Genomic DNA, 72,089 nt, shown 5'->3' with positions numbered 1-72,089 from the left:
TCTCACAGGCAGAGCCCTTCTCACCACCAGCCAAGCCATGTCTTGGTGCTTGTTGGAAAGTTCTGGCGATGAGGCATTCTGCCAAATGGCTTTGACAGTCTGCTCAGGGAACCGCTCGACAGGATCCGCCCTCTCCTTTTCCCGAAGGGTCTCAAGGACACTACGTGCTGACCACTTCCTGATGGACTTGTGGTCAAAGGTGTTTTTCTTGATAAATTTCTCCACGAAGGACAGGTGATACGGAACGGTCCAACTACTCGGAGCGTTCCGCGGCAGCGAGGCCAGGCCCATCCTTCGCAACACCGGGGACAGGTAGAACCTCAGTACGTAGTGACACTTGGTGTTTGCGTACCGGGGATCCACGCACAGCTTGATGCAGCCACACACAAAGGTGGCCATCAGGGTGAGGGTGGCATTGGGTGTGTTTTTTCCCCCATTGCACCGGTCTTTGTACATTACATCTCTTCGGACCCGGTCCATCTTTGATCTCCACACGAAGTGGAAGATGGCCCGGGTGACTGCGGCGGCACAGGTTCTGGGGATAGGCCAGACCTGTGCCACGTATAACAATACTGAGAGTACCTCACACCTGATGACCAGGTTCTTACCCGCGATGGAGAGCGACCGTTGCTCCCATCTGCCCAGTTTCTGTCTCACCTTTCTGATCCGCTCCTCCCAGGTCTTGGTGCACGCCCCAGCCCCCCCGAACCAAATACCCAGCACCTTCAGGTGGTCAGTCCTGACGGTGAAGGGGATCGAGGATTGGTCGGCCCAGTTCCCGAAGAGCATGGCCTCGCTCTTGCCTCGGTTTACCTTGGCCCCCGAGGCCCGTTCGAACTGGTCACAGATGCACATGAGTCTGTGCACGGACAGCGGATCCGAGCAGAAAACGGCGACGTCATCCATGTACAGGGAGGCCTTAACCTGCAGGCCCCCGCTGCCAGGAATAGTCACCCCTCTCAGGCTCGCATCCTTCCTGATGGACTCGGCAAATGGCTCTATGCAACACACAAACAAGGCAGGAGAGAGAGGGCAGCCCTGCCTGACTCCAGATCTGACTGGGAAGCTATCTGATTCCCACCCATTGATTGAGACTGCACTGACAATGTTGGTGTAGAGCAGTCTGATCCAATTAGCGATTCCCTCCCCGAAACCCATTTTGGAGAGGACATCCCTCATATATGTATGCGATATCCTGTCAAAGGCTTTCTCCTGGTCCAGGCTGATGAGGCAGGTGTCCACCCCCCTGTCCTGCACGTAGGCGATCGTATCCCTGAGGAGTGCGAGGCTCTCAGCGATCTTCCTGCCCGGTACAGCACAGGTTTGGTCAGGGTGAATCACCGATCCCAGAGCAGACCTGACCCGGTTGGCGATGACCTTTGACAAGATTTTGTAGTCTGTGTTTAACAGTGAGATCGGTCTCCAATTTCTAATTTCTTCCCTCTCCCCCTTCTGCTTGTAGACGAGGGTGATGATGCCTTTCCTCATGGATTCACTCATGGTACCTGCCAGAAGCATACTGACATACACCTCCAGCAGGTCCCGGCCAATCAAGTCCCAAAGAGCGGAATAGAGCTCGACCGGTAAGCCGTCGCTTCCGGGAGTTTTATTCTTTTCGAAGGACTCGAGGGCCTTGGTCAGCTCATCCAGAGATAGCGGCTGGTCCAGCCTCTCTCGTGTTCCGTCGTCTAGGACCTCCGTGATAGAGGACAGGAACGACTGGGAGGCCGCGCTGTCGGTTGGCTTCGAGTCATACAGACTGGCATAGAAGGATTTGCTGATCCTCATGATGTCAGCCTGAGATGACGTTACCGAGCCATCTTCTTCCTTCAGGCTGCTGAGCACGGAGCTCTCTTTGTGCACCTTCTGGAAGAAGAAACGTGAGCACGTCTCGTCCTGCTCCACCGAGCGGACCCTGGACCGGAAGATTATCTTGGAGGCCTCCGAGGCAAAGAGCGAGGCTTGCTGGCCCTTCACCTCCTTGAGGTCCTCCGTGACATCGACCCCCAACGTCTGCAGCAGGAGCAGGTTCTGCATACTTTCCTGGAGCTGGGACAGTTTTCCCCGTCTCTCTCTCGCCTCCTGAACACCTTTGAGGATGAAGAACCTCCTGATGTTCCCTTTTACTGTTTCCCACCAGTCTGCTGGAGACTCAAAGAGGGACTTCACGGTTCTCCAACCTGCGTAATCCCTCTTGAGCTCCTCAATGTTTCCCGGGGTCAACAGCTTGGTGTTCAGTTTCCACGTTCCCTTACCAGCCCGCTGCTCGTCCTGTAGGTGACAGTCGGCCAGCAGGAGGCAGTGGTCAGAGAAGAACACCGGCTTGACGTCGGTGGATCTGACCGAGAACGTTCGGGACACAAACAGGTAATCTATCCTTGAGCGGATAGACCCGTCTGCCCGTGACCATGTATATCTACGCTGCGCTCCGTCTGCAGGGGTGCTGAAGACGTCGTGCAGCTTGGCGTCTTTGACCGTGTCCATCAGGGCTCTGGACGTGGCGTCCAGTTTACTGTCCCCCCCGCCGGATCGTCCTTCTGCATCGATGATACAGTTGAAGTCTCCGGCCAGAATGACCGGCCTGGACGTAGCCAGCAACAGTGGAAGCTGCTGCAGGACGGCCAACCGTTCACTCTTACCCGCTGGGGCGTACACATTAATTAGTCTCACGGGAGCGTTTCTGTATGTAACATCAGCAACGAGGAGGCGCCCGCCCACCACCTCCTTAACCTCGGAGATGGTGAAGTTGCCTCCCCGTAACAGAATACCCAGGCCCGAGGAGCGGTTATCGTTGCCCCCCGACCACACTGACGGCCCATGGGCCCACAAGCTCGACCATCTCCTGTAACTGCTGAGGTGCGGTATCCCACACTCCTGCAGAAACAGGACATCAGCTTTCACGTTGGCCAGGAAGGCCAGAGTTGAAACACATCGCGCAGCAGATTTTATGCTGCGCACATTGATGGTTGCAATTTTAAACCCCATTTTGTTAACAGGTTGTAAGGTTACCCATGTCCGATTGCTGCTGGTCCTGCCCCTCTGGGGTAGCTGTCTGCATCCCCATGCAGTACGCAAACTGCTGGACCCTCGCAGGGCTGAGGTAGCTGTCCAGTTCCTCACTCGGCCCATTTGCCCGCTCCGGTGTCATCGGGCCGAGACCAGGGTCCACGCTGTCTGTTTCTATGTCTGACAGCGGGGCTGTCAGAGGGTCGCTGCTCCCAGTCACCTGGAGCTGTGTGGCGGTGGGACACTCCTGGCTTTCACCTGGTGGGGGGTGGTGGTTTCCCATTTCCTCAGGAGGCTCGTCCCTTGGTTGGCAGTTGCTGCTCTCCTTTCTCCTCGCAGCGCTCTGCCTCTTCTTTTGGTGACGGCTCTCCTTTCTTCCGTCCTCACCCTCTGAAGAGCTGTCCGTATCTTCCACCTGCAGCTGCCTTTTCCCCTTTTTCTGGGAGGTCTTGGTGACCGGGTGGGTTTTCCTCTTCCTGTTTTTCACCACGGTCCATTCCTCTGCCTCCTTCTTTCCCTTCTCCGCCTCCTCCTCCTGTCCTGTTGGAGCTTCGCTCGGCAGCTGTACCTCTCCAGTAGCTGTCATCTGCTCTGCTCCGGCCTGTCCTTCCTGTCGCGTGCCTCCTGACACCATTTCCTTGCCGGTTTGCGGTGCCTTGCCGTCCTTTTGTAGCCCACCTCTGGCCATCTGCGCGTAGGTGGCGGCCCCTCGTCTTGGGCAGGCCCTGTACACGTGGCCCGCCTCCCCGCACAGATTGCAGTTCTTTTCCTCCTTGCAGTCTTTGGTCGGGTGGCCCTCCTTCTTGCAATTGCGACAGATCGTGACCTTGCAGTCCGCCGCCATGTGGCCTGACCTCCCACAGGTTCGGCACACTTTCGGCTGCCCTGCATAAGTCAGGTACCCTCTGCTCCCTCCGATAGCAAAGCTGGAGGGTGGGTGGAGGATATTCCCGCTGGCGTCCACCCTCAGGGTTACCTTGACCTGTCGTTTGCTGGTCCAGATCCCGAAAGGGTCAACCACGTCGGTGCTTTGACCCTCGACCTGCACATATCTTCCCAGGAACGTCAGGACATCAGTTGCTGGCACGTAGGGGTTGTACATGTGGATAGTAACAACCCTGCTCCTCTGTGCAGGAAGCACACACAAGGGGACCGCCGACAAAATGGAGAACAGTGGCTCCCCTTCCTTCTCCTTGAAGACCTTCAGGAGCTGCTCACATTGCTTCACGCTCCTGAAGGTGACATCGAAGTAGCCTGCCCCAGGGAAATCCTGCAGGCAGTACACGTCTGCTGCGGCGAATCCACAGCACTCGAACAACACCTTCTTGACGAACACCGTCCGATCGACTGGTGTCCGCTCCTCCACCTTCTTAACAGACACCCGGACGGTGTTTCGAACCCCCTGCCCAGGGCTGCGCACAGCTGTTGAGGCCATAGCTCTGAGGTTGGCTGGTCCCTGAATTGGTGTTAGGCCGAAGCCAGCATGAAGATCCACCAATAGCAGGTCAGCACAACCAAATGATCCTCCAACGTCCAATCACGATCCAGCGATGATCTCCACTAGCTCTGATGACTCGCAACTCGACCCCTGTCCTGATAAGAACAGACACTTGATCTTAGCCAAAAGGCCGAGAAGCGATAACTACAATACCGCGGACTGCCTCAAGTCCCATTTGTCCTCCATGTTTTCAATCAGCTTGATTCTGTTCAAAGACTTGTAGATCACTGCTGACAGTTTCCCTGTCGCCGTAGTCCTCCCAGGATTTCTAACGAGAGCAGCAGGTCCGTTTACAGCAGTTGCTTTTTTTCCCCTGTCAGTGAACCACTGTCTCATGGTCATGTAGAGATCGTCAGTATCTCACCAATCAAGTGGGTCAGGGCTAAGCTTACGTGACTTCTCACGTGACCAGCACAGCGTTTTTGAGGAGGCGGTAACCAACTGCAGAACTGCACGCATTGAATGATACATTCAGCCTGTCATGTCTGCATCAGCTCTCTGCACGAGCAACTTCCCCAGTCCCACTCGCCCTGCAGCAAATATTCTCTCTTCAGATAAGTATCCGACCCTCCGACCAAAGTCACCATTGAATCTGCCTCCAGCACCCTCTCTCTCAGGCAGTGCACTGCATATTCTCACCACTCGCTGAAGATGCTTGGGCCTAGGACGCTACCTCGATGAAACGTGACACGTAGAGAAGAAAGCAATAGATTCAGCCGAGCCCTCCATGTCTTTGATGTGTGTGGATGTGCCTGCAGTTAGAACATTGCACAGTACAGGCCCTTCGGCCCACGATGTCGTGCCGAGCAGTTTTCTTAATCTAAGATCAACCTAACCTACACACCCCTCAATTTACTGCCGTCCAGCGTGTGCTCGCCGAGCAGTAGCTTAAATGTCCCTGACAGTTTGTGGGAGATTAGAAATGCAGTTAGAGATGTTGTTTTTGCAGATGGGTGACGGGGTGTTGTGGGGGGAGGGGAAGGGGAACATTACACAAACGGTCGCGGGATTCTTGCAGCATACCTAAGGCTAAGATTTTAACGAATATAGAGGTTTTTGTTTAAGAAATAGTTGTAAACTAAGAAATAACTTTAAAGTGTTGTAGCTGACCACAAAAGTAGCAGTAGGGGCATTTCACAATAAGCTTATAGTATGATAAGGGGAACTGGATAAAATAGCAGACAGGCTGTAACAGACAAGGACAAGGACAGCAGGGTAGTCAGATAAGGAAAATTAGAGAAAAACGAGTGAGGTAATCGGCTTATGATAGGATGGGAAAAGGGAGGCGTGATTCCGCAACTTGCAAACTGAATAAGAATGCTTACATGTTTTGTTTTCGCGCGCTTTTGCTAGCCTGATTGCTTGAGCAAAACGCCTGTTCTTGCAAGGCCGTAAAGAATTAAATGTTCTTGTTTCCAAGGCTTTGTCTCAGGCTGAATTGTGAGTGAGTTTTGTTTCTCACAGTTGCCGAAGGGCCTGTTGTTGCGCTGCTCTGTTCGACGTTCTAAAAATCTCAGCTGTTACCAATGTGAAAAATCCCTGCCTCCCCACAAGGCAAATGATTGGAGCAGGTTCGAATTCTGACCGAAAAATCTCACTGTCAGGAAATCTCGGCTCGCTCACCTTTACGAACAGTACCTCTTACAGACTAATCCATCTTGTCTTGGAAAGTGTGAACTCCCATCCCCCAACCCACCTCGTGCAAATGAATAGCACGACGGGGCGGGGATGTGAAGATCAATTTACAGCAAATCAGCCTTTATTGGTTCGGCTCCAAACATTCCAATTCGGTCTGCTTCCTTAGAATTGCAAATCAAGATTCAAGAGTGCTAATTGCAGCGCTAACAGCAAGCTAATGGTTTGATAGTGGCTGTGCAATCAAAAAGCAAGGTCTAAAATGCAAAATAAAGCAAAACACCCAGTAAGCAAAACCTCAGCATCTGTGGGGAAAAAGCAGAATTAACGCTTTTTCGAGTCCAGTGACCCTTCTCCCGAAGGGTGCAGCGAGTTCTGTTTTCGTCTAGACATTACAACCTGCAGCACCACGCGTGGAGTCAGTGATCAACTGCACCTTCACTCTATTGGTAGCCACTGAGCACGTACATCGATGCTTGCATCAGGACGAGACGAAACCTGAACCAAACGGACGGAGGCTCCGAAGCTCTCTGCCACCCTCTCACCTTCAATGCGCACTTGGATCCATCCGGCTGCTCCGCATCAGGAAGCATCAATGGGGCGGCCTCAATCAACAGATGGGAATCAGAAAGCTTCCCCACACAGTCACACAGTACAGAAGAGGCCCTTTGGCCCTCCGAGTCCGCACTGACAAAGCTACTCTAAGTCTGCTCTAGTCCCACTTTCCAGCACTTGGTCCGTAGCCAGGAAAGGTTATGACATTTCCAGTGCTCATCCAAGTAGTTTTTCAAGGTTTTGAGGTTCCCCGCCTCGCTACCCTCCCAAGCAGTGCATTCCAGACCGCCGCCACCCTCTGGGAAACAACTGCTTTCTGTCATGACCGCAAGACCACGGAAGGTCTGACGGCCCATAAGACGTAGGAGCAGAATCGGGCCATTCGGCCCACGCTCCGCCATTCGGTCGTGGCTCACAGGTTTCTCAACCCCGATTCTCCTGCCCTCTCCCCACAACCCTTGATCCCCTTATAATCAAGAACCTCTCTATCTCTGTCTTAAATGCAACCTCATCTCAGCCTGAAGGGACGACCCTTCACCCTGAGGCTGTACTTCCAGGTCCTCGTCTCGCCTACTAGTGGGATCATCGGGTTCAATTCCCGCCTCAGGCGACTGACTGTGTGGAGTTTGCACGTTCTCCCCGTGCCTGCGTGGGTTTCCTCCGGGTGCTCCGGTTTCCTCCCACAGTCCAAAGATGTGCAGGTCAGGTGAATTGGCCATGCTAAATTGCCCGTAGTGTTAGGTAAGGGGCAAATGTAGGGGTATGGGTGGGTTGCGCTTCGGCGGGTCGGTGTGGACTTGTTGGGTCGAAGGGCCTGTTTCCACACTGTAATGTAATGTAATCTAATCTAATCTTCTTCACATCCACTCTGACCAGGCCTCCCAGTAGCCTGTAAGGTTCAGTCAGATCCCGCCTTACCTTTCGAAACACCATCGGGTATAGACCCAGAGACCTCGTGTGACAAACCCTTCAGCCCCAGGGGGAACACGCTTGTAAACCTTCTCTAGACTCCCTCCAACACCAGCGCATCCCTTCCTTTGGTACAGGGCACAAAACTGTTCCCGATATTCCACCTGTGGTCAGACCAGAGTCTGATGCAGCCTCAGCAGCACGTCTCTGCTCCTTTTTTCTCGCCCGCTTGAAATGAATGCCGACACTGCATTTGCCTTCCGAACCATCGGATGAACCTGCATGTTAATCATGAAACAACCTGGAACTAAGACTCCCAAGACCCTCAGCGCTTCAGATTTGCAAAGCCTTTCCCTCGTTCAGAAAATCGTCTACCCGATTGTTCTTGCTACCAAAGTGCAAAACCGCACACTTGGTCACTTCTTTCCCCACTCGCCCTTCATCTCCACGCCCTTCTGCAGCCTGCCCGTTTCCTCAAAACTACCTGTCCCTCTCGCTATCTTTGTGCCATCTGCAAACTCAGCAAAAATGCCCGCCGTGGCCCTCATTATCGTCGACACCCCAATAAGGTCCCTGTCACAGCCCCGTCTACAAGGTATTTGCAGAAATTCACCAAAGTTATACACGTGGCCGGAGACTTTGGCACGTCGGGTCGATAACACAGGGCCCAGCGAGCCTGTGCCGATTCCTACTCCTTGTTTGGCCGTGCTACTTGTTGCCCAGACGTGGTTTCAGTCCCGCCGTTCCGCCTCCCGTTCACGTGTCTAACAAGGTGAGCCTTAAACATAGAACATAGAAGAATTCAGCGCAGTACAGGCCCTTCGGCCCTCGATGTTGCGCCGATCCAAGCCCACCTAACCTACACTAGCCCACTATCCTCCATATGCCTATCCAATGCCTGCTTAAATGCCCATAATGAGGGAGAGTCCACCACTGCTACTGGCAGGGCATTCCATGAACTCACGACTCGCTGAGTAAAGAACCTACCCCTAACATCTGTCCTATACCTACCCCCCCTTAATTTAAAGCTATGCCCCCTTGGAAAAAGATTCTCACTGTCGACCCTATCTAAACCCCTAATCATCTTGTACACCTCTATCAAGTCACCCCTAAACCTTCTTTTCTCCAATGAAAACAACCCCAAGTGCCTCAGCCTTTCCTCATATGATCTTTCTACCATACCAGGCAACATCCTGGTAAACCTCCTCTGCACCCGTTCCAGTGCCTCCACATCCTTCCTATAGTATGGCGACCAAAACTGCACACAATACTCCAGATGCGGACGCACCAGAGTCTTATACAACTGCAACATGACCTCAGTACTCCGGAACTCAATTCCTCTACCAATAAAAGCCAGTACGCCATATGCCTTCTTCACCGCACTATTTACCTGGGTGGCAACTTTCAAAGATCTGTGTACATGGACACCAAGATCCCTCTGCTCATCCACACTACCAAGTATCCGTCCATTAGCCCAGTACCCCATCTTTTTATTACTCTTACCAAAGTGAATCACCTCACACTTAGCTACATTGAACGCCATTTGCCACCTTTCTGCCCAGTTCTGCAGCTTATCTATATCCCGCTGTAACCTGCCACATCCTTCCTCACTGTCTACAACTCCTCCGACTTTCGTATCATCCGCAAACTTGCTCACCCAACCTTCTAACCCCTCCTCCAGGTCATTTATAAAAATGACAAACAGCAATGGTCCCAAAACAGATCCTTGCGGAACACCGCTAGTGACGGCACTCCAAGATGAACCTTTGCCATCAACTACTACCCTCTGTCTTCTTCCAGCCAGCCAACTCCTAATCCAAACCTCCAACTCACCCTCAATGCCATACCTCCGTGTTTTTTGCAGTAGTCCACCATGAGGAACCTTATCAAACGCCTTACTAAAATCCATATACACCACATCTACCGCTTTCCCCTCGTTCACCTCCTTAGTCACCTTCTCAAAGAATTCAATAAGGTTTGTGAGGCACGACCTGCCCTTCACAAAACCATGCTGACTATCCTTGATCACATTATTCCTATCCAGATGTTCATAAATCCTATCCCTTAGAATTCTCTCTAAGATTTTGCCCACAACAGAAGTGAGACTCACCAGCCAATAGTTACTAGGGTTATCCCTACTCCCCTTCTTGAACAAGGGAACCACATTTGCTAGCCTCCAATCTTCTGGCACTACTCCTGTAGACAACGAGGACATAAAAATCAAGGCCAATGGCTCTGCAATCTCCTCCCTTGCTTCCCGGAGAATCCTAGGATAAATGCCATCAGGCCCAGGGGACTTATCTATTTTCACCCTTTCCAGAATTTCCAACACCTCTTCTCTACATACCTCAAAGCCATCCATTCTACTTAATTGTGACTCAGTACTCACATTGACAACAATGTCCTGTTCCTGATTGAATACTGACGAAAAGTATTCATTCAATGTCTCCCCAATCTCTTCAGCCTCCACACGCAACTTCCCACGACTATCCTTGACTGGACCTATTCCTACCCTAGTCATTCTTTTATTCCTGACATACCTAAAGAAAGCCTTAGGGTTTTCCCTAATCCTACCAACTAAGGCCCTTTCATGTCCCCTCCTTGCTGCTCTTAGCTCTCTCTTCAGGTCCTTCCTGGCTACCGTATAACTCTCAATCGCCCCAATTGAACCTTCACGCCTCATCTTTACATAGGCCGCCCTCTTCCATTTAACAAGGGATTCCAATTCCTTATTAAACCACGGCTCCCTCACACGACCCTTTCCTCCCTGCCTGACGGGTACATACTTATCAAGGACACTCAATAGTTGCTCCTTGAACAAGCTCCACATATCAGTTACGCCCTTGTCTTGAAGCTTACTTTTCCAAGCCACACATCCTAAGTCATGCCTCACCGCATCATAATTTCCCTGCCCCCAGCTATAACTCTTGCCCTGTAGTGCACACTTATCCCTCTCCATCGCGAGAGTAAAAGTCACCGAATTGTGGTCACTGTCCCCAAAGTGCTCACCTACCTCTAATTCTAACACCTGGCCTGGTTCGTTACCCAGAACCAAATCCAGTATGGCCTCACCTCTTGTTGGCCTATCTACATATTGTGTCAGGAAACCCTCCTGCACACATTGGACAAACACTGACCCATCTAACGAACTTGAGCTATAGCTTTCCCAATCAATATCAGGAAAGTTAAAGTCCCCCATAACAACCACCCTATTACTTTCACTCTTCTCTTGAATCATCCTCGCAATCCTTTCTTCTACGTTTCTAGGACTATTAGGAGGCCTGTAAAAAATTACTAACAGGGTGAGCTCACCTTTCCTATTCCTAACCTCAGCCCAAACTACCTCAGACGGCGAGTCTTCATCCATCGTCCTTTCCACAGCTGTAATACTATCTTTGACAAGCAATGCCACACCTCCCCCTCTTTTACCCCCACCTCTGACCCTACTAAAACATTTAAACCCTGGAACCTGCAACAGCCAATCCTGTCCCTGTTCTACCCATGTCTCCGTAATAGCCACAACATCGAAGTCCCAGGTACCAACCCACGCTGCAAGTTCCTAATGTACCAACCCACGTTCCTAATGTGCCTGCTTCCAGCGCTTCGACTGGCAACGCGTTCCAGGCACCCACCATCCTCTGTGTGAAAACCTTTCCCCGCACTTTTCCCTTCTCACTTTCCCCCTCTCACCGTGAACCTGTACCCACTGACTCGCCACCCCACCCTTTCGATGCCTCTCAGTATGCTGTCGACCACTATCAGGTCGCCCCTCAGCTTCCGTCTTTGCAGTGACGACAATCCAAGTTTATTCAATCTCTCCTCACAGCAGAAGCGCTCCAGGGCAGGCAACGTGCTGGTAAACCTTCTCTGCACCCTCTCCAAAGCATCCACGTCCTTCTGGTAGTGTGCCGAACAGCATTGCGCGCGATATCCCAATTGTAGCCTAACTGGAGTTTTGTACAGCTCTTTGTACAGATCATTTATTTACACGTCACAAACAACAAAGGTCCTAGCACTGAGCCCTGCGGGACGCCACTAGTTACTGATCTCCTTTCCGAAAAATGCGCCCCGAGTCGGTTTTGTATCCAGCTAGCCGACTCACCTCAGATCCCACGAGACTCTACCTTTTGTAGCAGCCTGCCGTAAGATGTGAAGCGATCCAGAAGAGATTACTGACGCAAAGGTGACTACACTTAAATGAAAGTGCTGGGAATGGCAACCGTGATGGAACTCGCAGCCAAGGAAGGTCAACACCTCACAAAATGGTGGCTGAGAGTTCACAAAATGGTGGCCCAGGGACAAGCACCAACGCAGACACAAAACTGCCACTGCTGTGGAAACACATGTCAGGCAGCAGCAAATTGCTGCTGGAAAGAAGCTGTGTGCAGAAACTGCAGCATTAAAAAAGAATATATTAAGTGGGTGCGCTCGGGGGAGAAAGTACCAATAACCTGCAGCGAAAGTACAGGAAGAAATCCTAAATGGTACAAAAAGGGCAAGAAGACAAAAGCCCAGGCGCACAAACCAATGAGGTGTTGTTGTTACAGATACTGGCGATAGCTGCCGACGCCCCGGTCGCTCCCTTACTGAACGGCAAACCGGTAAGAATGGAGGTGGACACCGGTTTCATTGATACGGCTGAGTCACGTTGCGCTGCAACCTTCAGAAACTGAGCGAGGAACACACACAGGTGCTTTCACGGTGGGAACGTTCAGTTATACGGTCAGTCTGAAGACACAGCCTGCGCGTCAACAAAGGAAATCTTAGAGCTTTATGGGCAAGAATGTGGTTGGACAGAATCAAACTCAACTGGGCCGAAGGCAATCACTTGTCAAGATTCTGAGAGTGACTGATCAAGAATTCTAAAGAAGCACGCTATTGTTTTCAATGGGATAGAGAAGCAGGACGCCGGGAGCCTTTGATAAGGTTCCACGTGGTAGGCTGTTGGAGAAAATGCAGAGGCATGGAACTGAGGGTGATTTAGCAGCTTGGCTTAGAAACTGGCTTTCTGAAAGAAGGCAGCGGGTGGTGGTTGATGGAAAATATTCAGCCTGGAGTCCGGTTACTAGTGGTGTGCCACAAGGGTCTGTTTTGGGACCACTGCTGTTTGTCATTTTTATAAATGACTTAGATGCAGGCATAACATAGGTGGATGGATTAGTAAATTTGCAGACGACGCTAAAGTCGGTGGAGTGGTGGTCAGTGTGGAAGAATGTTACAGGTTGCAGGGGGACTTGGATAAACTGCAGAATTGGGCTGAGAGGTGGCAAATGGAGTTCAATGCAGCTAAATGTGAGGTGATGCACTTTGGGAAGAATAACAGGAAGGCAGAGTACTGGGTCGATGGAAAGATTCTTGGTAGTGTGGATGTGCAGAGGGATCTTGGAGTCCCATGTACATAGATCCCTGAAAGTTGCCACCCAAGTGGATAGTGCTGTTAAGAAGGCTGTTAGGTTTCATTCGTAGAGGGATTGAGTGCCGGAGCCGCAATATCATGCTGCAACAGTTCACCTGCTGGTGTGTGCTAGGCGGTTTCCTTTCCCTTTGCTCAACGACCTATTTGCTGAACTAGCCGGAGGTCAGCTTTTCAGTAAAACTGAGCCCGGTAAACCCTACCTCCAGATGAGTGTAGATCCTGAGTTTAAATGAATGAGACACAATCTTATTGAAACATATTGGATTCTTACGTGGCTCGACAGGGTAAATGCTGAGAGGACATTTTCCCTCATGGGAGTGTCTAGAACTGAACAGAATAAAGAGGCACCAATTTAAGAGTGAGATCAGGAGAAACGTCTTCTCTCAGAGGGTTGTGAGTCTTTGGAATTTGTTGTCACAGACAGCTGGCACACGCTGCTTGTGTGAGACTGACTTTGCTGCCTCAGCCAGAACTGGCAGCATTCTAAGTGCAAAAGAAGGCAAGGGGGTGTTGTGCCAGTCCCTGCGTACACAGCCCAGGTGCCGGATAATCTGCAGTGCTCCTACCTGCCTTATTATCTTTCCAGGCCAGTTCCGGTCAGCAAACATTGGTTTGTTTGTTCTACGTTTTCTCACGTGCTGTTGTCGAGTTAGTGCTGTCTCTTTGCTTTTCCCAGTGAGAATTGACTCTCTGAGTAACCTGCCTCTGACTCAGTCATTCGTGATAGCACACACGATTCTGTCGCGGCTCCGTGAATCGGAAAATGGCTGAAACTCACAGTCCTTTGCCTCGTTTTTCCGGTCAGTCACATACGTACCTATCGATTCCGCCTGCCCTTGCAGTCTGATGAAAAGCATGTGCCTTAAATACGTCCCGATGATTTTTGTCCTAGCTCACAGTGTTCTCGAAATCTCTCTTTCAAGTCATCAAAATCAAAACGACTGAACCCCGAGATAGCTTCATCCCCAGCAGCATGCAGCAACGTAGCACAGTTGACCTTCTCTTGTTTTTCTGAAATGTCGCTCGCGAGTATGAAAAGCTGGTGGGCAGCTACGGTTGCTGCGACTCCCAAATTCTGACACCATGTGGTGTGATCGGGGCCCGGCGTTGGCGGGAAGGTGCAGCACGCAGCAGGGGTCCGAGGGGATGACATTGAGAGCAAGTGTCAAGGTGCGCAAGAGACAGAGATGGCGAGAGAAGGATAGGGAGCGGGAGCTGAGCAGCCACCTTAGAACAGACGAGTTTGAATCGACTCACGCCCGGTTGGATGTGAGGTGTGAGAAATGAAGCACTTGGTACTCAAACCCATCCAGCAGACACAAAGCACCGAAAGCCTGAGTTATAAACATGAAGCTGTTTTTAGATTTATAGATGAGGGGTGCACCGTTCCCGGAGGTACTGCAATACCAGGTCGATGCGTGGAGTGGACGGAGCAAGCCCCTATTCCATCTCCCTGCTCCAAAAATCAATTTAATATATGGTCCCCAGATAAGGGACGTATCAGATATTAAACTGATAAGAACAGATTTTTTTTTTTTTTTTTTTCCAAAAATATACTTTATTCATATATATTTAATCTATACAATTGGACATGTCATCATTCTGTGAACATTCCATTTCTTTACGTATCGAAACAGGGTAATCATTCATATTCACAGGTTAGTGCGATTACATTGAGCTCAGACGCCAGCGGAGCCCAAATGACTGTGTGGGCCCCCTGTTCTTCATTAGGCAGGCAGATGTTAGACGGTGGTCTTTCCCCACCGCGCCTTGGCGGCAGCTGCCCCAAGCTTCATCGCGTCCCTCAACACGTAGTCCTGGACCATGGAATGTGCCAGTCTGCAACACTCAGTCGGGGTCAACTCCTTCAGCTGGAAGATCAACAGGTTTCGGACCACCCAGAGAGCGTCCTTCACCGAGTTGATGATCCTCCAGGCGCAGTTGATGTTCGTCTCGGTGTGCGTCCCGGGGAACAGGCCGTAGAGCACGGAGTCCCGCGTCACGGCGCTGCTCGGGACGAACCTCGACAAACACCACTGCATTTCTCTCCAGACTTCCTCTGCATAGGCACATTCCAGAAGGAGGTGTGTGACAGTCTCGTCCCCCCCGCAGCCGCTTCGAGGGCAGCGTGCGGTGCGGCAGAGAGTCCGGGCGTGCATAAATGATCTCACAGGCAGAGCCCTTCTCACCACCAGCCAAGCCATGTCTTGGTGCTTGTTGGAAAGTTCTGGCGATGAGGCATTCTGCCAAATGGCTTTGACAGTCTGCTCAGGGAACCGCTCGACAGGATCCGCCCTCTCCTTTTCCCGAAGGGTCTCAAGGACACTACGTGCTGACCACTTCCTGATGGACTTGTGGTCAAAGGTGTTTTTCTTGATAAATTTCTCCACGAAGGACAGGTGATACGGAACGGTCCAACTACTCGGAGCGTTCCGCGGCAGCGAGGCCAGGCCCATCCTTCGCAACACCGGGGACAGGTAGAACCTCAGTACGTAGTGACACTTGGTGTTTGCGTACCGGGGATCCACGCACAGCTTGATGCAGCCACACACAAAGGTGGCCATCAGGGTGAGGGTGGCATTGGGTGTGTTTTTTCCCCCATTGCACCGGTCTTTGTACATTACATCTCTTCGGACCCGGTCCATCTTTGATCTCCACACGAAGTGGAAGATGGCCCGGGTGACTGCGGCGGCACAGGTTCTGGGGATAGGCCAGACCTGTGCCACGTATAACAATACTGAGAGTACCTCACACCTGATGACCAGGTTCTTACCCGCGATGGAGAGCGACCGTTGCTCCCATCTGCCCAGTTTCTGTCTCACCTTTCTGATCCGCTCCTCCCAGGTCTTGGTGCACGCCCCAGCCCCCCCGAACCAAATACCCAGCACCTTCAGGTGGTCAGTCCTGACGGTGAAGGGGATCGAGGATTGGTCGGCCCAGTTCCCGAAGAGCATGGCCTCGCTCTTGCCTCGGTTTACCTTGGCCCCCGAGGCCCGTTCGAACTGGTCACAGATGCACATGAGTCTGTGCACGGACAGCGGATCCGAGCAGAAAACGGCGACGTCATCCATGTACAGGGAGGCCTTAACCTGCAGGCCCCCGCTGCCAGGAATAGTCACCCCTCTCAGGCTCGCATCCTTCCTGATGGACTCGGCAAATGGCTCTATGCAACACACAAACAAGGCAGGAGAGAGAGGGCAGCCCTGCCTGACTCCAGATCTGACTGGGAAGCTATCTGATTCCCACCCATTGATTGAGACTGCACTGACAATGTTGGTGTAGAGCAGTCTGATCCAATTAGCGATTCCCTCCCCGAAACCCATTTTGGAGAGGACATCCCTCATATATGTATGCGATATCCTGTCAAAGGCTTTCTCCTGGTCCAGGCTGATGAGGCAGGTGTCCACCCCCCTGTCCTGCACGTAGGCGATCGTATCCCTGAGGAGTGCGAGGCTCTCAGCGATCTTCCTGCCCGGTACAGCACAGGTTTGGTCAGGGTGAATCACCGATCCCAGAGCAGACCTGACCCGGTTGGCGATGACCTTTGACAAGATTTTGTAGTCTGTGTTTAACAGTGAGATCGGTCTCCAATTTCTAATTTCTTCCCTCTCCCCCTTCTGCTTGTAGACGAGGGTGATGATGCCTTTCCTCATGGATTCACTCATGGTACCTGCCAGAAGCATACTGACATACACCTCCAGCAGGTCCCGGCCAATCAAGTCCCAAAGAGCGGAATAGAGCTCGACCGGTAAGCCGTCGCTTCCGGGAGTTTTATTCTTTTCGAAGGACTCGAGGGCCTTGGTCAGCTCATCCAGAGATAGCGGCTGGTCCAGCCTCTCTCGTGTTCCGTCGTCTAGGACCTCCGTGATAGAGGACAGGAACGACTGGGAGGCCGCGCTGTCGGTTGGCTTCGAGTCATACAGACTGGCATAGAAGGATTTGCTGATCCTCATGATGTCAGCCTGAGATGACGTTACCGAGCCATCTTCTTCCTTCAGGCTGCTGAGCACGGAGCTCTCTTTGTGCACCTTCTGGAAGAAGAAACGTGAGCACGTCTCGTCCTGCTCCACCGAGCGGACCCTGGACCGGAAGATTATCTTGGAGGCCTCCGAGGCAAAGAGCGAGGCTTGCTGGCCCTTCACCTCCTTGAGGTCCTCCGTGACATCGACCCCCAACGTCTGCAGCAGGAGCAGGTTCTGCATACTTTCCTGGAGCTGGGACAGTTTTCCCCGTCTCTCTCTCGCCTCCTGAACACCTTTGAGGATGAAGAACCTCCTGATGTTCCCTTTTACTGTTTCCCACCAGTCTGCTGGAGACTCAAAGAGGGACTTCACGGTTCTCCAACCTGCGTAATCCCTCTTGAGCTCCTCAATGTTTCCCGGGGTCAACAGCTTGGTGTTCAGTTTCCACGTTCCCTTACCAGCCCGCTGCTCGTCCTGTAGGTGACAGTCGGCCAGCAGGAGGCAGTGGTCAGAGAAGAACACCGGCTTGACGTCGGTGGATCTGACCGAGAACGTTCGGGACACAAACAGGTAATCTATCCTTGAGCGGATAGACCCGTCTGCCCGTGACCATGTATATCTACGCTGCGCTCCGTCTGCAGGGGTGCTGAAGACGTCGTGCAGCTTGGCGTCTTTGACCGTGTCCATCAGGGCTCTGGACGTGGCGTCCAGTTTACTGTCCCCCCCGCCGGATCGTCCTTCTGCATCGATGATACAGTTGAAGTCTCCGGCCAGAATGACCGGCCTGGACGTAGCCAGCAACAGTGGAAGCTGCTGCAGGACGGCCAACCGTTCACTCTTACCCGCTGGGGCGTACACATTAATTAGTCTCACGGGAGCGTTTCTGTATGTAACATCAGCAACGAGGAGGCGCCCGCCCACCACCTCCTTAACCTCGGAGATGGTGAAGTTGCCTCCCCGTAACAGAATACCCAGGCCCGAGGAGCGGTTATCGTTGCCCCCCGACCACACTGACGGCCCATGGGCCCACAAGCTCGACCATCTCCTGTAACTGCTGAGGTGCGGTATCCCACACTCCTGCAGAAACAGGACATCAGCTTTCACGTTGGCCAGGAAGGCCAGAGTTGAAACACATCGCGCAGCAGATTTTATGCTGCGCACATTGATGGTTGCAATTTTAAACCCCATTTTGTTAACAGGTTGTAAGGTTACCCATGTCCGATTGCTGCTGGTCCTGCCCCTCTGGGGTAGCTGTCTGCATCCCCATGCAGTACGCAAACTGCTGGACCCTCGCAGGGCTGAGGTAGCTGTCCAGTTCCTCACTCGGCCCATTTGCCCGCTCCGGTGTCATCGGGCCGAGACCAGGGTCCACGCTGTCTGTTTCTATGTCTGACAGCGGGGCTGTCAGAGGGTCGCTGCTCCCAGTCACCTGGAGCTGTGTGGCGGTGGGACACTCCTGGCTTTCACCTGGTGGGGGGTGGTGGTTTCCCATTTCCTCAGGAGGCTCGTCCCTTGGTTGGCAGTTGCTGCTCTCCTTTCTCCTCGCAGCGCTCTGCCTCTTCTTTTGGTGACGGCTCTCCTTTCTTCCGTCCTCACCCTCTGAAGAGCTGTCCGTATCTTCCACCTGCAGCTGCCTTTTCCCCTTTTTCTGGGAGGTCTTGGTGACCGGGTGGGTTTTCCTCTTCCTGTTTTTCACCACGGTCCATTCCTCTGCCTCCTTCTTTCCCTTCTCCGCCTCCTCCTCCTGTCCTGTTGGAGCTTCGCTCGGCAGCTGTACCTCTCCAGTAGCTGTCATCTGCTCTGCTCCGGCCTGTCCTTCCTGTCGCGTGCCTCCTGACACCATTTCCTTGCCGGTTTGCGGTGCCTTGCCGTCCTTTTGTAGCCCACCTCTGGCCATCTGCGCGTAGGTGGCGGCCCCTCGTCTTGGGCAGGCCCTGTACACGTGGCCCGCCTCCCCGCACAGATTGCAGTTCTTTTCCTCCTTGCAGTCTTTGGTCGGGTGGCCCTCCTTCTTGCAATTGCGACAGATCGTGACCTTGCAGTCCGCCGCCATGTGGCCTGACCTCCCACAGGTTCGGCACACTTTCGGCTGCCCTGCATAAGTCAGGTACCCTCTGCTCCCTCCGATAGCAAAGCTGGAGGGTGGGTGGAGGATATTCCCGCTGGCGTCCACCCTCAGGGTTACCTTGACCTGTCGTTTGCTGGTCCAGATCCCGAAAGGGTCAACCACGTCGGTGCTTTGACCCTCGACCTGCACATATCTTCCCAGGAACGTCAGGACATCAGTTGCTGGCACGTAGGGGTTGTACATGTGGATAGTAACAACCCTGCTCCTCTGTGCAGGAAGCACACACAAGGGGACCGCCGACAAAATGGAGAACAGTGGCTCCCCTTCCTTCTCCTTGAAGACCTTCAGGAGCTGCTCACATTGCTTCACGCTCCTGAAGGTGACATCGAAGTAGCCTGCCCCAGGGAAATCCTGCAGGCAGTACACGTCTGCTGCGGCGAATCCACAGCACTCGAACAACACCTTCTTGACGAACACCGTCCGATCGACTGGTGTCCGCTCCTCCACCTTCTTAACAGACACCCGGACGGTGTTTCGAACCCCCTGCCCAGGGCTGCGCACAGCTGTTGAGGCCATAGCTCTGAGGTTGGCTGGTCCCTGAATTGGTGTTAGGCCGAAGCCAGCATGAAGATCCACCAATAGCAGGTCAGCACAACCAAATGATCCTCCAACGTCCAATCACGATCCAGCGATGATCTCCACTAGCTCTGATGACTCGCAACTCGACCCCTGTCCTGATAAGAACAGACACTTGATCTTAGCCAAAAGGCCGAGAAGCGATAACTACAATACCGCGGACTGCCTCAAGTCCCATTTGTCCTCCATGTTTTCAATCAGCTTGATTCTGTTCAAAGACTTGTAGATCACTGCTGACAGTTTCCCTGTCGCCGTAGTCCTCCCAGGATTTCTAACGAGAGCAGCAGGTCCGTTTACAGCAGTTGCTTTTTTTCCCCTGTCAGTGAACCACTGTCTCATGGTCATGTAGAGATCGTCAGTATCTCACCAATCAAGTGGGTCAGGGCTAAGCTTACGTGACTTCTCACGTGACCAGCACAGCGTTTTTGAGGAGGCGGTAACCAACTGCAGAACTGCACGCATTGAATGATACATTCAGCCTGTCATGTCTGCATCAGCTCTCTGCACGAGCAACTTCCCCAGTCCCACTCGCCCTGCAGCAAATATTCTCTCTTCAGATAAGTATCCGACCCTCCGACCAAAGTCACCATTGAATCTGCCTCCAGCACCCTCTCTCTCAGGCAGTGCACTGCATATTCTCACCACTCGCTGAAGATGCTTGGGCCTAGGACGCTACCTCGATGAAACGTGACACGTAGAGAAGAAAGCAATAGATTCAGCCGAGCCCTCCATGTCTTTGATGTGTGTGGATGTGCCTGCAGTTAGAACATTGCACAGTACAGGCCCTTCGGCCCACGATGTCGTGCCGAGCAGTTTTCTTAATCTAAGATCAACCTAACCTACACACCCCTCAATTTACTGCCGTCCAGCGTGTGCTCGCCGAGCAGTAGCTTAAATGTCCCTGACAGTTTGTGGGAGATTAGAAATGCAGTTAGAGATGTTGTTTTTGCAGATGGGTGACGGGGTGTTGTGGGGGGAGGGGAAGGGGAACATTACACAAACGGTCGCGGGATTCTTGCAGCATACCTAAGGCTAAGATTTTAACGAATATAGAGGTTTTTGTTTAAGAAATAGTTGTAAACTAAGAAATAACTTTAAAGTGTTGTAGCTGACCACAAAAGTAGCAGTAGGGGCATTTCACAATAAGCTTATAGTATGATAAGGGGAACTGGATAAAATAGCAGACAGGCTGTAACAGACAAGGACAAGGACAGCAGGGTAGTCAGATAAGGAAAATTAGAGAAAAACGAGTGAGGTAATCGGCTTATGATAGGATGGGAAAAGGGAGGCGTGATTCCGCAACTTGCAAACTGAATAAGAATGCTTACATGTTTTGTTTTCGCGCGCTTTTGCTAGCCTGATTGCTTGAGCAAAACGCCTGTTCTTGCAAGGCCGTAAAGAATTAAATGTTCTTGTTTCCAAGGCTTTGTCTCAGGCTGAATTGTGAGTGAGTTTTGTTTCTCACAGTTGCCGAAGGGCCTGTTGTTGCGCTGCTCTGTTCGACGTTCTAAAAATCTCAGCTGTTACCAATGTGAAAAATCCCTGCCTCCCCACAAGGCAAATGATTGGAGCAGGTTCGAATTCTGACCGAAAAATCTCACTGTCAGGAAATCTCGGCTCGCTCACCTTTACGAACAGTACCTCTTACAGACTAATCCATCTTGTCTTGGAAAGTGTGAACTCCCATCCCCCAACCCACCTCGTGCAAATGAATAGCACGACGGGGCGGGGATGTGAAGATCAATTTACAGCAAATCAGCCTTTATTGGTTCGGCTCCAAACATTCCAATTCGGTCTGCTTCCTTAGAATTGCAAATCAAGATTCAAGAGTGCTAATTGCAGCGCTAACAGCAAGCTAATGGTTTGATAGTGGCTGTGCAATCAAAAAGCAAGGTCTAAAATGCAAAATAAAGCAAAACACCCAGTAAGCAAAACCTCAGCATCTGTGGGGAAAAAGCAGAATTAACGCTTTTTCGAGTCCAGTGACCCTTCTCCCGAAGGGTGCAGCGAGTTCTGTTTTCGTCTAGACATTACAACCTGCAGCACCACGCGTGGAGTCAGTGATCAACTGCACCTTCACTCTATTGGTAGCCACTGAGCACGTACATCGATGCTTGCATCAGGACGAGACGAAACCTGAACCAAACGGACGGAGGCTCCGAAGCTCTCTGCCACCCTCTCACCTTCAATGCGCACTTGGATCCATCCGGCTGCTCCGCATCAGGAAGCATCAATGGGGCGGCCTCAATCAACAGATGGGAATCAGAAAGCTTCCCCACACAGTCACACAGTACAGAAGAGGCCCTTTGGCCCTCCGAGTCCGCACTGACAAAGCTACTCTAAGTCTGCTCTAGTCCCACTTTCCAGCACTTGGTCCGTAGCCAGGAAAGGTTATGACATTTCCAGTGCTCATCCAAGTAGTTTTTCAAGGTTTTGAGGTTCCCCGCCTCGCTACCCTCCCAAGCAGTGCATTCCAGACCGCCGCCACCCTCTGGGAAACAACTGCTTTCTGTCATGACCGCAAGACCACGGAAGGTCTGACGGCCCATAAGACGTAGGAGCAGAATCGGGCCATTCGGCCCACGCTCCGCCATTCGGTCGTGGCTCACAGGTTTCTCAACCCCGATTCTCCTGCCCTCTCCCCACAACCCTTGATCCCCTTATAATCAAGAACCTCTCTATCTCTGTCTTAAATGCAACCTCATCTCAGCCTGAAGGGACGACCCTTCACCCTGAGGCTGTACTTCCAGGTCCTCGTCTCGCCTACTAGTGGGATCATCGGGTTCAATTCCCGCCTCAGGCGACTGACTGTGTGGAGTTTGCACGTTCTCCCCGTGCCTGCGTGGGTTTCCTCCGGGTGCTCCGGTTTCCTCCCACAGTCCAAAGATGTGCAGGTCAGGTGAATTGGCCATGCTAAATTGCCCGTAGTGTTAGGTAAGGGGCAAATGTAGGGGTATGGGTGGGTTGCGCTTCGGCGGGTCGGTGTGGACTTGTTGGGTCGAAGGGCCTGTTTCCACACTGTAATGTAATGTAATCTAATCTAATCTTCTTCACATCCACTCTGACCAGGCCTCCCAGTAGCCTGTAAGGTTCAGTCAGATCCCGCCTTACCTTTCGAAACACCATCGGGTATAGACCCAGAGACCTCGTGTGACAAACCCTTCAGCCCCAGGGGGAACACGCTTGTAAACCTTCTCTAGACTCCCTCCAACACCAGCGCATCCCTTCCTTTGGTACAGGGCACAAAACTGTTCCCGATATTCCACCTGTGGTCAGACCAGAGTCTGATGCAGCCTCAGCAGCACGTCTCTGCTCCTTTTTTCTCGCCCGCTTGAAATGAATGCCGACACTGCATTTGCCTTCCGAACCATCGGATGAACCTGCATGTTAATCATGAAACAACCTGGAACTAAGACTCCCAAGACCCTCAGCGCTTCAGATTTGCAAAGCCTTTCCCTCGTTCAGAAAATCGTCTACCCGATTGTTCTTGCTACCAAAGTGCAAAACCGCACACTTGGTCACTTCTTTCCCCACTCGCCCTTCATCTCCACGCCCTTCTGCAGCCTGCCCGTTTCCTCAAAACTACCTGTCCCTCTCGCTATCTTTGTGCCATCTGCAAACTCAGCAAAAATGCCCGCCGTGGCCCTCATTATCGTCGACACCCCAATAAGGTCCCTGTCACAGCCCCGTCTACAAGGTATTTGCAGAAATTCACCAAAGTTATACACGTGGCCGGAGACTTTGGCACGTCGGGTCGATAACACAGGGCCCAGCGAGCCTGTGCCGATTCCTACTCCTTGTTTGGCCGTGCTACTTGTTGCCCAGACGTGGTTTCAGTCCCGCCGTTCCGCCTCCCGTTCACGTGTCTAACAAGGTGAGCCTTAAACATAGAACATAGAAGAATTCAGCGCAGTACAGGCCCTTCGGCCCTCGATGTTGCGCCGATCCAAGCCCACCTAACCTACACTAGCCCACTATCCTCCATATGCCTATCCAATGCCTGCTTAAATGCCCATAATGAGGGAGAGTCCACCACTGCTACTGGCAGGGCATTCCATGAACTCACGACTCGCTGAGTAAAGAACCTACCCCTAACATCTGTCCTATACCTACCCCCCCTTAATTTAAAGCTATGCCCCCTTGGAAAAAGATTCTCACTGTCGACCCTATCTAAACCCCTAATCATCTTGTACACCTCTATCAAGTCACCCCTAAACCTTCTTTTCTCCAATGAAAACAACCCCAAGTGCCTCAGCCTTTCCTCATATGATCTTTCTACCATACCAGGCAACATCCTGGTAAACCTCCTCTGCACCCGTTCCAGTGCCTCCACATCCTTCCTATAGTATGGCGACCAAAACTGCACACAATACTCCAGATGCGGACGCACCAGAGTCTTATACAACTGCAACATGACCTCAGTACTCCGGAACTCAATTCCTCTACCAATAAAAGCCAGTACGCCATATGCCTTCTTCACCGCACTATTTACCTGGGTGGCAACTTTCAAAGATCTGTGTACATGGACACCAAGATCCCTCTGCTCATCCACACTACCAAGTATCCGTCCATTAGCCCAGTACCCCATCTTTTTATTACTCTTACCAAAGTGAATCACCTCACACTTAGCTACATTGAACGCCATTTGCCACCTTTCTGCCCAGTTCTGCAGCTTATCTATATCCCGCTGTAACCTGCCACATCCTTCCTCACTGTCTACAACTCCTCCGACTTTCGTATCATCCGCAAACTTGCTCACCCAACCTTCTAACCCCTCCTCCAGGTCATTTATAAAAATGACAAACAGCAATGGTCCCAAAACAGATCCTTGCGGAACACCGCTAGTGACGGCACTCCAAGATGAACCTTTGCCATCAACTACTACCCTCTGTCTTCTTCCAGCCAGCCAACTCCTAATCCAAACCTCCAACTCACCCTCAATGCCATACCTCCGTGTTTTTTGCAGTAGTCCACCATGAGGAACCTTATCAAACGCCTTACTAAAATCCATATACACCACATCTACCGCTTTCCCCTCGTTCACCTCCTTAGTCACCTTCTCAAAGAATTCAATAAGGTTTGTGAGGCACGACCTGCCCTTCACAAAACCATGCTGACTATCCTTGATCACATTATTCCTATCCAGATGTTCATAAATCCTATCCCTTAGAATTCTCTCTAAGATTTTGCCCACAACAGAAGTGAGACTCACCAGCCAATAGTTACTAGGGTTATCCCTACTCCCCTTCTTGAACAAGGGAACCACATTTGCTAGCCTCCAATCTTCTGGCACTACTCCTGTAGACAACGAGGACATAAAAATCAAGGCCAATGGCTCTGCAATCTCCTCCCTTGCTTCCCGGAGAATCCTAGGATAAATGCCATCAGGCCCAGGGGACTTATCTATTTTCACCCTTTCCAGAATTTCCAACACCTCTTCTCTACATACCTCAAAGCCATCCATTCTACTTAATTGTGACTCAGTACTCACATTGACAACAATGTCCTGTTCCTGATTGAATACTGACGAAAAGTATTCATTCAATGTCTCCCCAATCTCTTCAGCCTCCACACGCAACTTCCCACGACTATCCTTGACTGGACCTATTCCTACCCTAGTCATTCTTTTATTCCTGACATACCTATAGAAAGCCTTAGGGTTTTCCCTAATCCTACCAACTAAGGCCCTTTCATGTCCCCTCCTTGCTGCTCTTAGCTCTCTCTTCAGGTCCTTCCTGGCTACCGTATAACTCTCAATCGCCCCAATTGAACCTTCACGCCTCATCTTTACATAGGCCGCCCTCTTCCATTTAACAAGGGATTCCAATTCCTTATTAAACCACGGCTCCCTCACACGACCCTTTCCTCCCTGCCTGACGGGTACATACTTATCAAGGACACTCAATAGTTGCTCCTTGAACAAGCTCCACATATCAGTTACGCCCTTGTCTTGAAGCTTACTTTTCCAAGCCACACATCCTAAGTCATGCCTCACCGCATCATAATTTCCCTGCCCCCAGCTATAACTCTTGCCCTGTAGTGCACACTTATCCCTCTCCATCGCGAGAGTAAAAGTCACCGAATTGTGGTCACTGTCCCCAAAGTGCTCACCTACCTCTAATTCTAACACCTGGCCTGGTTCGTTACCCAGAACCAAATCCAGTATGGCCTCACCTCTTGTTGGCCTATCTACATATTGTGTCAGGAAACCCTCCTGCACACATTGGACAAACACTGACCCATCTAACGAACTTGAGCTATAGCTTTCCCAATCAATATCAGGAAAGTTAAAGTCCCCCATAACAACCACCCTATTACTTTCACTCTTCTCTTGAATCATCCTCGCAATCCTTTCTTCTACGTTTCTAGGACTATTAGGAGGCCTGTAAAAAATTACTAACAGGGTGAGCTCACCTTTCCTATTCCTAACCTCAGCCCAAACTACCTCAGACGGCGAGTCTTCATCCATCGTCCTTTCCACAGCTGTAATACTATCTTTGACAAGCAATGCCACACCTCCCCCTCTTTTACCCCCACCTCTGACCCTACTAAAACATTTAAACCCTGGAACCTGCAACAGCCAATCCTGTCCCTGTTCTACCCATGTCTCCGTAATAGCCACAACATCGAAGTCCCAGGTACCAACCCACGCTGCAAGTTCCTAATGTACCAACCCACGTTCCTAATGTGCCTGCTTCCAGCGCTTCGACTGGCAACGCGTTCCAGGCACCCACCATCCTCTGTGTGAAAACCTTTCCCCGCACTTTTCCCTTCTCACTTTCCCCCTCTCACCGTGAACCTGTACCCACTGACTCGCCACCCCACCCTTTCGATGCCTCTCAGTATGCTGTCGACCACTATCAGGTCGCCCCTCAGCTTCCGTCTTTGCAGTGACGACAATCCAAGTTTATTCAATCTCTCCTCACAGCAGAAGCGCTCCAGGGCAGGCAACGTGCTGGTAAACCTTCTCTGCACCCTCTCCAAAGCATCCACGTCCTTCTGGTAGTGTGCCGAACAGCATTGCGCGCGATATCCCAATTGTAGCCTAACTGGAGTTTTGTACAGCTCTTTGTACAGATCATTTATTTACACGTCACAAACAACAAAGGTCCTAGCACTGAGCCCTGCGGGACGCCACTAGTTACTGATCTCCTTTCCGAAAAATGCGCCCCGAGTCGGTTTTGTATCCAGCTAGCCGACTCACCTCAGATCCCACGAGACTCTACCTTTTGTAGCAGCCTGCCGTAAGATGTGAAGCGATCCAGAAGAGATTACTGACGCAAAGGTGACTACACTTAAATGAAAGTGCTGGGAATGGCAACCGTGATGGAACTCGCAGCCAAGGAAGGTCAACACCTCACAAAATGGTGGCTGAGAGTTCACAAAATGGTGGCCCAGGGACAAGCACCAACGCAGACACAAAACTGCCACTGCTGTGGAAACACATGTCAGGCAGCAGCAAATTGCTGCTGGAAAGAAGCTGTGTGCAGAAACTGCAGCATTAAAAAAGAATATATTAAGTGGGTGCGCTCGGGGGAGAAAGTACCAATAACCTGCAGCGAAAGTACAGGAAGAAATCCTAAATGGTACAAAAAGGGCAAGAAGACAAAAGCCCAGGCGCACAAACCAATGAGGTGTTGTTGTTACAGATACTGGCGATAGCTGCCGACGCCCCGGTCGCTCCCTTACTGAACGGCAAACCGGTAAGAATGGAGGTGGACACCGGTTTCATTGATACGGCTGAGTCACGTTGCGCTGCAACCTTCAGAAACTGAGCGAGGAACACACACAGGTGCTTTCACGGTGGGAACGTTCAGTTATACGGTCAGTCTGAAGACACAGCCTGCGCGTCAACAAAGGAAATCTTAGAGCTTTATGGGCAAGAATGTGGTTGGACAGAATCAAACTCAACTGGGCCGAAGGCAATCACTTGTCAAGATTCTGAGAGTGACTGATCAAGAATTCTAAAGAAGCACGCTATTGTTTTCAATGGGATAGAGAAGCAGGACGCCGGGAGCCTTTGATAAGGTTCCACGTGGTAGGCTGTTGGAGAAAATGCAGAGGCATGGAACTGAGGGTGATTTAGCAGCTTGGCTTAGAAACTGGCTTTCTGAAAGAAGGCAGCGGGTGGTGGTTGATGGAAAATATTCAGCCTGGAGTCCGGTTACTAGTGGTGTGCCACAAGGGTCTGTTTTGGGACCACTGCTGTTTGTCATTTTTATAAATGACTTAGATGCAGGCATAACATAGGTGGATGGATTAGTAAATTTGCAGACGACGCTAAAGTCGGTGGAGTGGTGGTCAGTGTGGAAGAATGTTACAGGTTGCAGGGGGACTTGGATAAACTGCAGAATTGGGCTGAGAGGTGGCAAATGGAGTTCAATGCAGCTAAATGTGAGGTGATGCACTTTGGGAAGAATAACAGGAAGGCAGAGTACTGGGTCGATGGAAAGATTCTTGGTAGTGTGGATGTGCAGAGGGATCTTGGAGTCCCATGTACATAGATCCCTGAAAGTTGCCACCCAAGTGGATAGTGCTGTTAAGAAGGCTGTTAGGTTTCATTCGTAGAGGGATTGAGTGCCGGAGCCGCAATATCATGCTGCAACAGTTCACCTGCTGGTGTGTGCTAGGCGGTTTCCTTTCCCTTTGCTCAACGACCTATTTGCTGAACTAGCCGGAGGTCAGCTTTTCAGTAAAACTGAGCCCGGTAAACCCTACCTCCAGATGAGTGTAGATCCTGAGTTTAAATGAATGAGACACAATCTTATTGAAACATATTGGATTCTTACGTGGCTCGACAGGGTAAATGCTGAGAGGACATTTTCCCTCATGGGAGTGTCTAGAACTGAACAGAATAAAGAGGCACCAATTTAAGAGTGAGATCAGGAGAAACGTCTTCTCTCAGAGGGTTGTGAGTCTTTGGAATTTGTTGTCACAGACAGCTGGCACACGCTGCTTGTGTGAGACTGACTTTGCTGCCTCAGCCAGAACTGGCAGCATTCTAAGTGCAAAAGAAGGCAAGGGGGTGTTGTGCCAGTCCCTGCGTACACAGCCCAGGTGCCGGATAATCTGCAGTGCTCCTACCTGCCTTATTATCTTTCCAGGCCAGTTCCGGTCAGCAAACATTGGTTTGTTTGTTCTACGTTTTCTCACGTGCTGTTGTCGAGTTAGTGCTGTCTCTTTGCTTTTCCCAGTGAGAATTGACTCTCTGAGTAACCTGCCTCTGACTCAGTCATTCGTGATAGCACACACGATTCTGTCGCGGCTCCGTGAATCGGAAAATGGCTGAAACTCACAGTCCTTTGCCTCGTTTTTCCGGTCAGTCACATACGTACCTATCGATTCCGCCTGCCCTTGCAGTCTGATGAAAAGCATGTGCCTTAAATACGTCCCGATGATTTTTGTCCTAGCTCACAGTGTTCTCGAAATCTCTCTTTCAAGTCATCAAAATCAAAACGACTGAACCCCGAGATAGCTTCATCCCCAGCAGCATGCAGCAACGTAGCACAGTTGACCTTCTCTTGTTTTTCTGAAATGTCGCTCGCGAGTATGAAAAGCTGGTGGGCAGCTACGGTTGCTGCGACTCCCAAATTCTGACACCATGTGGTGTGATCGGGGCCCGGCGTTGGCGGGAAGGTGCAGCACGCAGCAGGGGTCCGAGGGGATGACATTGAGAGCAAGTGTCAAGGTGCGCAAGAGACAGAGATGGCGAGAGAAGGATAGGGAGCGGGAGCTGAGCAGCCACCTTAGAACAGACGAGTTTGAATCGACTCACGCCCGGTTGGATGTGAGGTGTGAGAAATGAAGCACTTGGTACTCAAACCCATCCAGCAGACACAAAGCACCGAAAGCCTGAGTTATAAACATGAAGCTGTTTTTAGATTTATAGATGAGGGGTGCACCGTTCCCGGAGGTACTGCAATACCAGGTCGATGCGTGGAGTGGACGGAGCAAGCCCCTATTCCATCTCCCTGCTCCAAAAATCAATTTAATATATGGTCCCCAGATAAGGGACGTATCAGATATTAAACTGATAAGAACAGATACTACACTTGATCTTAGCCAAAAGGCCGAGAAGCGATAACTACAATACCGCGGACTGCCTCAAGTCCCATTTGTCCTCCATGTTTTCAATCAGCTTGATTCTGTTCAAAGACTTGTAGATCACTGCTGACAGTTTCCCTGTCGCCGTAGTCCTCCCAGGATTTCTAACGAGAGCAGCAGGTCCGTTTACAGCAGTTGCTTTTTTTCCCCTGTCAGTGAACCACTGTCTCATGGTCATGTAGAGATCGTCAGTATCTCACCAATCAAGTGGGTCAGGGCTAAGCTTACGTGACTTCTCACGTGACCAGCACAGCGTTTTTGAGGAGGCGGTAACCAACTGCAGAACTGCACGCATTGAATGATACATTCAGCCTGTCATGTCTGCATCAGCTCTCTGCACGAGCAACTTCCCCAGTCCCACTCGCCCTGCAGCAAATATTCTCTCTTCAGATAAGTATCCGACCCTCCGACCAAAGTCACCATTGAATCTGCCTCCAGCACCCTCTCTCTCAGGCAGTGCACTGCATATTCTCACCACTCGCTGAAGATGCTTGGGCCTAGGACGCTACCTCGATGAAACGTGACACGTAGAGAAGAAAGCAATAGATTCAGCCGAGCCCTCCATGTCTTTGATGTGTGTGGATGTGCCTGCAGTTAGAACATTGCACAGTACAGGCCCTTCGGCCCACGATGTCGTGCCGAGCAGTTTTCTTAATCTAAGATCAACCTAACCTACACACCCCTCAATTTACTGCCGTCCAGCGTGTGCTCGCCGAGCAGTAGCTTAAATGTCCCTGACAGTTTGTGGGAGATTAGAAATGCAGTTAGAGATGTTGTTTTTGCAGATGGGTGACGGGGTGTTGTGGGGGGAGGGGAAGGGGAACATTACACAAACGGTCGCGGGATTCTTGCAGCATACCTAAGGCTAAGATTTTAACGAATATAGAGGTTTTTGTTTAAGAAATAGTTGTAAACTAAGAAATAACTTTAAAGTGTTGTAGCTGACCACAAAAGTAGCAGTAGGGGCATTTCACAATAAGCTTATAGTATGATAAGGGGAACTGGATAAAATAGCAGACAGGCTGTAACAGACAAGGACAAGGACAGCAGGGTAGTCAGATAAGGAAAATTAGAGAAAAACGAGTGAGGTAATCGGCTTATGATAGGATGGGAAAAGGGAGGCGTGATTCCGCAACTTGCAAACTGAATAAGAATGCTTACATGTTTTGTTTTCGCGCGCTTTTGCTAGCCTGATTGCTTGAGCAAAACGCCTGTTCTTGCAAGGCCGTAAAGAATTAAATGTTCTTGTTTCCAAGGCTTTGTCTCAGGCTGAATTGTGAGTGAGTTTTGTTTCTCACAGTTGCCGAAGGGCCTGTTGTTGCGCTGCTCTGTTCGACGTTCTAAAAATCTCAGCTGTTACCAATGTGAAAAATCCCTGCCTCCCCACAAGGCAAATGATTGGAGCAGGTTCGAATTCTGACCGAAAAATCTCACTGTCAGGAAATCTCGGCTCGCTCACCTTTACGAACAGTACCTCTTACAGACTAATCCATCTTGTCTTGGAAAGTGTGAACTCCCATCCCCCAACCCACCTCGTGCAAATGAATAGCACGACGGGGCGGGGATGTGAAGATCAATTTACAGCAAATCAGCCTTTATTGGTTCGGCTCCAAACATTCCAATTCGGTCTGCTTCCTTAGAATTGCAAATCAAGATTCAAGAGTGCTAATTGCAGCGCTAACAGCAAGCTAATGGTTTGATAGTGGCTGTGCAATCAAAAAGCAAGGTCTAAAATGCAAAATAAAGCAAAACACCCAGTAAGCAAAACCTCAGCATCTGTGGGGAAAAAGCAGAATTAACGCTTTTTCGAGTCCAGTGACCCTTCTCCCGAAGGGTGCAGCGAGTTCTGTTTTCGTCTAGACATTACAACCTGCAGCACCACGCGTGGAGTCAGTGATCAACTGCACCTTCACTCTATTGGTAGCCACTGAGCACGTACATCGATGCTTGCATCAGGACGAGACGAAACCTGAACCAAACGGACGGAGGCTCCGAAGCTCTCTGCCACCCTCTCACCTTCAATGCGCACTTGGATCCATCCGGCTGCTCCGCATCAGGAAGCATCAATGGGGCGGCCTCAATCAACAGATGGGAATCAGAAAGCTTCCCCACACAGTCACACAGTACAGAAGAGGCCCTTTGGCCCTCCGAGTCCGCACTGACAAAGCTACTCTAAGTCTGCTCTAGTCCCACTTTCCAGCACTTGGTCCGTAGCCAGGAAAGGTTATGACATTTCCAGTGCTCATCCAAGTAGTTTTTCAAGGTTTTGAGGTTCCCCGCCTCGCTACCCTCCCAAGCAGTGCATTCCAGACCGCCGCCACCCTCTGGGAAACAACTGCTTTCTGTCATGACCGCAAGACCACGGAAGGTCTGACGGCCCATAAGACGTAGGAGCAGAATCGGGCCATTCGGCCCACGCTCCGCCATTCGGTCGTGGCTCACAGGTTTCTCAACCCCGATTCTCCTGCCCTCTCCCCACAACCCTTGATCCCCTTATAATCAAGAACCTCTCTATCTCTGTCTTAAATGCAACCTCATCTCAGCCTGAAGGGACGACCCTTCACCCTGAGGCTGTACTTCCAGGTCCTCGTCTCGCCTACTAGTGGGATCATCGGGTTCAATTCCCGCCTCAGGCGACTGACTGTGTGGAGTTTGCACGTTCTCCCCGTGCCTGCGTGGGTTTCCTCCGGGTGCTCCGGTTTCCTCCCACAGTCCAAAGATGTGCAGGTCAGGTGAATTGGCCATGCTAAATTGCCCGTAGTGTTAGGTAAGGGGCAAATGTAGGGGTATGGGTGGGTTGCGCTTCGGCGGGTCGGTGTGGACTTGTTGGGTCGAAGGGCCTGTTTCCACACTGTAATGTAATGTAATCTAATCTAAACTTCTTCACATCCACTCTGACCAGGCCTCCCAGTAGCCTGTAAGGTTCAGTCAGATCCCGCCTTACCTTTCGAAACACCATCGGGTATAGACCCAGAGACCTCGTGTGACAAACCCTTCAGCCCCAGGGGGAACACGCTTGTAAACCTTCTCTAGACTCCCTCCAACACCAGCGCATCCCTTCCTTTGGTACAGGGCACAAAACTGCTCCCGATATTCCACCTGTGGTCAGACCAGAGTCTGATGCAGCCTCAGCAGCACGTCTCTGCTCCTTTTTTCTCGCCCGCTTGAAATGAATGCCGACACTGCATTTGCCTTCCGAACCATCGGATGAACCTGCATGTTAATCATGAAACAACCTGGAACTAAGACTCCCAAGACCCTCAGCGCTTCAGATTTGCAAAGCCTTTCCCTCGTTCAGAAAATCGTCTACCCGATTGTTCTTGCTACCAAAGTGCAAAACCGCACACTTGGTCACTTCTTTCCCCACTCGCCCTTCATCTCCACGCCCTTCTGCAGCCTGCCCGTTTCCTCAAAACTACCTGTCCCTCTCGCTATCTTTGTGCCATCTGCAAACTCAGCAAAAATGCCCGCCGTGGCCCTCATTATCGTCGACACCCCAATAAGGTCCCTGTCACAGCCCCGTCTACAAGGTATTTGCAGAAATTCACCAAAGTTATACACGTGGCCGGAGACTTTGGCACGTCGGGTCGATAACACAGGGCCCAGCGAGCCTGTGCCGATTCCTACTCCTTGTTTGGCCGTGCTACTTGTTGCCCAGACGTGGTTTCAGTCCCGCCGTTCCGCCTCCCGTTCACGTGTCTAACAAGGTGAGCCTTAAACATAGAACATAGAAGAATTCAGCGCAGTACAGGCCCTTCGGCCCTCGATGTTGCGCCGATCCAAGCCCACCTAACCTACACTAGCCCACTATCCTCCATATGCCTATCCAATGCCTGCTTAAATGCCCATAATGAGGGAGAGTCCACCACTGCTACTGGCAGGGCATTCCATGAACTCACGACTCGCTGAGTAAAGAACCTACCCCTAACATCTGTCCTATACCTACCCCTCCTTAATTTAAAGCTATGCCCCCTTGGAAAAAGATTCTCACTGTCGACCCTATCTAAACCCCTAATCATCTTGTACACCTCTATCAAGTCACCCCTAAACCTTCTTTTCTCCAATGAAAACAACCCCAAGTGCCTCAGCCTTTCCTCATATGATCTTTCTACCATACCAGGCAACATCCTGGTAAACCTCCTCTGCACCCGTTCCAGTGCCTCCACATCCTTCCTATAGTATGGCGACCAAAACTGCACACAATACTCCAGATGCGGACGCACCAGAGTCTTATACAACTGCAACATGACCTCAGTACTCCGGAACTCAATTCCTCTACCAATAAAAGCCAGTACGCCATATGCCTTCTTCACCGCACTATTTACCTGGGTGGCAACTTTCAAAGATCTGTGTACATGGACACCAAGATCCCTCTGCTCATCCACACTACCAAGTATCCGTCCATTAGCCCAGTACCCCATCTTTTTATTACTCTTACCAAAGTGAATCACCTCACACTTAGCTACATTGAACGCCATTTGCCACCTTTCTGCCCAGTTCTGCAGCTTATCTATATCCCGCTGTAACCTGCCACATCCTTCCTCACTGTCTACAACTCCTCCGACTTTCGTATCATCCGCAAACTTGCTCACCCAACCTTCTAACCCCTCCTCCAGGTCATTTATAAAAATGACAAACAGCAATGGTCCCAAAACAGATCCTTGCGGAACACCGCTAGTGACGGCACTCCAAGATGAACCTTTGCCATCAACTACTACCCTCTGTCTTCTTCCAGCCAGCCAACTCCTAATCCAAACCTCCAACTCACCCTCAATGCCATACCTCCGTGTTTTTTGCAGTAGTCCACCATGAGGAACCTTATCAAACGCCTTACTAAAATCCATATACACCACATCTACCGCTTTCCCCTCGTTCACCTCCTTAGTCACCTTCTCAAAGAATTCAATAAGGTTTGTGAGGCACGACCTGCCCTTCACAAAACCATGCTGACTATCCTTGATCACATTATTCCTATCCAGATGTTCATAAATCCTATCCCTTAGAATTCTCTCTAAGATTTTGCCCACAACAGAAGTGAGACTCACCAGCCAATAGTTACTAGGGTTATCCCTACTCCCCTTCTTGAACAAGGGAACCACATTTGCTAGCCTCCAATCTTCTGGCACTACTCCTGTAGACAACGAGGACATAAAAATCAAGGCCAATGGCTCTGCAATCTCCTCCCTTGCTTCCCGGAGAATCCTAGGATAAATGCCATCAGGCCCAGGGGACTTATCTATTTTCACCCTTTCCAGAATTTCCAACACCTCTTCTCTACATACCTCAAAGCCATCCATTCTACTTAATTGTGACTCAGTACTCACATTGACAACAATGTCCTGTTCCTGATTGAATACTGACGAAAAGTATTCATTCAATGTCTCCCCAATCTCTTCAGCCTCCACACGCAACTTCCCACGACTATCCTTGACTGGACCTATTCCTACCCTAGTCATTCTTTTATTCCTGACATACCTATAGAAAGCCTTAGGGTTTTCCCTAATCCTACCAACTAAGGCCCTTTCATGTCCCCTCCTTGCTGCTCTTAGCTCTCTCTTCAGGTCCTTCCTGGCTACCGTATAACTCTCAATCGCCCCAATTGAACCTTCACGCCTCATCTTTACATAGGCCGCCCTCTTCCATTTAACAAGGGATTCCAATTCCTTATTAAACCACGGCTCCCTCACACGACCCTTTCCTCCCTGCCTGACGGGTACATACTTATCAAGGACACTCAATAGTTGCTCCTTGAACAAGCTCCACATATCAGTTACGCCCTTGTCTTGAAGCTTACTTTTCCAAGCCACACATCCTAAGTCATGCCTCACCGCATCATAATTTCCCTGCCCCCAGCTATAACTCTTGCCCTGTAGTGCACACTTATCCCTCTCCATCGCGAGAGTAAAAGTCACCGAATTGTGGTCACTGTCCCCAAAGTGCTCACCTACCTCTAATTCTAACACCTGGCCTGGTTCGTTACCCAGAACCAAATCCAGTATGGCCTCACCTCTTGTTGGCCTATCTACATATTGTGTCAGGAAACCCTCCTGCACACATTGGACAAACACTGACCCATCTAACGAACTTGAGCTATAGCTTTCCCAATCAATATCAGGAAAGTTAAAGTCCCCCATAACAACCACCCTATTACTTTCACTCTTCTCTTGAATCATCCTCGCAATCCTTTCTTCTACGTTTCTAGGACTATTAGGAGGCCTGTAAAAAATTACTAACAGGGTGAGCTCACCTTTCCTATTCCTAACCTCAGCCCAAACTACCTCAGACGGCGAGTCTTCATCCATCGTCCTTTCCACAGCTGTAATACTATCTTTGACAAGCAATGCCACACCTCCCCCTCTTTTACCCCCACCTCTGACCCTACTAAAACATTTAAACCCTGGAACCTGCAACAGCCAATCCTGTCCCTGTTCTACCCATGTCTCCGTAATAGCCACAACATCGAAGTCCCAGGTACCAACCCACGCTGCAAGTTCCTAATGTACCAACCCACGTTCCTAATGTGCCTGCTTCCAGCGCTTCGACTGGCAACGCGTTCCAGGCACCCACCATCCTCTGTGTGAAAACCTTTCCCCGCACTTTTCCCTTCTCACTTTCCCCCTCTCACCGTGAACCTGTACCCACTGACTCGCCACCCCACCCTTTCGATGCCTCTCAGTATGCTGTCGACCACTATCAGGTCGCCCCTCAGCTTCCGTCTTTGCAGTGACGACAATCCAAGTTTATTCAATCTCTCCTCACAGCAGAAGCGCTCCAGGGCAGGCAACGTGCTGGTAAACCTTCTCTGCACCCTCTCCAAAGCATCCACGTCCTTCTGGTAGTGTGCCGAACAGCATTGCGCGCGATATCCCAATTGTAGCCTAACTGGAGTTTTGTACAGCTCTTTGTACAGATCATTTATTTACACGTCACAAACAACAAAGGTCCTAGCACTGAGCCCTGCGGGACGCCACTAGTTACTGATCTCCTTTCCGAAAAATGCGCCCCGAGTCGGTTTTGTATCCAGCTAGCCGACTCACCTCAGATCCCACGAGACTCTACCTTTTGTAGCAGCCTGCCGTAAGATGTGAAGCGATCCAGAAGAGATTACTGACGCAAAGGTGACTACACTTAAATGAAAGTGCTGGGAATGGCAACCGTGATGGAACTCGCAGCCAAGGAAGGTCAACACCTCACAAAATGGTGGCTGAGAGTTCACAAAATGGTGGCCCAGGGACAAGCACCAACGCAGACACAAAACTGCCACTGCTGTGGAAACACATGTCAGGCAGCAGCAAATTGCTGCTGGAAAGAAGCTGTGTGCAGAAACTGCAGCATTAAAAAAGAATATATTAAGTGGGTGCGCTCGGGGGAGAAAGTACCAATAACCTGCAGCGAAAGTACAGGAAGAAATCCTAAATGGTACAAAAAGGGCAAGAAGACAAAAGCCCAGGCGCACAAACCAATGAGGTGTTGTTGTTACAGATACTGGCGATAGCTGCCGACGCCCCGGTCGCTCCCTTACTGAACGGCAAACCGGTAAGAATGGAGGTGGACACCGGTTTCATTGATACGGCTGAGTCACGTTGCGCTGCAACCTTCAGAAACTGAGCGAGGAACACACACAGGTGCTTTCACGGTGGGAACGTTCAGTTATACGGTCAGTCTGAAGACACAGCCTGCGCGTCAACAAAGGAAATCTTAGAGCTTTATGGGCAAGAATGTGGTTGGACAGAATCAAACTCAACTGGGCCGAAGGCAATCACTTGTCAAGATTCTGAGAGTGACTGATCAAGAATTCTAAAGAAGCACGCTATTGTTTTCAATGGGATAGAGAAGCAGGACGCCGGGAGCCTTTGATAAGGTTCCACGTGGTAGGCTGTTGGAGAAAATGCAGAGGCATGGAACTGAGGGTGATTTAGCAGCTTGGCTTAGAAACTGGCTTTCTGAAAGAAGGCAGCGGGTGGTGGTTGATGGAAAATATTCAGCCTGGAGTCCGGTTACTAGTGGTGTGCCACAAGGGTCTGTTTTGGGACCACTGCTGTTTGTCATTTTTATAAATGACTTAGATGCAGGCATAACATAGGTGGATGGATTAGTAAATTTGCAGACGACGCTAAAGTCGGTGGAGTGGTGGTCAGTGTGGAAGAATGTTACAGGTTGCAGGGGGACTTGGATAAACTGCAGAATTGGGCTGAGAGGTGGCAAATGGAGTTCAATGCAGCTAAATGTGAGGTGATGCACTTTGGGAAGAATAACAGGAAGGCAGAGTACTGGGTCGATGGAAAGATTCTTGGTAGTGTGGATGTGCAGAGGGATCTTGGAGTCCCATGTACATAGATCCCTGAAAGTTGCCACCCAAGTGGATAGTGCTGTTAAGAAGGCTGTTAGGTTTCATTCGTAGAGGGATTGAGTGCCGGAGCCGCAATATCATGCTGCAACAGTTCACCTGCTGGTGTGTGCTAGGCGGTTTCCTTTCCCTTTGCTCAACGACCTATTTGCTGAACTAGCCGGAGGTCAGCTTTTCAGTAAAACTGAGCCCGGTAAACCCTACCTCCAGATGAGTGTAGATCCTGAGTTTAAATGAATGAGACACAATCTTATTGAAACATATTGGATTCTTACGTGGCTCGACAGGGTAAATGCTGAGAGGACATTTTCCCTCATGGGAGTGTCTAGAACTGAACAGAATAAAGAGGCACCAATTTAAGAGTGAGATCAGGAGAAACGTCTTCTCTCAGAGGGTTGTGAGTCTTTGGAATTTGTTGTCACAGACAGCTGGCACACGCTGCTTGTGTGAGACTGACTTTGCTGCCTCAGCCAGAACTGGCAGCATTCTAAGTGCAAAAGAAGGCAAGGGGGTGTTGTGCCAGTCCCTGCGTACACAGCCCAGGTGCCGGATAATCTGCAGTGCTCCTACCTGCCTTATTATCTTTCCAGGCCAGTTCCGGTCAGCAAACATTGGTTTGTTTGTTCTACGTTTTCTCACGTGCTGTTGTCGAGTTAGTGCTGTCTCTTTGCTTTTCCCAGTGAGAATTGACTCTCTGAGTAACCTGCCTCTGACTCAGTCATTCGTGATAGCACACACGATTCTGTCGCGGCTCCGTGAATCGGAAAATGGCTGAAACTCACAGTCCTTTGCCTCGTTTTTCCGGTCAGTCACATACGTACCTATCGATTCCGCCTGCCCTTGCAGTCTGATGAAAAGCATGTGCCTTAAATACGTCCCGATGATTTTTGTCCTAGCTCACAGTGTTCTCGAAATCTCTCTTTCAAGTCATCAAAATCAAAACGACTGAACCCCGAGATAGCTTCATCCCCAGCAGCATGCAGCAACGTAGCACAGTTGACCTTCTCTTGTTTTTCTGAAATGTCGCTCGCGAGTATGAAAAGCTGGTGGGCAGCTACGGTTGCTGCGACTCCCAAATTCTGACACCATGTGGTGTGATCGGGGCCCGGCGTTGGCGGGAAGGTGCAGCACGCAGCAGGGGTCCGAGGGGATGACATTGAGAGCAAGTGTCAAGGTGCGCAAGAGACAGAGATGGCGAGAGAAGGATAGGGAGCGGGAGCTGAGCAGCCACCTTAGAACAGACGAGTTTGAATCGACTCACGCCCGGTTGGATGTGAGGTGTGAGAAATGAAGCACTTGGTACTCAAACCCATCCAGCAGACACAAAGCACCGAAAGCCTGAGTTATAAACATGAAGCTGTTTTTAGATTTATAGATGAGGGGTGCACCGTTCCCGGAGGTACTGCAATACCAGGTCGATGCGTGGAGTGGACGGAGCAAGCCCCTATTCCATCTCCCTGCTCCAAAAATCAATTTAATATATGGTCCCCAGATAAGGGACGTATCAGATATTAAACTGATAAGAACAGATACTACACTTGATCTTAGCCAAAAGGCCGAGAAGCGATAACTACAATACCGCGGACTGCCTCAAGTCCCATTTGTCCTCCATGTTTTCAATCAGCTTGATTCTGTTCAAAGACTTGTAGATCACTGCTGACAGTTTCCCTGTCGCCGTAGTCCTCCCAGGATTTCTAACGAGAGCAGCAGGTCCGTTTACAGCAGTTGCTTTTTTTCCCCTGTCAGTGAACCACTGTCTCATGGTCATGTAGAGATCGTCAGTATCTCACCAATCAAGTGGGTCAGGGCTAAGCTTACGTGACTTCTCACGTGACCAGCACAGCGTTTTTGAGGAGGCGGTAACCAACTGCAGAACTGCACGCATTGAATGATACATTCAGCCTGTCATGTCTGCATCAGCTCTCTGCACGAGCAACTTCCCCAGTCCCACTCGCCCTGCAGCAAATATTCTCTCTTCAGATAAGTATCCGACCCTCCGACCAAAGTCACCATTGAATCTGCCTCCAGCACCCTCTCTCTCAGGCAGTGCACTGCATATTCTCACCACTCGCTGAAGATGCTTGGGCCTAGGACGCTACCTCGATGAAACGTGACACGTAGAGAAGAAAGCAATAGATTCAGCCGAGCCCTCCATGTCTTTGATGTGTGTGGATGTGCCTGCAGTTAGAACATTGCACAGTACAGGCCCTTCGGCCCACGATGTCGTGCCGAGCAGTTTTCTTAATCTAAGATCAACCTAACCTACACACCCCTCAATTTACTGCCGTCCAGCGTGTGCTCGCCGAGCAGTAGCTTAAATGTCCCTGACAGTTTGTGGGAGATTAGAAATGCAGTTAGAGATGTTGTTTTTGCAGATGGGTGACGGGGTGTTGTGGGGGGAGGGGAAGGGGAACATTACACAAACGGTCGCGGGATTCTTGCAGCATACCTAAGGCTAAGATTTTAACGAATATAGAGGTTTTTGTTTAAGAAATAGTTGTAAACTAAGAAATAACTTTAAAGTGTTGTAGCTGACCACAAAAGTAGCAGTAGGGGCATTTCACAATAAGCTTATAGTATGATAAGGGGAACTGGATAAAATAGCAGACAGGCTGTAACAGACAAGGACAAGGACAGCAGGGTAGTCAGATAAGGAAAATTAGAGAAAAACGAGTGAGGTAATCGGCTTATGATAGGATGGGAAAAGGGAGGCGTGATTCCGCAACTTGCAAACTGAATAAGAATGCTTACATGTTTTGTTTTCGCGCGCTTTTGCTAGCCTGATTGCTTGAGCAAAACGCCTGTTCTTGCAAGGCCGTAAAGAATTAAATGTTCTTGTTTCCAAGGCTTTGTCTCAGGCTGAATTGTGAGTGAGTTTTGTTTCTCACAGTTGCCGAAGGGCCTGTTGTTGCGCTGCTCTGTTCGACGTTCTAAAAATCTCAGCTGTTACCAATGTGAAAAATCCCTGCCTCCCCACAAGGCAAATGATTGGAGCAGGTTCGAATTCTGACCGAAAAATCTCACTGTCAGGAAATCTCGGCTCGCTCACCTTTACGAACAGTACCTCTTACAGACTAATCCATCTTGTCTTGGAAAGTGTGAACTCCCATCCCCCAACCCACCTCGTGCAAATGAATAGCACGACGGGGCGGGGATGTGAAGATCAATTTACAGCAAATCAGCCTTTATTGGTTCGGCTCCAAACATTCCAATTCGGTCTGCTTCCTTAGAATTGCAAATCAAGATTCAAGAGTGCTAATTGCAGCGCTAACAGCAAGCTAATGGTTTGATAGTGGCTGTGCAATCAAAAAGCAAGGTCTAAAATGCAAAATAAAGCAAAACACCCAGTAAGCAAAACCTCAGCATCTGTGGGGAAAAAGCAGAATTAACGCTTTTTCGAGTCCAGTGACCCTTCTCCCGAAGGGTGCAGCGAGTTCTGTTTTCGTCTAGACATTACAACCTGCAGCACCACGCGTGGAGTCAGTGATCAACTGCACCTTCACTCTATTGGTAGCCACTGAGCACGTACATCGATGCTTGCATCAGGACGAGACGAAACCTGAACCAAACGGACGGAGGCTCCGAAGCTCTCTGCCACCCTCTCACCTTCAATGCGCACTTGGATCCATCCGGCTGCTCCGCATCAGGAAGCATCAATGGGGCGGCCTCAATCAACAGATGGGAATCAGAAAGCTTCCCCACACAGTCACACAGTACAGAAGAGGCCCTTTGGCCCTCCGAGTCCGCACTGACAAAGCTACTCTAAGTCTGCTCTAGTCCCACTTTCCAGCACTTGGTCCGTAGCCAGGAAAGGTTATGACATTTCCAGTGCTCATCCAAGTAGTTTTTCAAGGTTTTGAGGTTCCCCGCCTCGCTACCCTCCCAAGCAGTGCATTCCAGACCGCCGCCACCCTCTGGGAAACAACTGCTTTCTGTCATGACCGCAAGACCACGGAAGGTCTGACGGCCCATAAGACGTAGGAGCAGAATCGGGCCATTCGGCCCACGCTCCGCCATTCGGTCGTGGCTCACAGGTTTCTCAACCCCGATTCTCCTGCCCTCTCCCCACAACCCTTGATCCCCTTATAATCAAGAACCTCTCTATCTCTGTCTTAAATGCAACCTCATCTCAGCCTGAAGGGACGACCCTTCACCCTGAGGCTGTACTTCCAGGTCCTCGTCTCGCCTACTAGTGGGATCATCGGGTTCAATTCCCGCCTCAGGCGACTGACTGTGTGGAGTTTGCACGTTCTCCCCGTGCCTGCGTGGGTTTCCTCCGGGTGCTCCGGTTTCCTCCCACAGTCCAAAGATGTGCAGGTCAGGTGAATTGGCCATGCTAAATTGCCCGTAGTGTTAGGTAAGGGGCAAATGTAGGGGTATGGGTGGGTTGCGCTTCGGCGGGTCGGTGTGGACTTGTTGGGTCGAAGGGCCTGTTTCCACACTGTAATGTAATGTAATCTAATCTAATCTTCTTCACATCCACTCTGACCAGGCCTCCCAGTAGCCTGTAAGGTTCAGTCAGATCCCGCCTTACCTTTCGAAACACCATCGGGTATAGACCCAGAGACCTCGTGTGACAAACCCTTCAGCCCCAGGGGGAACACGCTTGTAAACCTTCTCTAGACTCCCTCCAACACCAGCGCATCCCTTCCTTTGGTACAGGGCACAAAACTGCTCCCGATATTCCACCTGTGGTCAGACCAGAGTCTGATGCAGCCTCAGCAGCACGTCTCTGCTCCTTTTTTCTCGCCCGCTTGAAATGAATGCCGACACTGCATTTGCCTTCCGAACCATCGGATGAACCTGCATGTTAATCATGAAACAACCTGGAACTAAGACTCCCAAGACCCTCAGCGCTTCAGATTTGCAAAGCCTTTCCCTCGTTCAGAAAATCGTCTACCCGATTGTTCTTGCTACCAAAGTGCAAAACCGCACACTTGGTCACTTCTTTCCCCACTCGCCCTTCATCTCCACGCCCTTCTGCAGCCTGCCCGTTTCCTCAAAACTACCTGTCCCTCTCGCTATCTTTGTGCCATCTGCAAACTCAGCAAAAATGCCCGCCGTGGCCCTCATTATCGTCGACACCCCAATAAGGTCCCTGTCACAGCCCCGTCTACAAGGTATTTGCAGAAATTCACCAAAGTTATACACGTGGCCGGAGACTTTGGCACGTCGGGTCGATAACACAGGGCCCAGCGAGCCTGTGCCGATTCCTACTCCTTGTTTGGACGTGCTACTTGTTGCCCAGACGTGGTTTCAGTCCCGCCGTTCCGCCTCCCGTTCACGTGTCTAACAAGGTGAGCCTTAAACATAGAACATAGAAGAATTCAGCGCAGTACAGGCCCTTCGGCCCTCGATGTTGCGCCGATCCAAGCCCACCTAACCTACACTAGCCCACTATCCTCCATATGCCTATCCAATGCCTGCTTAAATGCCCATAATGAGGGAGAGTCCACCACTGCTACTGGCAGGGCATTCCATGAACTCACGACTCGCTGAGTAAAGAACCTACCCCTAACATCTGTCCTATACCTACCCCTCCTTAATTTAAAGCTATGCCCCCTTGGAAAAAGATTCTCACTGTCGACCCTATCTAAACCCCTAATCATCTTGTACACCTCTATCAAGTCACCCCTAAACCTTCTTTTCTCCAATGAAAACAACCCCAAGTGCCTCAGCCTTTCCTCATATGATCTTTCTACCATACCAGGCAACATCCTGGTAAACCTCCTCTGCACCCGTTCCAGTGCCTCCACATCCTTCCTATAGTATGGCGACCAAAACTGCACACAATACTCCAGATGCGGACGCACCAGAGTCTTATACAACTGCAACATGACCTCAGTACTCCGGAACTCAATTCCTCTACCAATAAAAGCCAGTACGCCATATGCCTTCTTCACCGCACTATTTACCTGGGTGGCAACTTTCAAAGATCTGTGTACATGGACACCAAGATCCCTCTGCTCATCCACACTACCAAGTATCCGTCCATTAGCCCAGTACCCCATCTTTTTATTACTCTTACCAAAGTGAATCACCTCACACTTAGCTACATTGAACGCCATTTGCCACCTTTCTGCCCAGTTCTGCAGCTTATCTATATCCCGCTGTAACCTGCCACATCCTTCCTCACTGTCTACAACTCCTCCGACTTTCGTATCATCCGCAAACTTGCTCACCCAACCTTCTAACCCCTCCTCCAGGTCATTTATAAAAATGACAAACAGCAATGGTCCCAAAACAGATCCTTGCGGAACACCGCTAGTGACGGCACTCCAAGATGAACCTTTGCCATCAACTACTACCCTCTGTCTTCTTCCAGCCAGCCAACTCCTAATCCAAACCTCCAACTCACCCTCAATGCCATACCTCCGTGTTTTTTGCAGTAGTCCACCATGAGGAACCTTATCAAACGCCTTACTAAAATCCATATACACCACATCTACCGCTTTCCCCTCGTTCACCTCCTTAGTCACCTTCTCAAAGAATTCAATAAGGTTTGTGAGGCACGACCTGCCCTTCACAAAACCATGCTGACTATCCTTGATCACATTATTCCTATCCAGATGTTCATAAATCCTATCCCTTAGAATTCTCTCTAAGATTTTGCCCACAACAGAAGTGAGACTCACCAGCCAATAGTTACTAGGGTTATCCCTACTCCCCTTCTTGAACAAGGGAACCACATTTGCTAGCCTCCAATCTTCTGGCACTACTCCTGTAGACAACGAGGACATAAAAATCAAGGCCAATGGCTCTGCAATCTCCTCCCTTGCTTCCCGGAGAATCCTAGGATAAATGCCATCAGGCCCAGGGGACTTATCTATTTTCACCCTTTCCAGAATTTCCAACACCTCTTCTCTACATACCTCAAAGCCATCCATTCTACTTAATTGTGACTCAGTACTCACATTGACAACAATGTCCTGTTCCTGATTGAATACTGACGAAAAGTATTCATTCAATGTCTCCCCAATCTCTTCAGCCTCCACACGCAACTTCCCACGACTATCCTTGACTGGACCTATTCCTACCCTAGTCATTCTTTTATTCCTGACATACCTATAGAAAGCCTTAGGGTTTTCCCTAATCCTACCAACTAAGGCCCTTTCATGTCCCCTCCTTGCTGCTCTTAGCTCTCTCTTCAGGTCCTTCCTGGCTACCGTATAACTCTCAATCGCCCCAATTGAACCTTCACGCCTCATCTTTACATAGGCCGCCCTCTTCCATTTAACAAGGGATTCCAATTCCTTATTAAACCACGGCTCCCTCACACGACCCTTTCCTCCCTGCCTGACGGGTACATACTTATCAAGGACACTCAATAGTTGCTCCTTGAACAAGCTCCACATATCAGTTACGCCCTTGTCTTGAAGCTTACTTTTCCAAGCCACACATCCTAAGTCATGCCTCACCGCATCATAATTTCCCTGCCCCCAGCTATAACTCTTGCCCTGTAGTGCACACTTATCCCTCTCCATCGCGAGAGTAAAAGTCACCGAATTGTGGTCACTGTCCCCAAAGTGCTCACCTACCTCTAATTCTAACACCTGGCCTGGTTCGTTACCCAGAACCAAATCCAGTATGGCCTCACCTCTTGTTGGCCTATCTACATATTGTGTCAGGAAACCCTCCTGCACACATTGGACAAACACTGACCCATCTAACGAACTTGAGCTATAGCTTTCCCAATCAATATCAGGAAAGTTAAAGTCCCCCATAACAACCACCCTATTACTTTCACTCTTCTCTTGAATCATCCTCGCAATCCTTTCTTCTACGTTTCTAGGACTATTAGGAGGCCTGTAAAAAATTACTAACAGGGTGAGCTCACCTTTCCTATTCCTAACCTCAGCCCAAACTACCTCAGACGGCGAGTCTTCATCCATCGTCCTTTCCACAGCTGTAATACTATCTTTGACAAGCAATGCCACACCTCCCCCTCTTTTACCCCCACCTCTGACCCTACTAAAACATTTAAACCCTGGAACCTGCAACAGCCAATCCTGTCCCTGTTCTACCCATGTCTCCGTAATAGCCACAACATCGAAGTCCCAGGTACCAACCCACGCTGCAAGTTCCTAATGTACCAACCCACGTTCCTAATGTGCCTGCTTCCAGCGCTTCGACTGGCAACGCGTTCCAGGCACCCACCATCCTCTGTGTGAAAACCTTTCCCCGCACTTTTCCCTTCTCACTTTCCCCCTCTCACCGTGAACCTGTACCCACTGACTCGCCACCCCACCCTTTCGATGCCTCTCAGTATGCTGTCGACCACTATCAGGTCGCCCCTCAGCTTCCGTCTTTGCAGTGACGACAATCCAAGTTTATTCAATCTCTCCTCACAGCAGAAGCGCTCCAGGGCAGGCAACGTGCTGGTAAACCTTCTCTGCACCCTCTCCAAAGCATCCACGTCCTTCTGGTAGTGTGCCGAACAGCATTGCGCGCGATATCCCAATTGTAGCCTAACTGGAGTTTTGTACAGCTCTTTGTACAGATCATTTATTTACACGTCACAAACAACAAAGGTCCTAGCACTGAGCCCTGCGGGACGCCACTAGTTACTGATCTCCTTTCCGAAAAATGCGCCCCGAGTCGGTTTTGTATCCAGCTAGCCGACTCACCTCAGATCCCACGAGACTCTACCTTTTGTAGCAGCCTGCCGTAAGATGTGAAGCGATCCAGAAGAGATTACTGACGCAAAGGTGACTACACTTAAATGAAAGTGCTGGGAATGGCAACCGTGATGGAACTCGCAGCCAAGGAAGGTCAACACCTCACAAAATGGTGGCTGAGAGTTCACAAAATGGTGGCCCAGGGACAAGCACCAACGCAGACACAAAACTGCCACTGCTGTGGAAACACATGTCAGGCAGCAGCAAATTGCTGCTGGAAAGAAGCTGTGTGCAGAAACTGCAGCATTAAAAAAGAATATATTAAGTGGGTGCGCTCGGGGGAGAAAGTACCAATAACCTGCAGCGAAAGTACAGGAAGAAATCCTAAATGGTACAAAAAGGGCAAGAAGACAAAAGCCCAGGCGCACAAACCAATGAGGTGTTGTTGTTACAGATACTGGCGATAGCTGCCGACGCCCCGGTCGCTCCCTTACTGAACGGCAAACCGGTAAGAATGGAGGTGGACACCGGTTTCATTGATACGGCTGAGTCACGTTGCGCTGCAACCTTCAGAAACTGAGCGAGGAACACACACAGGTGCTTTCACGGTGGGAACGTTCAGTTATACGGTCAGTCTGAAGACACAGCCTGCGCGTCAACAAAGGAAATCTTAGAGCTTTATGGGCAAGAATGTGGTTGGACAGAATCAAACTCAACTGGGCCGAAGGCAATCACTTGTCAAGATTCTGAGAGTGACTGATCAAGAATTCTAAAGAAGCACGCTATTGTTTTCAATGGGATAGAGAAGCAGGACGCCGGGAGCCTTTGATAAGGTTCCACGTGGTAGGCTGTTGGAGAAAATGCAGAGGCATGGAACTGAGGGTGATTTAGCAGCTTGGCTTAGAAACTGGCTTTCTGAAAGAAGGCAGCGGGTGGTGGTTGATGGAAAATATTCAGCCTGGAGTCCGGTTACTAGTGGTGTGCCACAAGGGTCTGTTTTGGGACCACTGCTGTTTGTCATTTTTATAAATGACTTAGATGCAGGCATAACATAGGTGGATGGATTAGTAAATTTGCAGACGACGCTAAAGTCGGTGGAGTGGTGGTCAGTGTGGAAGAATGTTACAGGTTGCAGGGGGACTTGGATAAACTGCAGAATTGGGCTGAGAGGTGGCAAATGGAGTTCAATGCAGCTAAATGTGAGGTGATGCACTTTGGGAAGAATAACAGGAAGGCAGAGTACTGGGTCGATGGAAAGATTCTTGGTAGTGTGGATGTGCAGAGGGATCTTGGAGTCCCATGTACATAGATCCCTGAAAGTTGCCACCCAAGTGGATAGTGCTGTTAAGAAGGCTGTTAGGTTTCATTCGTAGAGGGATTGAGTGCCGGAGCCGCAATATCATGCTGCAACAGTTCACCTGCTGGTGTGTGCTAGGCGGTTTCCTTTCCCTTTGCTCAACGACCTATTTGCTGAACTAGCCGGAGGTCAGCTTTTCAGTAAAACTGAGCCCGGTAAACCCTACCTCCAGATGAGTGTAGATCCTGAGTTTAAATGAATGAGACACAATCTTATTGAAACATATTGGATTCTTACGTGGCTCGACAGGGTAAATGCTGAGAGGACATTTTCCCTCATGGGAGTGTCTAGAACTGAACAGAATAAAGAGGCACCAATTTAAGAGTGAGATCAGGAGAAACGTCTTCTCTCAGAGGGTTGTGAGTCTTTGGAATTTGTTGTCACAGACAGCTGGCACACGCTGCTTGTGTGAGACTGACTTTGCTGCCTCAGCCAGAACTGGCAGCATTCTAAGTGCAAAAGAAGGCAAGGGGGTGTTGTGCCAGTCCCTGCGTACACAGCCCAGGTGCCGGATAATCTGCAGTGCTCCTACCTGCCTTATTATCTTTCCAGGCCAGTTCCGGTCAGCAAACATTGGTTTGTTTGTTCTACGTTTTCTCACGTGCTGTTGTCGAGTTAGTGCTGTCTCTTTGCTTTTCCCAGTGAGAATTGACTCTCTGAGTAACCTGCCTCTGACTCAGTCATTCGTGATAGCACACACGATTCTGTCGCGGCTCCGTGAATCGGAAAATGGCTGAAACTCACAGTCCTTTGCCTCGTTTTTCCGGTCAGTCACATACGTACCTATCGATTCCGCCTGCCCTTGCAGTCTGATGAAAAGCATGTGCCTTAAATACGTCCCGATGATTTTTGTCCTAGCTCACAGTGTTCTCGAAATCTCTCTTTCAAGTCATCAAAATCAAAACGACTGAACCCCGAGATAGCTTCATCCCCAGCAGCATGCAGCAACGTAGCACAGTTGACCTTCTCTTGTTTTTCTGAAATGTCGCTCGCGAGTATGAAAAGCTGGTGGGCAGCTACGGTTGCTGCGACTCCCAAATTCTGACACCATGTGGTGTGATCGGGGCCCGGCGTTGGCGGGAAGGTGCAGCACGCAGCAGGGGTCCGAGGGGATGACATTGAGAGCAAGTGTCAAGGTGCGCAAGAGACAGAGATGGCGAGAGAAGGATAGGGAGCGGGAGCTGAGCAGCCACCTTAGAACAGACGAGTTTGAATCGACTCACGCCCGGTTGGATGTGAGGTGTGAGAAATGAAGCACTTGGTACTCAAACCCATCCAGCAGACACAAAGCACCGAAAGCCTGAGTTATAAACATGAAGCTGTTTTTAGATTTATAGATGAGGGGTGCACCGTTCCCGGAGGTACTGCAATACCAGGTCGATGCGTGGAGTGGACGGAGCAAGCCCCTATTCCATCTCCCTGCTCCAAAAATCAATTTAATATATGGTCCCCAGATAAGGGACGTATCAGATATTAAACTGATAAGAACAGATACTACACTTGATCTTAGCCAAAAGGCCGAGAAGCGATAACTACAATACCGCGGACTGCCTCAAGTCCCATTTGTCCTCCATGTTTTCAATCAGCTTGATTCTGTTCAAAGACTTGTAGATCACTGCTGACAGTTTCCCTGTCGCCGTAGTCCTCCCAGGATTTCTAACGAGAGCAGCAGGTCCGTTTACAGCAGTTGCTTTTTTTCCCCTGTCAGTGAACCACTGTCTCATGGTCATGTAGAGATCGTCAGTATCTCACCAATCAAGTGGGTCAGGGCTAAGCTTACGTGACTTCTCACGTGACCAGCACAGCGTTTTTGAGGAGGCGGTAACCAACTGCAGAACTGCACGCATTGAATGATACATTCAGCCTGTCATGTCTGCATCAGCTCTCTGCACGAGCAACTTCCCCAGTCCCACTCGCCCTGCAGCAAATATTCTCTCTTCAGATAAGTATCCGACCCTCCGACCAAAGTCACCATTGAATCTGCCTCCAGCACCCTCTCTCTCAGGCAGTGCACTGCATATTCTCACCACTCGCTGAAGATGCTTGGGCCTAGGACGCTACCTCGATGAAACGTGACACGTAGAGAAGAAAGCAATAGATTCAGCCGAGCCCTCCATGTCTTTGATGTGTGTGGATGTGCCTGCAGTTAGAACATTGCACAGTACAGGCCCTTCGGCCCACGATGTCGTGCCGAGCAGTTTTCTTAATCTAAGATCAACCTAACCTACACACCCCTCAATTTACTGCCGTCCAGCGTGTGCTCGCCGAGCAGTAGCTTAAATGTCCCTGACAGTTTGTGGGAGATTAGAAATGCAGTTAGAGATGTTGTTTTTGCAGATGGGTGACGGGGTGTTGTGGGGGGAGGGGAAGGGGAACATTACACAAACGGTCGCGGGATTCTTGCAGCATACCTAAGGCTAAGATTTTAACGAATATAGAGGTTTTTGTTTAAGAAATAGTTGTAAACTAAGAAATAACTTTAAAGTGTTGTAGCTGACCACAAAAGTAGCAGTAGGGGCATTTCACAATAAGCTTATAGTATGATAAGGGGAACTGGATAAAATAGCAGACAGGCTGTAACAGACAAGGACAAGGACAGCAGGGTAGTCAGATAAGGAAAATTAGAGAAAAACGAGTGAGGTAATCGGCTTATGATAGGATGGGAAAAGGGAGGCGTGATTCCGCAACTTGCAAACTGAATAAGAATGCTTACATGTTTTGTTTTCGCGCGCTTTTGCTAGCCTGATTGCTTGAGCAAAACGCCTGTTCTTGCAAGGCCGTAAAGAATTAAATGTTCTTGTTTCCAAGGCTTTGTCTCAGGCTGAATTGTGAGTGAGTTTTGTTTCTCACAGTTGCCGAAGGGCCTGTTGTTGCGCTGCTCTGTTCGACGTTCTAAAAATCTCAGCTGTTACCAATGTGAAAAATCCCTGCCTCCCCACAAGGCAAATGATTGGAGCAGGTTCGAATTCTGACCGAAAAATCTCACTGTCAGGAAATCTCGGCTCGCTCACCTTTACGAACAGTACCTCTTACAGACTAATCCATCTTGTCTTGGAAAGTGTGAACTCCCATCCCCCAACCCACCTCGTGCAAATGAATAGCACGACGGGGCGGGGATGTGAAGATCAATTTACAGCAAATCAGCCTTTATTGGTTCGGCTCCAAACATTCCAATTCGGTCTGCTTCCTTAGAATTGCAAATCAAGATTCAAGAGTGCTAATTGCAGCGCTAACAGCAAGCTAATGGTTTGATAGTGGCTGTGCAATCAAAAAGCAAGGTCTAAAATGCAAAATAAAGCAAAACACCCAGTAAGCAAAACCTCAGCATCTGTGGGGAAAAAGCAGAATTAACGCTTTTTCGAGTCCAGTGACCCTTCTCCCGAAGGGTGCAGCGAGTTCTGTTTTCGTCTAGACATTACAACCTGCAGCACCACGCGTGGAGTCAGTGATCAACTGCACCTTCACTCTATTGGTAGCCACTGAGCACGTACATCGATGCTTGCATCAGGACGAGACGAAACCTGAACCAAACGGACGGAGGCTCCGAAGCTCTCTGCCACCCTCTCACCTTCAATGCGCACTTGGATCCATCCGGCTGCTCCGCATCAGGAAGCATCAATGGGGCGGCCTCAATCAACAGATGGGAATCAGAAAGCTTCCCCACACAGTCACACAGTACAGAAGAGGCCCTTTGGCCCTCCGAGTCCGCACTGACAAAGCTACTCTAAGTCTGCTCTAGTCCCACTTTCCAGCACTTGGTCCGTAGCCAGGAAAGGTTATGACATTTCCAGTGCTCATCCAAGTAGTTTTTCAAGGTTTTGAGGTTCCCCGCCTCGCTACCCTCCCAAGCAGTGCATTCCAGACCGCCGCCACCCTCTGGGAAACAACTGCTTTCTGTCATGACCGCAAGACCACGGAAGGTCTGACGGCCCATAAGACGTAGGAGCAGAATCGGGCCATTCGGCCCACGCTCCGCCATTCGGTCGTGGCTCACAGGTTTCTCAACCCCGATTCTCCTGCCCTCTCCCCACAACCCTTGATCCCCTTATAATCAAGAACCTCTCTATCTCTGTCTTAAATGCAACCTCATCTCAGCCTGAAGGGACGACCCTTCACCCTGAGGCTGTACTTCCAGGTCCTCGTCTCGCCTACTAGTGGGATCATCGGGTTCAATTCCCGCCTCAGGCGACTGACTGTGTGGAGTTTGCACGTTCTCCCCGTGCCTGCGTGGGTTTCCTCCGGGTGCTCCGGTTTCCTCCCACAGTCCAAAGATGTGCAGGTCAGGTGAATTGGCCATGCTAAATTGCCCGTAGTGTTAGGTAAGGGGCAAATGTAGGGGTATGGGTGGGTTGCGCTTCGGCGGGTCGGTGTGGACTTGTTGGGTCGAAGGGCCTGTTTCCACACTGTAATGTAATGTAATCTAATCTAATCTTCTTCACATCCACTCTGACCAGGCCTCCCAGTAGCCTGTAAGGTTCAGTCAGATCCCGCCTTACCTTTCGAAACACCATCGGGTATAGACCCAGAGACCTCGTGTGACAAACCCTTCAGCCCCAGGGGGAACACGCTTGTAAACCTTCTCTAGACTCCCTCCAACACCAGCGCATCCCTTCCTTTGGTACAGGGCACAAAACTGCTCCCGATATTCCACCTGTGGTCAGACCAGAGTCTGATGCAGCCTCAGCAGCACGTCTCTGCTCCTTTTTTCTCGCCCGCTTGAAATGAATGCCGACACTGCATTTGCCTTCCGAACCATCGGATGAACCTGCATGTTAATCATGAAACAACCTGGAACTAAGACTCCCAAGACCCTCAGCGCTTCAGATTTGCAAAGCCTTTCCCTCGTTCAGAAAATCGTCTACCCGATTGTTCTTGCTACCAAAGTGCAAAACCGCACACTTGGTCACTTCTTTCCCCACTCGCCCTTCATCTCCACGCCCTTCTGCAGCCTGCCCGTTTCCTCAAAACTACCTGTCCCTCTCGCTAGCTTTGTGCCATCTGCAAACTCAGCAAAAATGCCCGCCGTGGCCCTCATTATCGTCGACACCCCAATAAGGTCCCTGTCACAGCCCCGTCTACAAGGTATTTGCAGAAATTCACCAAAGTTATACACGTGGCCGGAGACTTTGGCACGTCGGGTCGATAACACAGGGCCCAGCGAGCCTGTGCCGATTCCTACTCCTTGTTTGGACGTGCTACTTGTTGCCCAGACGTGGTTTCAGTCCCGCCGTTCCGCCTCCCGTTCACGTGTCTAACAAGGTGAGCCTTAAACATAGAACATAGAAGAATTCAGCGCAGTACAGGCCCTTCGGCCCTCGATGTTGCGCCGATCCAAGCCCACCTAACCTACACTAGCCCACTATCCTCCATATGCCTATCCAATGCCTGCTTAAATGCCCATAATGAGGGAGAGTCCACCACTGCTACTGGCAGGGCATTCCATGAACTCACGACTCGCTGAGTAAAGAACCTACCCCTAACATCTGTCCTATACCTACCCCCCCTTAATTTAAAGCTATGCCCCCTTGGAAAAAGATTCTCACTGTCGACCCTATCTAAACCCCTAATCATCTTGTACACCTCTATCAAGTCACCCCTAAACCTTCTTTTCTCCAATGAAAACAACCCCAAGTGCCTCAGCCTTTCCTCATATGATCTTTCTACCATACCAGGCAACATCCTGGTAAACCTCCTCTGCACCCGTTCCAGTGCCTCCACATCCTTCCTATAGTATGGCGACCAAAACTGCACACAATACTCCAGATGCGGACGCACCAGAGTCTTATACAACTGCAACATGACCTCAGTACTCCGGAACTCAATTCCTCTACCAATAAAAGCCAGTACGCCATATGCCTTCTTCACCGCACTATTTACCTGGGTGGCAACTTTCAAAGATCTGTGTACATGGACACCAAGATCCCTCTGCTCATCCACACTACCAAGTATCCGTCCATTAGCCCAGTACCCCATCTTTTTATTACTCTTACCAAAGTGAATCACCTCACACTTAGCTACATTGAACGCCATTTGCCACCTTTCTGCCCAGTTCTGCAGCTTATCTATATCCCGCTGTAACCTGCCACATCCTTCCTCACTGTCTACAACTCCTCCGACTTTCGTATCATCCGCAAACTTGCTCACCCAACCTTCTAACCCCTCCTCCAGGTCATTTATAAAAATGACAAACAGCAATGGTCCCAAAACAGATCCTTGCGGAACACCGCTAGTGACGGCACTCCAAGATGAACCTTTGCCATCAACTACTACCCTCTGTCTTCTTCCAGCCAGCCAACTCCTAATCCAAACCTCCAACTCACCCTCAATGCCATACCTCCGTGTTTTTTGCAGTAGTCCACCATGAGGAACCTTATCAAACGCCTTACTAAAATCCATATACACCACATCTACCGCTTTCCCCTCGTTCACCTCCTTAGTCACCTTCTCAAAGAATTCAATAAGGTTTGTGAGGCACGACCTGCCCTTCACAAAACCATGCTGACTATCCTTGATCACATTATTCCTATCCAGATGTTCATAAATCCTATCCCTTAGAATTCTCTCTAAGATTTTGCCCACAACAGAAGTGAGACTCACCAGCCAATAGTTACTAGGGTTATCCCTACTCCCCTTCTTGAACAAGGGAACCACATTTGCTAGCCTCCAATCTTCTGGCACTACTCCTGTAGACAACGAGGACATAAAAATCAAGGCCAATGGCTCTGCAATCTCCTCCCTTGCTTCCCGGAGAATCCTAGGATAAATGCCATCAGGCCCAGGGGACTTATCTATTTTCACCCTTTCCAGAATTTCCAACACCTCTTCTCTACATACCTCAAAGCCATCCATTCTACTTAATTGTGACTCAGTACTCACATTGACAACAATGTCCTGTTCCTGATTGAATACTGACGAAAAGTATTCATTCAATGTCTCCCCAATCTCTTCAGCCTCCACACGCAACTTCCCACGACTATCCTTGACTGGACCTATTCCTACCCTAGTCATTCTTTTATTCCTGACATACCTATAGAAAGCCTTAGGGTTTTCCCTAATCCTACCAACTAAGGCCCTTTCATGTCCCCTCCTTGCTGCTCTTAGCTCTCTCTTCAGGTCCTTCCTGGCTACCGTATAACTCTCAATCGCCCCAATTGAACCTTCACGCCTCATCTTTACATAGGCCGCCCTCTTCCATTTAACAAGGGATTCCAATTCCTTATTAAACCACGGCTCCCTCACACGACCCTTTCCTCCCTGCCTGACGGGTACATACTTATCAAGGACACTCAATAGTTGCTCCTTGAACAAGCTCCACATATCAGTTACGCCCTTGTCTTGAAGCTTACTTTTCCAAGCCACACATCCTAAGTCATGCCTCACCGCATCATAATTTCCCTGCCCCCAGCTATAACTCTTGCCCTGTAGTGCACACTTATCCCTCTCCATCGCGAGAGTAAAAGTCACCGAATTGTGGTCACTGTCCCCAAAGTGCTCACCTACCTCTAATTCTAACACCTGGCCTGGTTCGTTACCCAGAACCAAATCCAGTATGGCCTCACCTCTTGTTGGCCTATCTACATATTGTGTCAGGAAACCCTCCTGCACACATTGGACAAACACTGACCCATCTAACGAACTTGAGCTATAGCTTTCCCAATCAATATCAGGAAAGTTAAAGTCCCCCATAACAACCACCCTATTACTTTCACTCTTCTCTTGAATCATCCTCGCAATCCTTTCTTCTACGTTTCTAGGACTATTAGGAGGCCTGTAAAAAATTACTAACAGGGTGAGCTCACCTTTCCTATTCCTAACCTCAGCCCAAACTACCTCAGACGGCGAGTCTTCATCCATCGTCCTTTCCACAGCTGTAATACTATCTTTGACAAGCAATGCCACACCTCCCCCTCTTTTACCCCCACCTCTGACCCTACTAAAACATTTAAACCCTGGAACCTGCAACAGCCAATCCTGTCCCTGTTCTACCCATGTCTCCGTAATAGCCACAACATCGAAGTCCCAGGTACCAACCCACGCTGCAAGTTCCTAATGTACCAACCCACGTTCCTAATGTGCCTGCTTCCAGCGCTTCGACTGGCAACGCGTTCCAGGCACCCACCATCCTCTGTGTGAAAACCTTTCCCCGCACTTTTCCCTTCTCACTTTCCCCCTCTCACCGTGAACCTGTACCCACTGACTCGCCACCCCACCCTTTCGATGCCTCTCAGTATGCTGTCGACCACTATCAGGTCGCCCCTCAGCTTCCGTCTTTGCAGTGACGACAATCCAAGTTTATTCAATCTCTCCTCACAGCAGAAGCGCTCCAGGGCAGGCAACGTGCTGGTAAACCTTCTCTGCACCCTCTCCAAAGCATCCACGTCCTTCTGGTAGTGTGCCGAACAGCATTGCGCGCGATATCCCAATTGTAGCCTAACTGGAGTTTTGTACAGCTCTTTGTACAGATCATTTATTTACACGTCACAAACAACAAAGGTCCTAGCACTGAGCCCTGCGGGACGCCACTAGTTACTGATCTCCTTTCCGAAAAATGCGCCCCGAGTCGGTTTTGTATCCAGCTAGCCGACTCACCTCAGATCCCACGAGACTCTACCTTTTGTAGCAGCCTGCCGTAAGATGTGAAGCGATCCAGAAGAGATTACTGACGCAAAGGTGACTACACTTAAATGAAAGTGCTGGGAATGGCAACCGTGATGGAACTCGCAGCCAAGGAAGGTCAACACCTCACAAAATGGTGGCTGAGAGTTCACAAAATGGTGGCCCAGGGACAAGCACCAACGCAGACACAAAACTGCCACTGCTGTGGAAACACATGTCAGGCAGCAGCAAATTGCTGCTGGAAAGAAGCTGTGTGCAGAAACTGCAGCATTAAAAAAGAATATATTAAGCGAGAAGAAGTTTGAGAGGCAACTTAATTGAGATATATAAGATAATCAAAGGGTTAGACAGGGTGGACAGTGATAGCCTTTTTCCTTGGACGGTGATGGCTGGCCTGAGGGGACTTAGCTTTATATTGAGGGGTGATAGGTATAGGACAGATGTCAGAGGTAGTTTCTTCACTCAGAATAGTAGGCGCATGGAACGCACTGCCTGCAACAGTAGTTGAGTCGCCAACTTTAAGGGCATTTAAACGGTCATTGGATAGTCATATGGACGAAAATAGAATAGTGTCGTTTAGAAGGGCTTCAGATTGGTTCGACAGGTTGGCGCAACATCAAGGGCTGAAGGGCCTCAACTGCGCTGTAATCTTCTATGTTCTATGTCGTAAAAGCACAGCAGGTCAGGCAGCATCCAAGGAGCAGGGGAATCGATGCTCCGAGCATGAGCTCTTCATCAGGAACTAGTAACTACACAAGTCACGTTCAAAAGTGAAATCTACAACTGAGGCACCAGCAGCCAGCCACCCGAAAAGTATCAAAATGGTGAAACATGAGCTGAAGAAGCCAACAAGCAAGACATCTGGTTTCAGCTATCCAGCTGGGACATGATCCGTTACTTAATATTCGAACGTCAATCAAGGTGATATCCGTGGACAGACAGCAAGGTAACATTCCTCACGCAACACTTTTGCCTGAAACATTGATCCTCCTGCTCCTCTGATGCTGACTGACCTGCTGTGCCTTTCCAGCACCACACTCTCAAAGCTAACGTTTGAGTCGAGGTGACTCTTCATCAGAATATTTTTTGATTCCAGCATCTGCAGCAATTTGCTCCTATGTTTTGGTTTAAACATACAACCATTAACAAATCAAAATTAATTTGACTTACATTAATAAAGCTCCAAACTGCAGACTCTCTGTGACTTAGTTGGCAAAACAGTCACCTGGTCAAGTATCACTCCAGAGCACTGTGCAGATATTCCAGCTGACAACTTTGTTGTGTGAAAATTAACTTTATGCATTTTGAGCATCATAACAGGATATTTCAAAGCGATTTAATTGATGAAAAGGCTTTGCACAATGCAGTGGTGAATAGGAAAGTAACAAATGAATCTTTGTTGACAAACTCAGCAGATACTGAACTACTAAAAATGAAAAACAACACCTTCAGTTCCATTCTCTCACAAGGGTAACTGACCAAATTAGCTATGAAAGGTCAAAATTCTAAACACAGATACAGCATCATCAGGAAATCCTGAATGAGATTTGGGAATATAATGAACAAACTTGGTTGGAACTCCTTCAAGTGCATTACTAACCAGTCTCCACTGGGGGAGTCTGCCCTCACCTGCACCATTCGCACCCTCCCTCCACCAAACCAGCAGAGTGTGTTGGCCAGTTCAAGTGAAACCAGACAGATCACCAATTATCTTTTCCACTGTCTGTCAATTGCAATGCACATCCTTCCAGGAGCAGATCTGGATCCTGAAGTTGATTGGAGTGCTAACAGTAAGCTATTCGAATGAATGGTTCCATGTTAATTAGATTACTTACAGTTTGGAAACAGGCCCTTCGGCCCAACAAGTCCACACCGAACCGCCGAAGCGCACCCACCCAGACCCATTCCCCTACATTTACCCCTGCACCTAACACTACAGGCAATTTAGCATGGCCAATTCACCTGACCTGCACATTTTGGACTGTGGGAGGAAACCAGAGCACCCAGACACGGGGAGAATGTGCAAACTCCACACAGTTATTCACCTGAGGCGGGAATTGAACCTGTGTCTCCCGCACTGTGAGGAAGCAGTGCTAACCACTGTGCTACCGTTCCGCCCAGTAGCATCACCAGAAATGCTAGGTCAATATAATCAACAAATTCAAATTACAGAAACTCCAATGCAAAGCTGTGTAGCTCCTAAACTCTGTCAAAAAGGTCTTGATTTGATTCATCAAGTATCACGCTTACCTGAGTGTGTGTCATTATCTTTGTTGGTAAACCCTTGTAGCTGTTAATCCTTTGTTAATTTCAATACGATATCCAAGTTTCCTGCACAGGTTTGAGGTTGCTTCTGGCATTATGGTTTGCTCACTTGTGAGAGCACTGAGGTGGACCAATTCTTTATGTGATCGCATTCTGACTCCACCCCCGATCTCGAGCTCACTAGACAGTCCATTGTTATCAACAGAAATAACAAAACACTGTTAGAACTTCTGCCTGATGCCCAGGCATTTTGAAAGAAGTTTCAAACAAATTATCACTTCTCATTCACTTCAAATGCAACAGGAATAATTTTTCTTAAATTTCTTAACCACTCAACCAAAGCTAAAAAATTACAGTAAAATGTACTTTTGTTCCCTTCTCAATTTCTCATTTCATTGAAATTTATTTCCTAATCAATTCTGAGTTGGACATACAGCTGCCTTTCCTTGAGTTTCACTGTATAGAAAGAACGAACTTGATTGGGAACGCATTCAAATGCAGTGTGATTTGGATAGGCTGAATGAGTGGGCAAATACATGCCAGATGAAGTATATATAGAACATAGAACATAGAAGAATACAGCGCAGTACAGGCCCTTTGGCCCTCGATGTTGCGCCGATCCAAGCCCACCTAACCTACACTAGCCCACTATCCTCCATATGCCTATCCAATGCCCGCTTAAATGCCCATAATGAGGGAGAGTCCACCACTGCTACTGGCAGGGCATTCCATGAACTCACGACTCGCCCCCTAATGTGGGCGGCACGGTGGCACAGTGGTTAGCACTGCTGCCTCGCAGCGCCAGAGACCCGGGTTCAATTCCCGACTCAGGCAACTGACTGTGTGGAGTTTGCACGTTCTCCCCGTGTCTGCGTGGGTTTCCTCCGGGTGCTCCGGTTTCCTCCCACAGTCCAAAGATGTGCAGGTTAGGTGAATTGGCCATACTAAATTGCCCGTAGTGTTAGGCAAGGGGTAAATGTAGGGGTATGGGTGGGTTTCGCTTCGGCGGGTCGGTGTGGACTTGTTGGGCCGAAGGGCCTGTTTCCACACTGTAATCTAATGTAATCTAATCTAATCTAAAATCTAATCTAATCTAACATCTGTCCTATACCTACCCCCCCCTAAGTTTAAAGCTATGCCCCCTTGTAATAGCTGACTCCATACGTGAAAAAGATTCTCACTGTCGACCCTATCTAAACCCCTAATCATCTTGTACACCTCTATCAAGTCACCCCTAAACCTTCTTTTCTCCAATGAAAACAACCCCAAGTGCCTCAGCCTTTCCTCATACGATCTTTCTACCATACCAGGCAACATCCTGGTAAACCTCCTCTGCACCCGTTCCAGTGCCTCCACATCCTTCCTATAGTATGGCGACCAAAACTGCACACAATACTCCAGATGCGGCCGCACCAGAGTCTTATACAACTGCAACATGACCTCAGTACTCCGGAACTCAATTCCTCTACCAGTAAAAGCCAGTACGCCATATGCCTTCTTCACTGCACTATTTACCTGGGTGGCAACTTTCAAAGATCTGTGTACATGGACACATGGATAATGTCGATAAATGTGAGGTTCTCCACTTCCGTAGCAAAAGCAGGAAGGTACATTATTATCTGAATGGCTATAAATTGAGAGAAGGGAATGTACAATGAGATGTCTGTGTCTTTGTGCACCAGTTGCTGAAGATAAGCATGCAGGCAGTAAAGAAGGAGAAAGATAAGTTGGCATTCATAGCGAAAGGGTTCAAGTATAGAGCAGGGATGTCTTGCTGCCGTGGTAAAGTCACACCTGGAAGCACTAGATCATACAGTAAAGATGCATTTATCTGCACACAAAAAGCAGGACAAAGACAACTTGGCCAGCTACCGCCCCATCAGTTTACTCTCGATCTTCAGCAAAGTAATGAAAATTGCCATCAGCATTGATATCAAGCAGCACGTGCAAGCAGCATTAACCTACTCACTGATGCTTGGTTTGGGTTGTGCCAGGGCCAATTAGCTCCTGACCTCATTACAGCCTTGGTTCAAACATGGTCAAAAGAGCTGAAACCCAGAGGGGAGGGGCAAGTGACGGCCTTGATAGCAGGGTCGCATTTGATTAGGAATGGCATGAAGGAGCCTGAGCAAAATTGGAATCAATGAGTATCGGGGGCATACTCTCCCTGGTTGGAGACACAACTGGCACACGGGAAGATGTCACATGTGCAGTGATTGAGGACTCTGGGTCCATAATCAATGCTGTTTAGAAGGAAGAGGGGGAAGATCTCATTGAAATCTATAGAATATTAAGAGGCCTGGACTGAGTGAGCGTAAGGAAAATGTTGTTATTCATAGGCCCTGAGGGCACAGCCTCCAAGTGAAGGGATGACCTTTTAGAACTGACTTAGTGAGAAAATAGGTCAAATAACTGCTTTATTAGCTAAAGCCAAAACAATAAGGGAGATTTACATAGACACTTCTCCTAATTAAATCATAACCAGGTGAAAAAATTGGTAAGGGACATCAGGTGCTCTACGTGTGACATCTGGCAACTCTGTCAGAAAGTAACTCTGATCTCCAGCATCTGCAGTCTTCACTTTCTCCTATCTGACAACTCTGGGAGAGTTCAACTGTCCTAGATGGTTACATTTGGAGGAAGTGTGTCTCAGCTACAGTTTTTAACAGATTGTTTAAATTAACTGGCACTCAGATGAAGCAGGTAGGAGGCCGAGAGGGTCATAGACATCTGTTTCAGGGAGGTAGCCATAACCAAGGCTGAGGCAGATAGATACAGGATGGTCACAAGGGAAAAGCAATGCAGGAGGCCCCTGTGGCTGTCCCCATCTCAAACAGGTGAGCTACTTTAGATACTGTTCAGGGGGACTGCGTATCGGGGATGACAACAGCAGTAGATAGAACAGTACCAGCAGGGGAGGTTGAAGTGCAGGTAAATAGTGGTAGTCAATGACTCAATAGTTAGAGACACAGATAGACATTTCTATGGCCACAAACAAGACACCAAGACATGTGTTGCCTCCCTGTTGCCAGAGTCAAGGATGTCTCTAAGCATGCTCAGGACATACTGAAGAAGGTTGGTAAACAGCTAGATGTCATGGTACACACTTGTACCAATGACATAGAAAGGAAGAATGATGAGGTCCTGCATGGAGAGTTCAGGGAGCTTGGCCATATGTAGATTGGGTTCTCTTCCAAGTTAGTGGGATCTGTACAAAAAAGACAGGTTGCATTTTAACTGGAGGGGCACCAACATCCTGGTGGGGATGGTGACTAGTGCAACTTGAATGGATTTATACATTAAGGCAGAGGGTTAGGATCCAATGCAACAGGTCATAAGGTATGCAGTCAGTAAAGACTAATAGGACAAACAGGCAGGGTCAGTCTAATGATTATGGTGAGAGAAGGATTCATAAAAGATCAAAATGTGAGTTGCAAGTTGGAGTAAATGACAGAGGTGAGGTTCAGTATTATGAATGAATAAATAAGGATGGAGAGTATGGAAAGCGTGGTGCACAAGAAAATATTGAAAGAAAAAGACAAACAAGTAGGATTGATTTAAAAACCTTGGACCTAAACACACACGGTATTCGGAATAAAGTCAAGGAGCTGATGACACAGATACAGATACACCTGGTGGGGATTACTGAATCATGGTTACAGGAAGTTCAGAACTGGGAGTTAAATGTCCAAGGGTACTCAGTATTCTGAAAGGTGAGACAAGAGCGAGCAGGAGGTGGAGTTGTTTCATTGCTTAAGCATGGCATCAAGGCTGTGGTAACAAATGATATTGGCACTGGGGTCTAGGGTGGAAATAAAAGATAAGGGAAGAGACCCCTTGCGAGGAGTAATTTTCAGGCTCCAAAACAATACTGCCAAAGTTTAGCATAGTATAAACCAGGAAAGGAATTAAGAGTTAGGGTGAGAGGGTGGGTAAGTGGAGCTGAGGCCTGTAAAGATCAGTCGTGGTCTTATTGAATGGCGTAGCAGGCTCGAAGGGCCAGATGGCCTACTCCTGCTCCTGGTTCTTATGTTCCTATGTTCTTCAATAATGAGGGATTGAGAAGGACTCAAAAGTAATTATAGGTGATTTGAACATGAACATTGATTAGATTATTCAATTTGGCAAGGGAAGGCTCAAAGCAAGGCCCATTGAATGTATAAGGGATTGTTTCCCATAGCAACTTGTCAATGAGCCAACCAGAGAACTGGCTACTTTAGATTTGGTATTATCTAACAAAGAAGGACTAATAAATGGTCTTTGGAATAATTATACAGAGGTAAGTTTCCCATCATCAAGTCACCGTTTATTTATATGTGCACAGTGCATGGGCTCTGACCAGACAGCTCAAGGTCAGTCCCTCGACTGAGAAGACCTTCTGTATCCCCTGTTTATGTGTTTTGTTTTGCTTTTTTTAACTCACAGGAGCTGAGTCCAAACACGATCTCTGTCAAAAAGGTCTTGATTTGATTCATAAAGTATCACGCTTACCTGAGTGTGTGTCATTATCTTTGTTGGTAAACCCTTGTAGCTGTTAATCCTTTGTTAATTTCAATACGATATCCAAGTTTCCTGCACAGGTTTGAGGTTGCTTCTGGCATTATGGTTTTGCTCACAGCACTGAGGTGGACCAATTCTTTATGTGATCGCATCCTGACTCCACCCCCGATCTCTAGCTCACTAGACAGTCCATTGTTACCAACAGAAATAACAAAACACTGTTAGAACTTCTGCCTGAGGCCCAGGCATTTTGAAAGAAGTTTCAAACAAATTATCACTTCTCATTCACTTCAAATGCAACAGGAGTAACTTTTCTTCAACTTCTTAACCACTCAAAAAGGTGAAAACACTACAAACCATAGTGCAAGGGCTAAGCCCTGCCACAAAAACCATCATCGTCCTTGCTCAAAAAACAAAAAGAGTAACACACAGGCTGCAACCATCCAGTAAAATACAGGGGCAAAAAAAACAAGTTCCCCAATGTGAACTAAAATATAACAGTATTCACTGTCTGTGTGACCAGGCAGTTTAGGAATCAGTTATCAAAGACAACAGTAACACACTGGCTGTGACCAGCCAACCCACAGTCAGTTCCCTGAACTCAGGAGTTTCTAAATCACCTGATGATACTTCTTTTTTAACCAGAAGTCCCCAGAATACTGGCAAATAGCAATAATGCTAATGTCCCATTTATTTATTTATTTATTATTTTATTAAAACATTACAAACAGTTCACAAAAAGGAAAACTTAACATTTACAGCTGTATACAACAGCAATTTTACAAGGGAGAAGAGCAGCAAAGCCAGGCCCCAAACCCTACCGTTCAACCAGTTTACAGGGAGATGAGGACAAACCTCAAATCCCAGTTCCACATATGAAAAGACAGTGACAATGACATTTTACATGAGACAATACTGTTACATACAAAAGTGCAGACAATACAGACCCAGCAAGCCCCTGTCCCTCCCACCTTCCGGCCACTCTAAGGCAGCCCGCGCCTACACATCTTCCGTCCATCCCATGCCCCTTCCAGTTCTCAGTCCGCCCTGACACACCTTTTGACCACCTCTAGGACAGCCCGCCCGGGGTGACAGCGGTCAGGACGGCCTACCCACTTTCCAGCTTCACTAACCACCCGCAGCACCTTTCGACCACCTCTAGGACAGCCCGACCCCTTCCCTGGGACGACAGCATGCAGGGTAGCCCCCAAGCCTTCCGGATCTCAGCCTGCCCCTTCGTACCATTGGGCTCTCACCCACCTCTCACCCACCCATCCGGCCAGTGGGCTATCCTGGCACACCTTCCGGCCACCTCTGGGACAGCCCGTCCCCTTCCCTGGGACGACAGTATGCAGGGTAGCCCACAAGCCTTTCGGATCTCAGCCTGACCCGACGCGCCTTCTGGCTCTCGGCCAGATATAAATGGGACATTAGCATTATTGGTATTTGCCAGTATTCTTCAGGAATTCTGAAGTAGGGCTTATGCCTGAAATGTCGATTCTCCTGCTCCTTCGATGCTGCCTGACCTGCTGCACTTTTCCAGCAACACATTTTTCAGCTCTGATCTCCAGCATCTGCAGTCCTCACTTTCTCCTACTAAACTAACTGGTATCATGTACAGTGAGGAAGGTCATCAGAAAGTGCAGCACGACCTTGATCAGCTGGGGAAGTAAGCCGAGATAAATGGCAAATGGAGTTTAATATAGATAAGTGTGAGGTTTGCATTTTAAAAAGTCAAATCAAGATAGAAATTTCATGGTGAATGGTAGGGCCTTAAGGAGGGTAGTGGAACAGAGGGACCTTGGAGTTCAGGTGCACAGTTCTCTGAAAGTGGAGTCACCGGTGGACAAAGCAGCGAAGAAGACTTTTGTTAGACTGGCCTTCATCAGTCAGGGCACTGAGAGTAGAAGTTGGGAAGTTATGTTGCAGTTATACAGGAAGTTGGTGAGGCTGCACTTGGAGTACTGCGTTCAGTTTTGATCACCTTATTATAGGAAGGATGTCATTAAACTGGAAAGAAACCAGAAGCAATTTACAAGGGTGTTTCCTGGACCCAATGGTCTGAATTATAGGCAGAGGTTGGACAAGCTAGGACTTTTTCTTTAGAGCGGAGGAGATTGAGGGGGTCCTTATACAGGTGCATAAGATCACAGGAGTCATGGTTAGGGTGAATGTACTCAGTCATTTTCCCAGGGTTGGGGAATCATGGACCAGAGGGCATCAGTTAAGGTTAGAGGGGAAAATATAAAAGGGAACCTGAGAGGCAACCTTTTTATACTGAGGGTAGTAAGCATGCGGAATGAGCTGCCAGTGGAACTTGTTGAGGTGGGTACATTAACAACATTTAAAAGGCATTTGAACAAATACATGGATAGGAAAGGTTTAGAAGGATATGGGCCAAGTACAGGAAAATGCTGTTAGTGTGGACGGACATTCTGGTTGGCATGGGCCAGTTTGGGTCAAACGGCCTTTCTTCCTGCTGGAGGACTCTGTGACTCTACGACATGGAAAGGATGGGCAGACTCGGAGCAACAAGAAGCGGAATGACTACATTAACTCCATATGAGTTAATGACAAGAAGGGCTATGAGATTGCCAGGGAACATTGTAACAGGGTAGGACCAGTGAGACAGAGAGTGAAACCATTTAGAAGACAATTCTGCAAACAGTTGAATGGGCCAAGACAGCAGGTCAAAGACCAGCAGAAAATCCGCGACCTCGAACAAGATGCTATGACCAACCAAGTAAAGGTACTGAGAGCTGATGTGAAGGTAACGGTTAAAGTAGCACCTGACAAGCCTGGATTTACGTCTAAAAGGCTCAAACAGTTTGTGATTATTATGACCAAGGACACGGGCCTGTTTGGATATGAAAGTTAGAAGGCAGGTGAAGACCTCATCACAGCTGAAGCTCAACACAATTGATTCTGAGCTACAGAACTAATGCCAACAGAACAGTGACAACTGGGGCAGCTCTTTATTCAATTTGTGGAAGGCTGGCCACCACTTTAACCCTTGAGGGACGATTGTTCCTGGCTGTGGAAGCAGTGATTGGTAGCTCAATGTGAGAGGAACTCTGGTGTTACCTCAACCAAAGCAGAATGGAATGCTGAACATGACCATAGGAGAACAGATTTTGAAGAGGCGTTTGAATTTATTTGTGAATAGGAAAGGTGTGTTTACATGGGATGGGTAATGGCTTTTGCCAGACCCTAAATTCCCCTCCAAAAAAATGTGAGAGAGGACATTTGAAACCTTTTCAATCACTTGTACTTGTCCGTCAATGGGGGAACAGTGATGATGGATGGATAGGGGAAACCCACCCCGACGAAATAAATGTCACTACAACGTCACCTCCTTCCACAATAAAGACCACAGACGATCCCCTACCTGACAGTTATCATTCCAACTGCACCGCCAAACAACTTGCCACGTCCATGTCTGAGTATGAGTCTTAGACTGACGAACGGTCTGGTCTTAATCAATGATAATAAAATACTATAATGTACAGCGTGAGTTAGTGCCTGTAGTCGTATACATTTCCTGTATCAGCCTGCCCAAGTGGTTCATCCCACACCAGATACCGATACATGACCTTTATTACTCAAATGATGACTGTAGCAGCTCAGTTCGATAGTGGGGTGCAGCACTCAGTGGTCACACCCTGAGCTTTTCAAGGAAAATTAGATCTTAAGGCTAATTCCACAAATCTAGCAGCCCTGGATCAGAACATCTGATACTGAGCCCCCAACTTAAGAAAATCATAACTGAAGAGCAAAGAATTCAAAGCATGGAACTAAATGCCAATCAGAGCCAAACAAAACTGATCCAAAATCTGCCCACTGTATTGGAGAGTCATTCAGTAACCATTAGTAAATGAATTAAGTTCAGGAAAAACATCTCAGATGATGCTAGTAGGAATGATGTCTGTAAGCACCAATATCTCCTCCATATCTTTCCTATAATAGGGCGACCGGAACTGAACACAATATTCCAAGTGTGGTCTCACCAGGGTTTTGTAGAGCTGCAGCAAAACCTCGCGGCTCTTAAACCCGATCCCCCGTTAATGAAAGCCAAAACACCATATGCTTTCTTAACAACCCAATCCACTCGGGTGGCAACTTTGAGGGATATATGCACCTGAACACCAAGATCCCTCTGTTCCTCCACATTGCCAAGAATCCTGTCTTTAATCCTATATTCAGCACTGAAGTTCGACCTTCCAAAATGCATCATTTTGGGGGGGATTCAAGATGACGGCGACTCAGTAGGTCTGAGTCTGCTGAGCTCTGCCCAGGACCCAGGCAAAGTGGGGTACCTACCCTCCCCTCACTTTTTAAACTACTAAAAATAGCTTTTTCCCTGTAGCTACAGTCATTCTGCATCAAACTTTAGCAGTTTGGTACATTTTAAAATGACCAAAGATAAAGGACCACGAAATTCGCAACAGGCAGGGACCTGGCAACGCTGTGCTTCAGTCATGGAGGGTCTGTGTGTAACTTCGGATCGCTGGAAAAAGCAAAGAATTTTTGGATGCTCTCAAATAGACTGATGGACTTGAACAACATGGACAGTGATTTTATTTTACCCCCTTTTTTCCCTCCCCCCTTACCCCTTTCTCTTTTCTATCCTTCCTTGGGGGTGGAGTTCTTTCTTTTAACTCTTAAGTATAACTCACTTGGTTTATCCGGCTATTGGGGGATGTTTCTGAGTTTTCTTTTCTTTAATATTTGCTGGGATTGTAATTTTATACATTTTATTTTATAGTCCTGTTTTGTAAAGAGTGCCTCGGTAATAATATTGAGGGGACGGGTTGGGGTTGCCCACTTCTAATTTTTGTATTATAAGACATTAGCATTTGTTTATCTTACATTACGATATCTGAGCCGAGGGCATGGCTCTAGCTGGGAGGTGTTATGGTGGGATTATTGGACGGTAGGAGTGCCCCCTGTGGACAAGGGGGAAAGTCTCCTCTTGATTATATCTTACTTTTTTTTAGGAGTAGTTCTTAGTTGTTTTTAGTTGTTTTAAAGGTTGTATTTTTAAGTTTATGTGAATTGTTTATGGTCTCGACTCAATGCTTTTTGATTGGGGTTCTACCTCCTGGGGGTTCTCGGACTTTCTTGAACGATCATGGCTAGTCATTCCTTTAAACGGTGCACCTGGAATGTCAAAGGGGAGCCGCTGGCCAATTAAAAGGAAAAAGATATTATCAAGTCTTAAAAAAGAGAACGTTGATGTAGCCCTTTTACAGGAGACACATCTACTTGATCAGGAGTATTCGAAGCTGCAGCAGGAGGATTTGGTCAGGTGTTCTTTTCATCTTTTAGCTCAAAAAAGTAGCAGAGTGGCCATTCTTATCCGGAAACATTTTCCCTTCCAAATGCTAAGCCAAATAAAAGATGAGTCTGAATGGTATATATTACTTAAAGCCCTAACATATGGATTTTGAATGTATATCGCCCCCGGCACATCTTTTTAAATTTGTAACAGATGCGGTCTCCAAGTTGATGGCTCTCAGGGAGCCTCACATAATTACAGGGGGAGACTGTAATTGTATTATCGACCCCGAGGTGGACAGAATATGTAGGAGCTCTGCGGGTATATCTCTGAGATCGAGGCAGTTGGCTGATCTGAATATGGAGTTGGGACTGGTAGATGTGTGGAGGTGTTTTCACCCTGAGGGTAGGGATTTTACTTTCAATTCTAACCCACACAAGTGTCATACCAGAATCGATATGTTTTTTGTCCCCTCGACCTTTCTGAATTCAATATTGTCTTGTAAAATAGGAAATATAACTATTTCCGAACACGCAGCAGCGTATATAGAGATCAAGACTAGTGGTGATAAGATGGGTTCCCGACACTGGCGCATGGACGCTTTCCTATTGAAGGATAGTAAGCTCATAGAATATTTCTCGCAGGAATTTAAAATTTTCTGGAGTATCAATTCAGGTCCGGCCAGTAACCCATCGGTGATGTGGGAGACTGCTAAAGCATATGCGCATGGCTTGGTCATCTCATATTCTGCGACCCGGAAAAAACAAAAGGGAGAACAACAGTGACTGCTTGAGGCTCGCCTGAAGGCAGCTGAGTCAGCGTATGCTGCTAGGCCATCCACAACTACATTACAGTGGATTACAGCCCTCAGAAGTACTTTGCAAAGATAGCAAAGATAAGTGGGAAAACTGAGGACTGGGAAGCTTTTAAAGAGCAACAGAGGATTACTAAGAAGGAAATACGCAGAGGAAAAATGAGGTACGAAGGTAAACTGGCCAATAGTATAAAGGAGGATAGCAAAAGTTTTTTTAGGTATGTGCAAGGCAAAAAAATGGTTAGGACTAAAATTGGGCCCTTGAAGACAGAGCTGAAAATGTGTTGCTGGAAAAGCGCAGCAGGTCAGGCAGCATCCAGGGAACAGGAGAATCGACGTTTCGGGCATAAGCCCTTCTGAAGAAGGGCTTATGCCCGAAACGTCGATTCTCCTCTTCCCTGGATGCTGCCTGACCTGCTGCGCTTTTCCAGCAACACATTTTCAGCTCTGATCTCCAGCATCTGCAGACCTCACTCTCCCTTGAAGACAGAAACAGGGGAATATATTACGGGGAACAAAGAGAAGAATTAAATGGGCACTTCAGATCTGTGTTCACTGGGGAAGACACAAGCAATCTCCCTGAGGTAACAGTGGCTGAAGGACCTGAACTTAAAGGAATTTATATTTGCCAGGTTTTGGTGTTGGAGAGACTGTTAGGTCTGAAGGTTGATAAGTCTCCGGGGCCTGATGGTCTACATCCCAGGGTACTGAAGGAGGTGGCTCGGGAAATCGTGGATGCGTTGGTGATTATTTTCCAGAGTTCGATAGATTCGGGGTCGGTTCCTGAGGATTGGAGGGTGGCTAATGTTGTACCACTTTTTAAGAAGGGTGGGAGAGAGAAAGCAGGAAATTATAGACCAGTTACTCTGACCTCAGTGGTGGGAAAGATGCTGGAGTCTATTATAAAGGATGAAATTACGGCACATCTGGATAGTAGTAACAGGATAGGACAGAGTCAGCATGGATTTATGAAGGGGAAATCATGCTTGACTAATCTTCTTGAATTTTTTGAGGATGTAAATCTGAAGATGGACGAGGGAAATCCAGTAGATGTAGTGTACCTGGACTTTCAGAAAGCTTTTGATAAAGTCCCACATAGGAGGTTAGTGAGCAAAATTAGGGCGCACGGTATTAGGGGCAAAGTACTAGATTGGATTGAAAATTGGTTGGCTGATAGGAAACAAAGGGTAGTGATAAACGGCTCCATTTCGGAATGGCAGGCAGTGACCAGTGGGGTACCGCAGGGATCCGTGCTGGGACCGCAGCTTTTTACAATATATGTTAATGATATAGAAGATGATATCAGCAATAACATTAGCAAATTTGCTGATGATACAAAGCTGGGCGGCAGGGTGAAATGTGATGAGGATGTTAGGAGATTACAAGGTGACCCGGACAAGTTAGGTGAGTGGGCAGATGCATGGCAGATGCAGTTTAATGTGGATAAATGTATGGTTATCCACTTTGGTGGCAAGAACAGGAAGGCAGACTACTACCTCAATGGAATCAATTTAGGTAAAGGGGCAGTACAGAGAGCTCTGGGTGTTCTTGTACACCAGTCAATGAAGGCAAGCATGCAGGTACAGCAGGTAGTGAAGAAGGCTAATAGCATGCTGGCCTTCATAACAAGAGGAATTGAGTATAGAAGCAAAGAGGTACTTCTGCAGCTGTACAGGGCCCTGGTGAGACCACACCTGGAATACTGTGTGCAGTTCTGGTCTCCAAATTTGAGAAAAGACATTCTGGCTATTGAGGGAGTGCAGCGTAGGTTCACGAGATCAATTCCTGGAATGGCAGGATTACCTTACACTGAAAGACTGAAGCGACTGGGCTTGTATACCCTTGAGTTTAGAAAACTGAGAGGGGATCTGATTGAGATGTATAAGATTATGAAAGGATTGGACACTCTGGCAGTAAGGAAACATGTTTCCGCTGATGGGTGAGTGTCGAACCAGAGGACTCAGCTTAAAAATACGGAGTAGACCATTTAGGACAGAGATGAGGAGAAACTTCTTCACCCAGAGAGTGGTGGCTGTGTGGAATGCTCTGCCCCAGAGGGCAGTGGAGGCCCAGTCTCTGGATTCATTTAAGAAAGAGTTGGATAGAGCTCTCAAAGATAGTGGAATCAAGGGTTATGGAGATAAGGCAGGAACAGGATACTAATTAGGAATGATCAGCCATGATCATATTGAATGGCGGTGCAGGCTCGAAGGGCAGAATGGCCTACTCCTGCACCTATTGTCTATTATTGAATGCCGCACTTAGTCAAACAGCAAAGAGGGAGATTCTATTTGTGAAGCAGAGATTATTTAAGCACGGCAATACCTTGCTAGAAAGAAAAAGGCTCCCCAATCCTTTACGTTTATTACAGAGAGTGCTGGTACCCTGACTTGTGATCCTAAAAAGATCAATGCAGCCTTTAGAAAGTTCTGCTTCGAGTTGTATAAGTCGGAGAGCTCTGAAGATAGAGCGAGGAAGATGGAGTCTTTTTTTAAAAATCTGGCC

The 72,089-nt window shown here is 48.9% G+C and overlaps 4 non-coding genes across 4 annotated transcripts; all 4 read right to left on the bottom strand.

Moving 5' to 3' along the window:
• Positions 1–14,392: 14,392 nt before the first annotated feature.
• Positions 14,393–14,574, bottom strand: LOC148152035 (U2 spliceosomal RNA). Its single transcript, XR_015751702.1, has one exon. It is a non-coding gene; the product is annotated as a U2 spliceosomal RNA (small nuclear RNA).
• Positions 14,575–29,576: 15,002 nt separating this feature from the next.
• On the bottom strand, positions 29,577–29,767 carry LOC148152034 (U2 spliceosomal RNA). Its single transcript, XR_015751697.1, has one exon. It is a non-coding gene; the product is annotated as a U2 spliceosomal RNA (small nuclear RNA).
• Positions 29,768–39,513: 9,746 nt separating this feature from the next.
• On the bottom strand, positions 39,514–39,704 carry LOC148152033 (U2 spliceosomal RNA). The gene has a single exon (XR_015751696.1). It is a non-coding gene; the product is annotated as a U2 spliceosomal RNA (small nuclear RNA).
• A 9,746-nt stretch (positions 39,705–49,450) lies between these two features.
• Positions 49,451–49,641, bottom strand: LOC148152032 (U2 spliceosomal RNA). The gene has a single exon (XR_015751695.1). It is a non-coding gene; the product is annotated as a U2 spliceosomal RNA (small nuclear RNA).
• Between the last annotated feature and the right edge of the window lie 22,448 nt (positions 49,642–72,089).

This window comes from Chiloscyllium plagiosum, unplaced genomic scaffold, assembly GCF_037043375.1.
Source record: "Chiloscyllium plagiosum isolate Xiang-an unplaced genomic scaffold, Cpla_swu_hap1 HiC_scaffold_2, whole genome shotgun sequence".
Taxonomy (NCBI): domain Eukaryota; kingdom Metazoa; phylum Chordata; class Chondrichthyes; order Orectolobiformes; family Hemiscylliidae; genus Chiloscyllium; species Chiloscyllium plagiosum.
This window is presented reverse-complemented; position numbering and strand designations above follow the sequence as displayed.